General features: G+C 50.7%; 4 protein-coding genes and 1 long non-coding RNA gene across 11 annotated transcripts in view; 3 read left to right on the forward strand and 2 right to left on the reverse strand.

Moving 5' to 3' along the window:
- Positions 1–1,222: 1,222 nt before the first annotated feature.
- Positions 1,223–25,229, forward strand: LOC144676332 (U4/U6.U5 tri-snRNP-associated protein 1-like). Its single transcript, XM_078536775.1, has 20 exons — positions 1,223–1,883; positions 3,409–3,463; positions 4,173–4,228; positions 5,674–5,803; positions 7,238–7,343; positions 7,619–7,696; positions 10,419–10,518; positions 11,126–11,268; positions 13,585–13,791; positions 13,910–14,028; positions 14,821–14,954; positions 17,630–17,751; positions 18,990–19,160; positions 19,469–19,579; positions 20,414–20,501; positions 21,501–21,591; positions 22,658–22,793; positions 23,881–23,970; positions 24,310–24,431; positions 25,050–25,229. Exons 1-20 carry the CDS (start codon positions 1,679–1,681, stop codon positions 25,066–25,068), a joined length of 2,283 nt encoding a protein of 760 aa, XP_078392901.1. The 5' UTR covers positions 1,223–1,678; the 3' UTR covers positions 25,069–25,229.
- Positions 25,230–25,663: 434 nt separating this feature from the next.
- LOC144676333 (putative RNA-binding protein EIF1AD) lies at positions 25,664–52,277 on the reverse strand. Its single transcript, XM_078536776.1, has 6 exons — positions 52,147–52,277; positions 49,777–49,907; positions 40,548–40,656; positions 39,355–39,463; positions 38,039–38,080; positions 25,664–26,135 (listed from the first exon to the last, which is right to left on the reverse strand). The coding sequence occupies exons 2-6, from the start codon at positions 49,861–49,863 to the stop codon at positions 25,973–25,975; spliced, it is 510 nt and encodes a 169-aa protein (XP_078392902.1). The 5' UTR covers positions 49,864–49,907; positions 52,147–52,277; the 3' UTR covers positions 25,664–25,972.
- Positions 52,278–52,402: 125 nt separating this feature from the next.
- Positions 52,403–56,361, forward strand: LOC144676334 (barrier-to-autointegration factor-like). Of its 6 annotated transcripts, none has more exons than XM_078536777.1 (3): positions 52,403–52,518; positions 54,133–54,262; positions 55,356–56,361. In XM_078536777.1, exons 2-3 carry the CDS (start codon positions 54,140–54,142, stop codon positions 55,500–55,502), a joined length of 270 nt encoding a protein of 89 aa, XP_078392903.1. In that variant the 5' UTR covers positions 52,403–52,518; positions 54,133–54,139; the 3' UTR covers positions 55,503–56,361. The 6 variants fall into 6 exon arrangements, with proteins under 6 accessions (XP_078392903.1, XP_078392907.1, XP_078392904.1 ...); XM_078536781.1 differs by having other exon boundaries at positions 52,448–52,518; positions 54,136–54,262; XM_078536778.1 differs by lacking the exon at positions 52,403–52,518 and adding an exon at positions 52,629–52,708.
- A 5,023-nt stretch (positions 56,362–61,384) lies between these two features.
- On the forward strand, positions 61,385–67,004 carry LOC144676335 (barrier-to-autointegration factor A-like). Its single transcript, XM_078536783.1, has 3 exons — positions 61,385–61,445; positions 64,981–65,129; positions 66,689–67,004. The coding sequence occupies exons 1-3, from the start codon at positions 61,400–61,402 to the stop codon at positions 66,833–66,835; spliced, it is 342 nt and encodes a 113-aa protein (XP_078392909.1). The 5' UTR covers positions 61,385–61,399; the 3' UTR covers positions 66,836–67,004.
- A 1,413-nt stretch (positions 67,005–68,417) lies between these two features.
- The window catches only part of LOC144676336 (uncharacterized), a 9,467-nt gene continuing 9,083 nt past the window's right edge, over positions 68,418–68,801 (reverse strand). For both annotated transcript variants that reach the window (XR_013575307.1, XR_013575306.1), the window contains one exon: positions 68,418–68,801. This exon is cut by the window's right edge and continues 132 nt beyond it. This is a non-coding gene — a long non-coding RNA (uncharacterized LOC144676336).

Consider the following 68,801-nt stretch of genomic DNA (forward strand, 5'->3'; position numbering starts at 1 on the left):
AACACTCCCAGGGCAGGTACAGCACGGGGTTAGATACAGAGTAAAGCTCCCTCTACACTGTCCCCATCAAACACTCCCAGGACAGGTACAGCACGGGGTTAGATACAGAGTAAAGCTCCCTCTACACAGTCCCCATCAAACACTCACAGGACAGGTACAGCACGGGGTTAGATACAGAGTAAAGCTCCCTCTACACGGTCCCCATCAAACACTCCCAGGGCAGGTACAGCACGGGGTTAGATACAGAGTAAAGCTCCCTCTACACTGTCCCCATCAAACACTGCCAGGGCAGGTACAGCACGGGGTTAGATACAGAGTAAAGCTCCCTCTACACCATCCCCATCAAACACTCCCAGGACAGGTGCAGCACGGGGTTAGATACAGAGTAAAGCTCCCTCTACACTGTCCCCATCAAACACTCCCAGGACAGGTACAGCACGGGGTTAGATACAGAGTAAAGCTCCTCTACACCTTCCCCATCAAACACTCCCAGGGCAGGTACAGCACGGGGTTAGATACAGAGTAAAGCTCCCTCTACACTGTCCCCATCAAACACTCCCAGGACAGGTACAGCACGGGGTTGGATACAGAGTAAAGCTCCCTCTACACAGTCCCCATCAAACACTCCCAGGACAGGTACAGCACGGGGTTAGATACAGAGTAAAGCTCCCTCTACACCTTCCCCATCAAACACTCCCAGGGCAGGTACAGCACGGGGTTAGATACAGAGTAAAGCTCCCTCTACACCTTCCCCATCAAACACTCCCAGGACAGGTACAGCACGGGGTTAGATACAGAGTAAAGCTCCCTCTACATGGACACTAAAAGTTAGGGAGGTTCTCCCAGCGTGTCGGGGGCAAAGGTTCCTCCTTTACCCCAGTCCACGCTTTACAGATGTTGAGTGTGGGGGGATCCCACTTTGTGCAGGAGGTGGGGGATTTTGCATTGTGCAACTTTAAATGCGGGCACACGCAGAACTTCAAGGATGGAGGAATTGGGCTCGGATCGCACATTCGGGACAGCAGAACGGCAAAAAGAGTGACACTGAGTCCTTCTGAAAAAATATACAATTCTCGGGGCTGCGCCGCTTTAAGAGGGCGGGGCGAGCATACCGGAACTGACGTTCGGAGGCGGCGGCGGTGTTGTTTAAAGGGTCGCACGGACGTGACGTCGGGCGGCGGGGGTGTCTGAGGGAGGAAAAGGGTCGAGCGGATGTGGTGTCAGTACGGGGGGGGTGAAGGGTTAAACGGAAGTGCGCGTCCATCTTGGTTGAAGGCGACGTTTTACCGGAGAGACCGGCGGAGAGGAAAATCCTCTGGTTAACGGGAGCGCGCCCCCCCTCCCCGAGACACCAAGAGTCAGAGGAGTGCGCGTCCCCGGTGGAGGAAGAAACGCGCCTTCGCAGTCCGATTGACTGCGCGCTCCCGATAAGCGGGGCGCATTCCCGTGGCCGAATAAGACGCTGCGGACGTTTTCGCGCGCTCTCGAGAGGGGCCGGTGCGCGATCCCGATAATATTACCTACCCGGAATGTAAGCGCGTGCGCACGCACTCCCTGCGCCGCGCGTCCCCGAGTGTTCGAGCGCGCTCCTTGTTCTAGTGCCCGCGCGCGCTCGAGGGTCTAGTGCGCGTTCCTGGTATATACATTGCGCGCGCGCCCCCGCCCAGGGCCTGGGACCATGGGCTCCTCCAAGAAGCACCGGGAGCGCGAGCGCGGCGCCGAGGACTCGGGCCGACACAAGAAGCACAAACACAAGGAGCGGAAGCAGCGGGCGGCGAGCCGGGAGCGGGAGGGTCGCCGGCACCGGGACAGGGAGCGCCGGGCGGCTCCGGGGGACAGTCAGCCCGAGCGGCGCATCAAGAAGGAGAAGACCGAGGAGACAGGTCAGAGAGAGAGAGAGACCCCGCCTTGGTGGGGGGGGGTGGTGGCTGAGGAGGAGGGGGTGAAATGGGCGTCACTGTGGAGGAGGGGGAGTGACTGAGGTGGGGTGGGGGGGAATGGGAGGTGACTGAGGTGGGGGGGAATGCGGGCGGGGGGGGGTGGTGGCGGAGGAGGGGAAGGGGGAACGAGGGGATGACGGAGGAGAGGTGGGGGGGCAAAGGGAGGTGACAGAGGAGAGGGGGGGAACGGGGGGTGACGGAGGAGAGGACGGGGGGGTGACGGGGGGGTGACGGAGGAGAGGAGGGGGGAACGAGGGGGGTGACGGAGGAGAGGAGGGGGGAACGGGGGGGTGACGGAGGAGAGGAGAGGAGGGGGGAACGGGGGGTGACGGAGGAGAGGAGGGGGGAACGGGGGATGACGGAGGAGAGGAGGGGGGGAACGGGGGATGACAGAGGAGAGGAGGGGGGGAACGGGGGGGGTGACAGAAGAGAGGAGGGGGGGAACGGAGGAGAGGAGGGGGGAACGGGGGTGACGGAGGAGAGAGGGGAGAACGGGGGGTGACGGAGGAGAGAGGGGGGAACGGGGGGTGACGGAGGAGGGGAACGGGGGTGACGGAGGAGGGGAACGGGGGGTGACGGAGGAGGGGAACGGGGGGTGACGGAGGAGGGGAACGGGGGGTGACGGAGGAGGGGAACGGGGGGCGACGGAGGAGGGAACGGGGGGCGACGGAGGAGGGGAACGGGGGGCGACGGAGGAGGGGAACGGGGGGCGACGGAGGAGGGGAACGGGGCGACGGAGGAGGGGAACGGGGGCGACGGAGGAGGGGAACGGGGGCGACGGAGGAGGGAACGGGGGGCGACGGAGGAGGGGAACGGGGGGCGACGGAGGAGGGGAACGGGGGGCGACGGAGGAGGGGAACGGGGGGCGACGGAGGAGGGGAACGGGGGGCGACGGAGGAGAGGAGAGGGGGGTGACGGAGGAGGAGAGGAGAGGGGGGTGACGGAGTGGGGGAACGGGGGGTGACAGAGGAGAGGGGACCGGGGGGTGACGGAGGAGAGGAGAGGGGGGAACGGGGGGTGACGGAGGAGAGGAGAGGGGGGAACGGGGGGTGACGGAGGAGGGGAGAGGGGGGAACGGGGGGTGACGGAGGAGAGGAGGGGGGAACGGGGGGTGACGGAGGAGGGGAGAGGGGGGAACGGGGGGTGACGGAGGAGGGGAGAGGGGGGAGACGGAGGGGGGGAGACGGAGGAGAGGAGGGGGGGAGACGGAGGGGGGGTGACGGAGGAGAGGAGATTGGGGGTGAGGGGGGTGACTGAGTGGGGGTTTGGGTGGCTGAGGGGATGGGGTTGTCCATGTGATCTGGTTGTCCGAGGGGTTTGGTTTGGGATGGGGTTAATCGTGCGTTATACAGGGTTGTGGCTAATTGTTGTGGGTTTTCTGGATACCTATAAAATGGGGGTGGGCGATTGTGTTTTCTGTCACACGTTAATTAAATCTCTTCCTACCTCACATTCTCTCAACTTTCAGCTCCTGGGACGAAATCGGGTGCTGCGAATGCCTCTCTGAGCATCGAAGAGACGAAGTGAGTGAATATCACCGTAACTGGCCCCTCCTCTCCGAGCAGTGAATTTACAGCACAGAAACAGGCCCATCGGTTCCATGCCGTTGTTATGGGCCATGTGAACTCCCACCCCAGCTTCATCTCACCCTGTCTTCTCTGAATAGTCACTGAGGACCAGTGCAGTGTCAGCCATAACTTAGTGTGTTGTACACTTCTCTCTCTCGCTCGTGCGGGTGCACGATCTCTCTTCCCTGCTGCCGCTGCTACCCCACCCCACGAGTCAGAAGGTTGTGAGTTTGAGTCTCACTCCGGAGACTTGACCACAAAATCCAGGCTGACACTCCCGGTGCTGTACTGAGGGAGTGCTGTACTGTTGGAGGTTCCGTCTTTCGGATGGGACGTTAAACTAGGACCCCCTCTGCCCACTCGGGTGGACGTAAAAAAGAATGCAACAGCTGATATGGGAAGACAAACAGGGGAGTTCTCCCCGGTGTCCTGGGGCCAATATTCATCTCCCAACCAGCATTCATGATGCAGATGACCTGGGTCATTCTCACATTGATGTTTGTGGGAGCTTGCTTTGCATAAATTGGCTACCAAGTTTTCTACATTACGCCGGTCACTGTGTTTCAGAAGTGTTTCATTAGCTCTGATACTATGTATGTGTAGATATATATGCCACTGTGTAACAATGGAATTCTTTCTAATTGTTCTCCTGTGTTCCCTACAGCAAGCTGAGGGCCAAACTTGGGCTGAAGCCACTGGAGGTACATGAATCCAAAAAGAGTGAGTGAAATTTTGACCCGTTTCCTTCTCGAAATAAGAGTGCACTGTTTGTGGGGGGGGTTGATGAGAATCAGAGTATCAGTAAGATTGAATAGAGGGGATGCGGAGGAGGTTTACCAGGGATGAGAGAGACTTCGGTTCATGGGCAGAAACTGGAGAAGCTGGGATTTTTCACCTAGGAGCAGCGGAAGTTGGGGGGGTAGATTTAAGAAGCATTCACAATCAGGAATGGTTACGATAGAGTGAATAAGGAGAAACTGTTTCCAGCGGCAGGAGGGTCGGTAACCAGAGGGACACAGATTTTAAGAGAATCGGTGAAAGAACCAAAGTGGGAGATGAGAATGTTTGTACACGGCGAGTTGCTGTGACCTGGAAGGCGCTGCCTGAAAGGGCGGTGGAAGCAGATTCAACAGGAACTTTCAAAAGGGGGAATTGGATAACTGCTTGGAAACTAAAAGATTTGCAGGGCTATGCGGGGGAGGAGCGGGTGGGTTGGTGGGGGGGCGGGGGGTGAGAGTGGGACTAACTAGATAGAGCTTTCAAAGAGCTGGCACAGGCACGATGGACCGAATGGTCGTCTCATGCGCTGAGAGAGAATGAAGACTAGGTAGGTGGAGAAGATGCCAACCCGGGGGGGTTTAGATAGCCTTCTGGGGAAGACTGCGGGAGGGCAATTGTTTGAGTTTGAGACCTGGGGAAGGATATTGGAGGTGCTGTGAGGATTCTGGATTTGAAGGTGGGCACTGTTTTTGAGATTAGTATTGGAGGGAGCACCAGCAGCAGCTTTCCCCTTTGCTTTAACATTGCCTCTCCCACGACTCACTGGGCCGCACCCTCTCGATGCTGAGCCAGGAGGCTTGTGGGCCCGTCACACCCCAGAGGCTCAAGGCTGTAATCCAGGCCGACGCTCCTGGTGCCAGCACCAAAGGAGGGCCGTGCTTCTGGGGTGGGGGTGCGGGGGTGACATCTTATAGGTGAGACGTTAAGCCGAGGCTCCTCCCAGGTGGATGTAAGAGATCCCACACCCGGCCACTTACTGGGAGGAGAGTCTGGGAGTTCCCCCCTCCGATGCTTATCCCTCGTTCCCCCGTCACTGCTGATTGTCACGCCGCTGTGGGTGGGATCTTGCTGTGCGCAAATTGGCTGCTTTCGCACGTAATGTAACCATTCGGCCCATTGTGCCTGTGCCAGCTGTTTGAAAGTTCTATCCAGTTAGTCCCACTTATCCCCCGCCTCCCACTCCCCACCTGCTCTTTCCTCCCATAGCCCTGCAAATCTTTTAGTTTCCAAGTATTTATCCAATGTAGCAGTGACACGCCGCATTGCCTGTGCGGTGCCTCATGACACCTGGGGGTGGTGAAAGACTCTGTAGAAACGTGTGTTCATTTTTCCCCCCTCCCCCTCCCTCTCTCTTTCTGTCTCTCTCTCTCTCTCTCCTTTCGCAGACGAGGTCGGGACGAAAGAGGACCCGGTTCTTGTCCCGGCGATTAACCCCCTCGCCGCGAAGCAGCAAGAAGACATCCGGGTGAAGCTTGCCGCTCTGAAGGAAAAGCGCCTCCTGAACCAGAAGCTAGGGTAGGTCTGAGAGACTTCCATATCCCTCTGGGCTCTGTGTCGCTGTGAATTCTGATTGGGGGGAGATGGTGACGTAGTGGTAACGTCACTGGACTAGGACTCCAGAGGTCCCAGGCTAATTCTCTGAGGACACGGGTTCAAATCCCACCACGGCAGCTGGTGAAATTTAAATCCCAATACTAATATATATATATAAAACTAGTCTCAGTAACGGTGACTGTGAAACTGTCATCGATTGTTCTAAAAAAAAACCCACCTGGTTCACTTTAGGGAAGGAAATCTGCCGTCCTTACCCGGTCTGGCCTACATGTGACTCCAGACCCCACAGCGAATGTGGTTGACTCTTAAACTGCCCTCTGAAATGACCTGGCAAGCCACCCGGTTCCAGGGCAATGAGGGATGGGCAACACATGCTGGCCTTGCCAGCGACGCCCACATCCCGTGAAAGAATAAAGAAATAAAAGAATGGGCGGAGGAGGGGGAGTTTAATGAACATCTGCCTGACGGGTATGTTTACAGACAGTATCCCCAGTGACAGTAAATTCAATGATGTGGTGTGCCTGAGGCGGGGTGGGGGGATCCTTGTCTCATTGTTTGCTGATGCTTCATCCTGAGATGTTTTCTTGGCCGTTTTGTCAGTGGTGGTTTGCTGTTGACTTCCACTCTCGGGAGCAGGGCAAAGAGGCAAGTCCCAAGTCCACCTCAGCTGGAACAGGAATTGAACCCACCCTGTTGTTGTTAGTCTGAACCATGCGCTAGCCACCCAGCCAACTCAGCGAAGCCAGTCGATTCAATAGTAACACTGGGCTACAGTACATTCATTCATCTGTGGGATGTGGACGTTGCAAAACATTTATTGCCCATGCCTGGATGAGTACGGTTCCAACAACAACTCTTGAGAAGCTCGACACCATCCAGGACAAAACAGCCCGCTTGTTCGGCATCCCATCACCCCACCACCACCTTCAACATTCACTCCCTCCACCACCGACGCACAGTAGCAGCAGTGTGTGTACCATCTACAAGATGCACTGCAGCAACTCACCAAGGCTCTTCCAACAGCACCTTCCAAATCCACAACCTCTACCATCTAGAAGGACAAGGGCAGCAGACACATGGGAACACCACCACCTGCAAGTTCCCCTCCAAGTCACTCACCATCCTGACTTGGAAATATATCGGCTGTTCCTTCACTGTCGCTGGGTCAAAATCTTGGAACTCCCTCCCTGACAGCGCTGTGGGTGTACCTACACCACATGGACTGCAGCGACTCAAGAAGGCAGCTCACCCCCACCTTCTGAAGGGGCAATTAGGGATGGGCAATGAATGCTGGCCCCTGCCCTCGCCCGCCTCTCACTGACAAATAATTATTTTTTTTCTTTTTTAAACGTTGTCGATTCTGCAAAGTTTGACTTGCCCTGTGTTTCCTGGCAGGAAAGTGAAATCTTTGGGAGACGACGATGCCTGGCTTGACAATGCCATGGCCTGGGTGGAGAAGAGCAGGAAACTGCAGAGAGAGAAGGAGATGGCTGAGAAGAGGGTGAGTGGGGGCAATGGGGTCACAACCTGCTGACACTGCACAAACACTTCCCCCCCCCACAGCTGAGGACGCAGGGACCCCCGGAGGAACCTGGGCCACCAGGAGTGGAGATTTGGACCGTTTTGTGTGCACGTGTGTCGTGCATCAGCAGCAGCCCGAGCCACCGCCAAGATGCAGTCCAATTATTTACAATGTCTTTTCAGTTGAAGACCTTTTCCTCGATCCCTTTTTTGGGCTCAGTGAATAATGTATGATCTTTTGTAAATTGATTCCAGGCGAAACTCCTTGAGGAGATGGACGAAGAGTTTGGCATCAGCAACATTATCGAGGAGGAATTGCAAACCCAGAGACAGGTGAGGGGGGCTTGGTGTTTTTTGGGGCTTGGGGGAGGTGGGGTGCATGAGCCTGAATGTTGCTGGGACAGGGGTCAGGACGCTTTCACCCCACCTCTCCCAACCCCACCAACCACCACTGAGACAAACCCTGTAAAGGGAATTGTGGGGGAAGGGGGCTGGCATTAATTCAGAGTGCAGAGGCTGCCCGGCGTTGGTGTTGGGGAATGGAGGTGAACAAAGGATCACTGTACATCGCAAACTCTGCATTGTTGGAGGGGCGGGAAAGGTGGGGGTTTGGGGTCCTGTGTTGCGGATGGGAGATTGCTCAGGGAGCTGTGACCAGTGTACGTCCCAGTTGAAGTGGGGGTGAATGGGCGGTGGCTTCCACGGGCAGTGCAGTGTGGCTTGGTGCTCTCGCCCAGGAGAGGGACACGCACAGAGAATATTATTAGTCTTATATCCCATCCCATCATCTGGATGTGACGGGGGTGGCGGGGTCTGTGGTTACTAACTCCTTTGTCCTTCAACCAAGGTTTGAGAACCGTTCCTGTATCTAACCCCGTGCTGTACCTATCCTGGGAGTGTTTGATGGGGACAGTGTAGAGGGAGCTTTACTCTGTATCTAACCCCGTGCTGTACCTGTCCTGGGAGTGTTTGATGGGGACAGTGTAGAGGGAGCTTTACTCTGTATCTAGCCCCGTGCTGTACCTGTCCTGGGAGTGTTTGATGGGGACAGTGTAGAGGGAGCTTTACTCTGTATCTAACCCCGTGCTGTACCTGTCCTGGGAGTGTTTGATGGGGACAGTGTAGAGGGGGCTTTACTCTGTATCTAACCCCGTGCTGTACCTGTCCTGCGAGTGTTTGATGGGGACAGTGTAGAGGGAGCTTTACTCTGTATCTAACCCCGTGCTGTACCTGTCCTGGGAGTGTTTGATGGGGACAGTGTAGAGGGAGCATCACTCTGTACCTAACCCTGTGCCGTGTGATAAGGGCTCCACTGTGTAGGAGTATATAAAATTTTCAAATGTTGTCTACCTCCCTAACTTGCTCCAAGATTCCTAGTGTAAAGGGAATATTCGGAGGTGTTGACCTGGTAGGATATCAGTCCTGGTGAATACAATCTGTCATTGGAACTTTGTAGGGGTTCATTCAAGATGCATACCCACCAATTTTGGTTTCCCCCAATAAGATCCACCCTTAAACTGAAAATCCCACCCTCAGCCCCAACCTGAAACCTAGACTAGTTTGAAATAGGAAGGATTCATCGCTACCACGGCCGCCGTTTATTGTCCCATCCCTCAATGCCCTGTGACGGTGTCACGTGGCAACCAAGTGGCATACCCGGCCAGGACAGAGGGTGGCTAAGAGACAGCCCGCCGTTCGTTCCAGGGTCTGGAGTCACATACAAGGCCCAGACTGTGTTGGTACAGCAGGTTCCCCAATGGGACATTCATGAATATTTGGGCTTTTTGCGACAATCTGGCAGCTGCGCGGTCCCTTTTCCTGGTCCCAGCCTTTCACTCACGCCTGAATTTGGATCCCCCAGTTGCTTTGTTTGGGATCTGAACTCCCGTTCCCCGGATTATCATTAGTCCCAGCCTGTGCATTCCTAGTTAAGTCGCATAGCCACTGGACCCTCGTGCCCCCTTATTGACTGCATTCCCACTCCCAGAACCTAATGGGGGCTGACTCGTTATTTGAGCTTATCCAAGCCGGAAGCGGCTTCATCGTCTTCTGTGGTCCTGTCACGGCCGAATAGTCCGATGTGAGACCTGCATGGACGTTTTTTTTTTTTTGCTATTTTTTTCGTTTACAGGATGCGGGCGTCGCTGGCTAGGCCGGCATTTATTGCCCGCCCCTGAATGCCCCTTGAGAAGATGGTGGCTCTCCTGGCAGTTCATATTGTCGTTGTTGGTGCTTGGGGGGGACTTGTCCGACTGTGCCACCTTTGACCTGCGTCTGGGCACGTCGGATGTTGCGAGTTTGGCGGAGATGGTCCTTGGAGCGCGCTGAATGAAATTTCAGCGCTTGCCTGCACGCTCGTCCGCAGTGTTCTCCCAAGGATGAGGCGCAGTGCAGAGGTTTGTCAGGCTGTTTTTATCTTGGGCGTTCCTGCATCGTTTGTACTGAGCACCTCGATGGTTGTTTGGCCTGGGTCACTGTTTAAAAATAAGGGGTTGCCCATTTAAGACCGAGATGAGGAGGAGCCTTTGTCTTTGAGGGTAGGGAGCCTTTAGAACTCTCTTCCTCCAAAAGGCAGCAGAAGCAGAGGCTTTGATTATTTTTAAGGCCAAGCTGGATAGACTCTTGATGAACAGGGGGGAGAGGGGGGGCGAAAGGTTATTGGGGGTAGGCGGGAGGTTACATTAAGATCGGCCATGATCTTATTGAATGGCGGAGCAGGCTCCAGGGGCCGTGTGGCCCAGTCCCCTTAGTTCGTGTGTTCTGAGACAGTTCCCCTAGTAGATCTGCTTGGGGCTTCTGCAGTCAGAACCTGCCCCTCGAAGTTGAATTTTCTGGAGGGTGGGTCCCCGTGCTGTTGAACCCGGCGCCCCGAGGGACCTTGTTGTTTGTGAAAGAAAGGCGGCAGTGTGAAAGAGCTTAGCTCGTGGCAGAAGAAGAATGTCGCTATTGACAACGGTGTGCCCTAGGTGCGTTCCGTGACAGCGGGCGATCAGAGTTTGAGAGCCCACAGCAGGACCGTGATGGTAACCACTTTACTGCCCTCTCTCTTTCCAAGTCTGCTTACACGTCCCAGGACCTGCAGGGGCTGACTGTCCAGCACAGTATTGAGGCTTTCAAGGAGGGAGAGGCGGTCGTGCTGACCCTGAAGGACAAAGGTAAGCGGGGCGAGGGAAATGAAAATTAAAACCCTTTTTAAAAAAACCAGCCAGCATCAGGTAACGTTGGGAAGCAAGTCTTCCAGAAAAAAAATTGAACCCCGCCCCTCCCCAGAAGAGAAAAAAGATCGAAATATTCAAAATGTGAGGATTTTCATTGGGTAAGGGTTACGGCTGGTAAATAGAGTTAAGATTACACATCAGCCAGGATTTAATTGAATGGTAGAACAGGTTCGAGGGGCTGAATGGCCTCCCTGTGAACAGCCAATGATCAAGCTGCACCCACCTCTGAGGCAATGCTATGCGCTTTGTAATTTTAAAAAAAGTACACTCCACTATTATAATTGAAGGCCAGCTTCTGAAGAATCAGGGAAGAGGTGAGCAGTCTTTTTTTATATTAAATGGAGGGCTGTTAGAAACTACAATGGGAGCAGCAGAATTAGCTAGTTTTATAAGAGGAGGGGTTTGTGGAATGACTTACAAAGTCGGGGGAAGGTGTTTCAGAGAGAGAGGGTGTAAGGGCAGAATGGAGCTCTCGCTGAGGGAGGTGGGATGGAAGATGGTACTATGCTGCATAACCCTGTGTCTCGCCTGTTTCCCCCCTCAGGGGTCCTGGACGAAGAGGATGATGTCCTCGTCAACGTCAACATCCTGGATAAGGAGCGAGCCGACAAGAACGTGGAGCAGAAGAAAAAGAAACCCGACTACAAGCCCTACGAGGAGGAAGAGAGCGTGGACGACATGGTGGTGGTGGGTTCAACGCGCGTGCCTCTGTAGCTCGCTCTGGACTCCACTGCAGCTCGGCAAGGGGAACTGAGGTCCCTTCATCCAGACAGAGAAAGGTCCATGCTCTGTTAGCCGAGTTCAGCTGACTGCGCAGAGCTGAGAATCAGTCAGGGTTCCTGCCCCTGATTACCTGTCCACCCACCCCAGGGTAAGAGGTGGAGAGAGGGAGGATCAACCTGGGTTCCTGCCCCCGATCACTGTCCATTGACCCAAGGGTTAGGGGCAGAGAGAGGGGGAATCAGCCAGGGTTCCTGCCCCCCCCATCACGGTCCAGTGACCCTATGGTTAGGGGTAGAGAGGGGCGAATCAGTCAGGGTGAGGGGGATAATCAGCCAGTGTCCCTGATCCCGATTACTGTCCACTGACCCCAGGGTTAAAGGCAGAAAGAAGAAGAATCAGCCAGGGTTCGTGGTCATGATTACTGCCCCATGATGTCCTACATGAAAGCACGGCTGTAAGAGCAGGGTTAAGCTGGCCTGTGATTCCCCATGTAGTTGAACAGCCGCGATTGGTAGTTTTTTGGCAGGGTTGGAACCAAACCCATGCTCAGATATTGGAGAAAGAAAGGGGTGGCCTGGTTAAGCAGGGAGCATCTTATCTAGGCCAGGCCCTGTCGAGGACGAGTGAGAGAGAAGCAGTAGCCCTGCCCCAGCCTCCATCCCCACCACAAAATATATGGGAGTGAGGAATATGCTGATAGGGTGAGATGAAATAAGGTGAGAGGAGTCTCATTGAATTATTTTGACACAGGAGGAGGCCATTTGGCCCATTGTACACTTGCTGGCCCTCATTACACCACTCCAGTCAGTCCTGATATATCCTTCAACTGAGCATGGGTTTTGTTCCAACCCTGCCAAATAACACACAATCACAGAATCTCACAGTGCAGAAGAGGCCCTTCGGCCCATCGAGTCTGCACCGATACGTGAGAAACACCTGACCTACTGACCTAATCCCATTTACCAGCACATGGCCCATAGCCCTGAATGTTATGACCTGCCAAGTGCTCATCCAGGTACTTTTTAAAGGATGTGAGGCAACCCGCCTCCACCACCCTCCCAGGCAGCACATTCCAGACTGTCACCACCCTCTGGGTAAAAAAAAGTTTCTCCTCATATCCCCCACCCCCCTAAACCTCCTGCCCCTCACCTTGAACTTCTGTCCCCTCGTGACTGACCTTTCAACTAAGGGGAACAGCTGCTCCCTATCCACCCTGTCCATGCCCCGCATAATCTTGTACACCTTGATCAGGTCGCCCCTCAGTCTTCTCTGCTCCAACGAAAACAACCCAAGTCCATCCAACCTCTCTTCATAACTTAAATGTTTCATCCCAGGCAACGTCCTGGTGAATCTCCTCTGCACCCCACCCCAGTGCAATCACATCCTTCCTATAATGTGGCGACCAGAACTGCGCACAGTACTCCAGCTGTGGCCTCACCAAGGTTCTATACAACTCCACCATGACCTCCCAATCTCGGCTGTTCATGCTGTTCAACTACATAGGGAATCTCAGGCCAGCTTAACCCTGCCCTCACGGTTGTACTTCCTAGTAGGACGTCATGGGGCAGTAATCATGACCATGACCCCTGGCTGATTCTTCCCCCTCTCTCTCCCTAACCCTGGGGTTTACTGGACAGTGATCGAGAGCAGGAACCCTGGCTGATTCACCTGCTCCCTGCCCCAAACCCTGCAGTCGGTGGACAGTGCTTCTGTTCCCCATAGCGCCGCAAGTTTGTTGCCCTCAATTTCCTTGTGGAAGCATTGATTGCCTCTTGCAGAAAATGAACGCCAACGTGCACCCCGATGGGCCAAATGGCCTGTCTGCGACATGAAATTGAGCGTAGTTTTATGATGAGGGACCTCAGTTCACGCGGAGAGACTGGGAGAAGCTGGGATTGTTGCCCTTAGAGCAGAGAAGGTTAAGGGGGAGATTGAATGGAGGCGTTCAAAATCAGGAAGGGTTTGGATAGAGTGAATAAGGTGAAACGGTTCCTAGTGGCAGGAGGGTCGGTAACTAGAGGGGGACACAGATTGAAGAGAACCGGTAAAAGAGCCAGAGGGGGGGAGATGAGGGTTTCTTTTACACAGCGAGTTGTTGTGATCTGGAAGGCGCTGCCTGAAAGGGCGGCGGAAGCAGATTCAATAGGGACTTTCAAAAGGGGGGAATTGGACGAATACTCAAAAAGGAGAAAGGGAAGGAGTGGGGCTATTTGGATAGCACAGCCCGATGTGGTGATTGGCCTCTTGACACTTTTTTTTTTCTTCTGCTTTCTTTTGAAGTTCAAAGCCAAGTCGATCCTATCCAAGTACGACGAGGAGATCGATGGGGAGAAGAAGAAGTCCTTCAAGCTGGAGTCAGGCGGGACTGCGGATGGCTCGTGGGAGAGGGAGCTGCAGCAGATCCGGGAGACCCTGCGGAACCAGGCACAGACCCTGGACATGCCGCAGATGAAGGTGGCGTCGGAGTTCTACACCGAGGAGGAGATGGTGAGGCAGGCGGCAGTCAGCGTCCTGGCTCGGGATGCTGCATCGTGATGCTCGGGCTCAGGCCACGCTGTTAACTCTCTTTTCTCTCTCTCTCTCTCTCTCTCTCTCTCTCTCTCAGGTCACATTTAAGAAAACAAAGCGGAGGGTGAAGAAAATCCGGAAGAAGGAAACGGCACTGAAAGCCGAGGACCTCCTTGCCCGCGGACACGACAGCACCGTCACGGACTACGGGTCCAGGTGGGTCGCATCTCTAGCCCTTACACCCTGACTGCCCCTCTGCTGTCCGCCAGTCTTATTCTTTCATGGGGTGTGGGTGCCGCTGGCAAGACCAGCATTTATTGCCCATCCTTAATTGCCCTTGAACTGAGTGGCTTGCTCGGCCATTTCAGGGGACAGTTTAAGAGTCAACCACATTTGCTGTGGGTCTGGAGTCGCATGTAGGCCAGACCGGGTAAGGACGGCAGATTTCTTTCCCTAAAGGGCATTAGTGGAACCAGGTGGGTTTTTATAACAATCGATGGTAGTTTCACGGTCACCCATCACTGAGACTAGCTTTATATTCCTTTGACATCTCCTTCCAAACCCACGACCTCTACCACCTAGAAGGACAAGGACAGCAGCCGCATGAGGAGCACCCCCACCTGCAAGTTCCCCTCCAAGCCACTCAGCATCCTGACTTGGAAATGTATCGGCCGTTCCTTCACCGTCACTGGAACTTCCCACCGCCCCTTCCTAACAGCGCTGTGGGTGCACCTACACCACACGGAGTGCAGCGGTTCAAGAAGGCAGCTCACCACCGCCTGAAAGGGGCAATTAGGAATGGGTAACAAACATTGGCCTTGCCAGCGACACCCACATTCCATTAACTGAAAAGATCTAGAATTATCATAATTAGAGTCAATGTCATTATCTCTCTCGCCGCCCCACCCCCCAGCCCCCCCCCCTCTCTCTCTCTTTCCTCCTCGCCCACCCCATCCTGCCCCACTCGGGATATGTGAGGTGTTCATTCTGATATGTCACCTTTGACAGGGATCGCGGCCGGGGCTGGAAGTTCAATAGCGAAGCAGAGGCAGAAGGCAACACAGAAGAAGCAGAGGCTGCCGATCCAGAGGTACAACCCGTGTCAGATGACATGCGTGTGGAAAGCATGGACATCAGTGATGGTATGTCTGCCTGGGTGCCACGGTTGGGGTGGGTTGGCAGTGCCACTTACAAACATGAGCTTGGCCAGACTGGGGAAAGACAGCGGTTTTCTGGCCCTATAGGACATTACTGAACCATCATTTCTCAAACCCTCGGCAATGCCTTTGTCATCCATTTTTCCCCCATCCTCCCCGCTATATACAAATATTCCACCCACTCCTGGCTGGCCTCCCACATATTACCCTCTGTAAACTCAAACTCACCTGAAACTCTGCTGCCCACAACCCCTCCCCCCCACAGTGTCCTAATTGCACTGGCTCCAAGTACCCAGTCACCGTCCCTCACTGTGCTCGCTGATTTACGCCTGCTCCCAGTCCGGCATCACTTCAATTTAAAAGCTCTCATCTTTTGTTTCCAAATCCCTCCTCGATTGCTACCCATCTCTGTGACCTCCTCCAGCCCCTACACCCCTCCCTATCTCTGTAACCTCCTCCAGCCCCTACACCCCTCCCTATCTCTGTAACCTCCTCCAGCCCCTACAACCCTCCCTATCTCTGTAACCTCCTCCAGCCCCTACAACCCTCCCTATCTCCATAACCTCCTCCAGCCCCTATAATCCTCCCTATCTCTGTAACCTCCTCCAGCCCCTACAACCCTCCCTATCTCTCTAACTTCCTCCAGCTCCTACACCCCTCCCTATCTCTGTAACTTCCTCCAGCCCCTACAACCCTCCCTATCTCTGTAACCTCCTCCAGCCCCTACACCCCTCCCTATCTCTGTAACCTCCTCCAGCCCCTACACCCCTCCCTATCTCTGTAACCTCCTCCAGCCCCTACAACCCTCCCTATCTCTGTAACCTCCTCCAGCTCCTACAACCCTCCCTATCTCTGTAACCTCCTCCAGCCCCTACAACCCTCCCTATCTCTGTAACCTCCTCCAGCCCCTACAACCCTCCCTATCTCTGCGGACTTCCTCCAGTCCCTACAACCCTCCCTATCTCTGTATCCTCCTCCAGCCCCTACACCCCTCCCCATCTCTGTGACTTCCTCCAGCCCCTACACCCCTCCCTCTCTTTGTAACTTCCTCCAGCCCCTACAACCCTCCCTATCTCCGTAACCTCCTCCAGCCCCTACAACCCTCCCTATCTCTGTAACCCCCTACAACCCTCCCTATCTCTGTAACCTCCTGCAGCCCCTACACCCCTCCCTATCTCTGTAACCACCTCCAGCCCCTACACCCCTCCCTATCTCTGTAAGCTCCTCCAGCCCCTACACCCCTCCCTATCTCTGTATCCTCCTACAACCCTCCCTATCTCTGTAACCCCCTACAACCCTCCCTATCTCTGTAACCTCCTGCAGCCCCTACACCCCTCCCTATCTCTGTAACCACCTCCAGCCCCTACACCCCTCCCTATCTCTGTAAGCTCCTCCGGCCCCTACACCCCTCCCTCTCTTTGTAACTTCCTCCAGCCCCTACAACCCTCCCTATCTCTGTAACCTCCTCCAGCCCCTACAACCCTCCCTATCTCTGTAACCTCCTCCAGCCCCTACAACCCTCCCTATCTCTGTAACCTCCTCCAGCCCCTACAACCCTCCCTATCTCTGTAACCTCCTCCAGCCCCTACACCCCTCCCTATCTCTGTAACCTCCTCCAGCCCCTACAACCCTCCCTATCTCTGTAACCTCCTCCAGCCCCTACAACCCTCCATGATCTCTGCGCTCCTCCAATTCTGGTCTCTTGAACATCCCTCGATTCCCCATCGCTCTACCATTGGCGGCCGTGCCTTCAGCTGCCTGGGGCCCTGAGCTCTGGAATTCCCTCCCTCAACCTCTCCTCTCTCCCTCCTCCTTTAAGACATTTCTTAAAAATGGCCTCTTGGGCCAAGCTTTTGATCAATTGTCCCTAATATCAACTTGTAGCTCGGGGTCAAATTTTGACCCGATTTTCCTTCCTGTGAAATACCTCAGGATGATTTACCTACCTTAAAGGTTCCCCGGCTGCTGGCCCTCCGACGGCGCGGTGTGGCGCCCCCTGGCTGCTGAGCGCGGTGCGGCGCCCCCCTGGCTGCCGGCCCTCCGACGGCGCGGTGCGGCGCCCCCTGGCTGCTGGCCCTCCGACGGTGTGGTGTGGCGCCCCCTGGCTGCTGAGCGCGGTGCGGCGCCCCCTGGCTGCTGGCCCTCCGACGGCGCGGTGCGGCGCCCCCTGGCTGCCGGCCCTCCGACGGCGCGGTGCGGCGCCCCCTGGCTGCCGGCCCTCCGACGGTGCGGTGCGGCGCCCCCTGGCTGCCGGCCCTCCGACGGCGCGGTGCGGCGCCCCCTGGCTGCCGGCCCTCCGACGGCGCGGTGCGGCGCCCCCTGGCTGCCGGCCCTCCGACGGCGCGGTGCGGCGCCCCCTGGCTGCCGGCCCTCCGACGGCGCGGTGCGGCGCCCCCTGGCTGCCGGCCCTCCGACGGCGCGGTGCGGCGCCCCCTGGCTGCCGGCCCTCCGACGGCGCGGTGCGGCGCCCCCTGGCTGCCGGCCCTCCGACGGCGCGGTGCGGCGCCCCCTGGCTGCCGGCCCTCCGACGGCGCAGCAGTGTGAAAGATGGAGCTGTAACGTTCATGTTCTTGTTTAATGTGGAATTGGTGGGGGGGGGCGGTGTGGGGGTTGCGAAGCAGCATCGTGTGACCAGCCTGCCATGTCTTTTCCCCCCTCAGATGAAGCCAGAGCTCCTGACTCTCCGGTGGCCATTGAGGAGGATGAGGCCGAGATGGAGCTCCAGAAACAACTGGAGAAGCAGCGGCGGCTCAGACAGTCGCACAAACAGGCTTCTGACAAGGTGAGGCAGGAGCCATCCCCGTCAAAAAGGAGCTGCACCAGCCCCTGGTTGGGAATGTGCTGTTGTGGGGTGGGGTCAACAACTTACCTGCAGCCAAATCAGTTTACCCCATTGAATGATGCAGTGATCCTGTACCTGAGCTTTCCCTGTGCACTTGTACATCTCAGCAGGGGCCAGTGTCCCTCCTGTCAAGGACTGCAGACAGCACTCGCACAGGACCCTGCATAAACCCTCAGATTGAATCTGACATGGATCATTGTGCTGGCTGGAACTTTCACCCAGTGTGTGACTAAGGGAGCTTGAGTTGGTTTACATAGGATTACAGAATATATATATATATGGCACAGAAAGAGGCTGTTCGGCCCAGCCAGTCCATATCGGTCCACTCAAGCCTCCTCCCATCTTTCCCCATCTGAATCTACCATCGTAACCCTCTATCCCCTTCTCCCTCGTTATACTTGTCTAGTTTCCCTTTAAATGTAGCTACACTATTCACCTCAACCACTCCCTGTGGCAGCGAACTCCACATTTCCCCACTCTCTAGGCAAAGAAGTTTCTCCCGAATTCCCAGTTGGATTTCTCGGTGACTATCTTATATTGACGGCCTCTAGTCCTGCTGTTCCCCAGAAGGGGAAGCATACTCTCTTCATCCACTCGATCAAAACCTTTCAGGATTTTGACCACCTCCGTTAGGTCATCCCTCAGCCTTCTCTTCTCAAGAGAGAAGGGACCCGACCTGTCAGTACTTTCCTGATGTGTATACCCACACATTACTGTTACCATCCTTGTAAATCTTCTCTGCACCCTCTCGAGTGCCTCTATACCCACTTTGTGATATGGTGACCAGAACTGCATGCAGTGCTCTAAGTGTGGCCTAACTGAGATTTAATAAAAGTTTGGCATAACTGCCCTACTCTTCAATTCTGTCCCTCTAGGAGTGAAGCCTGGTGTTTAGTTTTACCTTTATTTTTGTGCCCTTGCTAACCTCTGTTGCCATTTTAGTGATCGTTGTGTTTGTCCATGGAGATCCCTTTGTTCCTCTACCCCACCTAGACCCTTCCCTTCCAAGTGAGAATTACTGAGTGAGTCACTGTGGTCTGATGCGGAGCTGGGAGTTTGGGACTGGGTTTAGATCCCTGTTTCCACTGTGTGAAGCCGTAGCGGACACTGCTCCCAAGAAGGGCTGCCCGTGTTCCAAAAATCAGGAAGAAAAAAACCTGTTTTCCCCTCGCTGCCAGGTCGTCGACATTGCGAAGAAACTGAAGTCTGAACGTAAGGATGAGGATGCAGATGAGTTGGAGAGAAAGGGGCTGATCGTCTTCAATGCCACGTCGGAATTCTGCCGGACGCTCGGAGAAATCCCAACCTATGGGCTGGCTGGCAACCGGGAAGAGCAGGAGGAGCTGCTGGTGAGTGTGAGCAGTGTTTGATGGGGACAGTGTAGAGAGAGCTTTACTCTGTATCTAACCCCGTGCTGTACCTGTCCTGGGAGTGTTTGATGGGGACGGTGTAGAGGGAACTTTACTCTGTATCTAACCCCGCGCTGTACCTGTCCTGGGAGTGTTTGATGGGGACAGTGTAGAGGGAGCTTTACTCTGTATCTAACCCTGTGCTGTTGGGGACAGTGTAGAGGGGACGACGGTTCTGCGTGGTCACAGTCTCGGACTGATGCTGAAGTGTGTGTTATTCCCTTAACCCCACCCCCCTCTCCATGCAGGACTTTGAGGTGGAGAACAAGGAATTATCAGATGATGAGATGGAGATGGACCGGGATGAGACGGTGGGCTGGAGCACAGTGAACCTGGACGAGGAGAAGAAGCAACCAGAGGTAAGGCAAGCGACGGCCAATTATTTCCTTATCGGGGAGGGGGTTTGGGGGTACAAAGGTTGGCTCTGCAGTCTTTGCATTTCTAGACTTGCCTTACCAATATGACCCTGTCCTGAGGCGAGGCCTCAGCTGGAGAATCGTGTCCAATTCTGGGTCCCACACTTTTTAAAGGATATCAGGGCCTTGGAGAGGGCGTGGAAGGTTTTGACTTGACTCCTAGTCAAACGGTGGCAGGGATGAGAGAGACTTCAGTTCCTGTGGAGAGACTTCAGTTCATGTGCAGAGACTGGAGAAGCTGCGATTGTTCTCCTTAGAGCAGAGAAGGTTAAGGGGGGCGGGGTTCAGTCGAGGCGTTCCACTCCAGGGACTTGAGCTCAAACTCAAGCCCAGGACGCCCAGTGCCAGCACTGAGGGAGAGCTGCACTGTCAGAGGCACCATCTTTCAAATCAGACATTAAATCGACGCCCCCCCTGTCTGCCCTCTCACAAGGCTCTAAAGGACCCCATGGGCACTGTTGAGAGAGAGAAGCAGGGGGTGAGTTCTAACTGTGGCTTGCACCTAATATATACCATGAGCCAATGTCACTTTGTAAAATAACAGAGAACCTCGACATTTTTTATGTTTGCATCTTGTGCGCATTTCCAGCTTAACACACTTCCAAAACATAAAGCTTTTTGTTGGCTGTGAAGTGATTCTTGAGGTTCTGAAAGACACTGTATACCATTACAACCCTTTTATATCTTGTGTTTCACTGCCTCTTTCTCCCCCACCCCCAAACCCTACTCTCTCTCCCTCCCTCTCTCTCTCTCCCCCCCCCTCTCCCTCTCTCTCAGTTCTTGGCCACGTCCACCACCATCCTGGATGAAGAGCCCATCGTGAACTGCGGGCTAGCAGCCGCGTTGCATCTCTGCAGGAACAAAGGCAGGTTAATCGATCGGGGAAGCCACCCCCCCTTCCCCCCCCCCCAAAACCCTTTTCCGCTTTCTGATCCGAGGGTGGAGAGAGAGAGAGAGAGCTGGTTATTGTAGAAGCATAGGCCAGCGTAGCCGTGACTTGCGGACTAATGCCCGCTACAACCCCTAGTTACATGGAGAAGCTGGGATTGTCGTCCTTGGGAGCAGAAAAGGTTAAGGGGGAGATTTAATCATATGGGGTTTCAATAAAGTAAATAAGGACTGTTTTCAGTGGCGGGGGTGGGGGGCGTCAGTAACCAGAGGGGGACACAGATTGAGGAGAATCGGGAAAAGAGCCAGAGGGGGAGATGAGGAGAATGTTTTTTTTTTACACAGCGAGTTGTTGTGATCTGGAAGGCGCTGCCTGAAAGGGCGGCGGAAGCAGATTCAATAGGGACTGTCAAAAGGCGGGGGGAATTGGAGAAATACTTGAAGGGCAGAAACTTGCAGGGCTGTGGGGAGTGGGCCGAATTGGATCGCCCTTTCAGAGGGACAGCACCAGGCGCGATTAGCCGAGTGGCCTCCTGTGCCGTACGATGCTGTGAACTTGGGGAAAATGTCTGTCAGGCTCCACCTCCCCCCCTCGGCCGTGTTTGCCAATCAGTGGATGCTGGAGTCTCCCCATGTGTCCCTGTAGCAGCTGGGTTTCCTTCTCCTGAATTGATACCCAGTGACCCCTGCTGGAGAACATATCAATACCAGGTGGAGGGAGGGAGGGCAGGATCGAGGCTGCCTCTGCAGCTGCCTTAGTGGAATAGCTGACCACTGCTCAGGGTTGCGAGTGAAGTTATCGCAGGGGGTTCCCTTGGGGAGGGTTGGACCTTTGGCAGCAGAGTAGAAGATTTGGGGGTAGGAATATGTGGTGAGTTTTCAGCAGCGGGGTGTGCGGGTTTAAGGTGAACTCTTTTTTTTCCAATCCTCACCGCCAGTGAGGGGGCGCCTGTGACTCTGCTCCTTCCTGTTTCAGGTCTCCTCGACACGACGATGCAGAAAGTAGCCCGAGTCCGGTCATCAGTCAAGACTCTCCCATCAACAGTTTACGCTATTGAGGACAAGATGTAAGCAATTGGTCCATGGTGGGTGGGGCTCTGAGCCTGGGGCGGGGCCATGAGGCGGAGCTCTGAGCCTGGGGCGGGGCCATGAGGCGGAGCTCTGAGCCTGGGGCGGGGCCATGAGGCGGAGCTCCGAGCCTGGGGCGGGGCCATGAGGCGGAGCTCCGAGCCTGGGGCGGGGCCATGAGGCGGAGCTCCAAGCCTGGGGCGGGGCCATGAGGCGGAGCTCCGAGCCTGGGGCGGGGCCATGAGGCGGAGCTCCGAGCCTGGGGCGGGGCCATGAGGCGGAGCTCTGAGCCTAGATAACGGCATTGCTTATTTTTATTCATTCATGGGATGTAGGCATAACTGGCAAGGCCAGCCCTAATCGTCCTTGAGAAGGTGGTGATGATCCATCTTCATGAACCGCTGCAGTCTATGTGGTGCAGGTAGGGAGTTCCAGGATTTTGACCCAGCAACAGTGAAGGAACGGCCAATATGGTTCCCAGTCAGGATGGTGTGCAGCTTGGAGGGGAACCTGCAGGTGATGGTGTTCCCATGCGCCTGCTGCCCTTGTCCTTCGAGGTGGTAGAGGTCGCAGGTTTGGAAGGTGCTGTCTAAGGAGTCTTGGTGAATTGCTGCAGTGCATCTTGTAGATGGTACACACACTGCTGCTACTGTGCGTCGGCGGTGGGGGGAGTGAATGTTTGAGGATGGGGTGCCAATCAAGCGGGGCTGTTTTGTCCTGGATGGTGTCAAACTTCTTGTGTTGTGGGAGCTGCACTCATCCAGGCAAGTAGAGAGTATCCCATCACACTCTGGACTTGTGCCGTGTGGATGGTGGACAGGTTTTGGGGAGTCAGGAGGCGAGTTACTCTGCAGAATCCCCAGCCTCTGACCTGCTGTTGTAGCCACAGTGTATTGCTGGTCCAGATGGAGGGATGGCTCCGGGACACTGCCCTTGACTCACCCCCATGTGTATCTCTAACTAATTGTTATGTCTAAATATTTTGGGATGACAAAATCCTGCACCTGTTCGTGTGGGCCTCACTGAACCGGTCAGTGACTCTCTAACTGTGCTACGTTGGTGCAGGTTGATAGATGACAAGTACAGTCGGAGAGAGGAGTACCGCGGCTTCACACAGGAGTTCAAGGAGAAGGAGGCGTACAGGCCAGACGTGAAGATCGATTACGTGGATGAATCAGGAAGAAGACTCACTCCGAAAGAGGCAAGTTGGAAATTGTAATCCTAGGCTTGTGTGTTTTTGTTTAAAACAAAAAGAACCAAACTCCATCCCACAACACAATCCAGGCTGACGCTCCCAGTGCTGCACTGTCTGACCGTGTCATCATTCGGGTGACACGTTAAACCGAGACCCTGTCTGCCCCCTCGGGGTGGGCTGTAAAAGATCCCACAGCCGCTATTGAAAGAGCGGTGGGGGTGGGGGTGGGGTCGTTCTTCCCCGTGCCCTGGTCCCTCAACTGACATCAGTGAAAACAAGTTACTTGGTCATTGTCTCATTGATTTTTCTGGGAGCTTGCAGAGGGCCTACCCACTGCAGCATTTCCTACGTTACAACAGTAACTACGCCTCGAAAGTGCTTTGTTGGCTATGAAGCGCTTTGGAACGTCCCGAGGTGGTGAAAGGTGCTGTAGAAATGCAAGTCTGTCCTTTACAATCTACCAAGATAATTCCAGGTTTTTACTAAGCTCCCTGTTCTGGTTGCTAGTTTTTTTAGGTTTAAGCTCAGAGCGGTCATTTCTCTGTCCCTCTCTGGCACCTTTTCTGCTCTGCTATCTGTGGCACCCACATTTTTGTTAAAAATAAATTAATTTCAGGGATGTCCAATCCTAACTGTTCCTAGAGAAGGTGGAGGCTGCTGCCTTGAACCGCTGCAGTCCCTGTGGTGTAGGTACACAGTGCCGTTGGGGAGGATTCTGACCCAGCGACAGTGAAGGAATGGCCGATATATTTGTGTGTGGCTTAAGAGGGGAACTTGCAGGTGGTGGTGTTCCCATGCGTCTGCTGCCCTTGTCCTTCTAGATGGTAGAGGTCGTGGGTTTGGGAGGTGCTGCCTAAGCAGCCTCGGTGAGTTGCTGCAGTGCATCTTGTGGATGGTACACACACTGCTGCCACTGTGCGTCGGTGGCGGAGGGAGGGGATGTTTAAGGTGGTGGATGGGGTGCCAATCAGCCGGGCTGTTCCTGCATGGTGCGGAGGGGAGTTTGGGGGATGGCACTTCTCCTTCGCGATCGTGGCTGAGATGTGCTGGCTGTGCACTTTGTAACAAACTGATAACTGTCGGTTACAAACAGGCCTTCAGGCAACTTTCTCATCGTTTCCATGGAAAAGGATCTGGGAAAATGAAGACTGAAAAACGCATGAAAAAGCTTGAAGAGGAACACGTGAGTCGAATGTATTTTCTGCCTTTTCCACCCCTGCCCCCTCTCTCACTGATGAGCGGCCACACTCCCAACTCCCTCTCCAAATTGCCCGCTCTTCAAAATGTCTGAACCTGTGCAAATCATTCTGCAATCACACATAGACGGGCATCACACTGATCCTAAAGGCTCTCCTCACCTGACGTGCGGGTACCTGACAGGGACCACTGAGCGACTATTACTGATTCTCACCCCAGCGAGAGTGGCAAAGCCCAGGGAGGAGGGCTTCCCCTGGGAGTGGGTCGACCCAGCCGTCCGGTGACCGTCCTGTCTTATTTGAACCTCGAGTCGTGTTTGTTTCAGCTGCTGAGGAAGATGAGCTCCAGTGATACACCCCTGGGAACCGTGGCTCTCCTGCAGGAGAAGCAGAAAGCGCAGAAAACGCCCTACATCGTCCTCAGCGGGAGCGGCAAGAGCATGAACGTGTACGTGAGCCAGTCTGATGGGGTCCTGTTTGCGTTGTCCGTGTGTGTTTTTTTTAAGTGAATATTTATTTATTTTTGAGGGAGGGATATACTCGCCTTGGAGGCAGTGCAGCGAAGGTTCACTAGATTGGTCCCTGGGATGAGGGGGCTGTCCTTTGACGAGAGGCTGAGTAAATCGGGTCTATATTCTCCTGGATTTAGATGGTAGAGATGATCTTATAAAAACATGCAAGATTCTGAAGGGGACTGGCACAGAGATTGTTTCCGCTGGTCGGGGGAATTTAAAACGCGGGGGCAGAGTCTCAGGATGAGGGGCTGATTATTTAGGACTGAGGTGAGGAGAAATTTCTTCGCCCAGAGGGTTGTGAATCTTTGGAACTCTCTACCCCAGAGGGTTGTGGATGCTCCATCGTTGAATATATTTAAGGCTGGGATTGGCAGAGTTTTGGTCTGAGGGATTATGTGGAGCTGAAGTCCAAGATCAGCCATTATCATATTGAATGGCGGAGCAGGAGAGGCTGAAGGGTCCATTCCAACTCTCGTTTCTTATGTTCAGACCTTCGGAGGAGGGACTGTTGTTTCCAAAGCTGTGTTTTAAGTCTTGCCTTTCTCTTGCAGAAACACGATAACCAAATGAAACTTACTGACCCAAGGACTGACACTGGTACGGAGTGGATTAAGAGACATTGCAGTTGTGGGGGGGGTGGCAATTGGTTGCTGGACAGATGTTGCCGTTTTATTTACAATCTCATGCTTTCCTTCTGTATATTAATAAAAAGACACTTTTTTTTTCCTTTTTCCTAACCTGTGGCGTGGCTGTGTGCACAACATGAAGCAGATCCCTGGCCAGAGTAATATTGGGCATTGTCTTCACATTATCGCAGAACCAACAGGTGAACAGTGTTTCTGACCCTTGGTGTGACCGGTTAGAACAGTGAGGAAGCTATATTTCAACCAGAGTCAGTGAAAAATCCTTAATCATTCAAATATTCCTCTGCTGCAGGGAGGAATAGCCTCACTTCTAATCTCTTGTTCCCTCTATACATGGAGTGGCAATGCAGAATTATGTAAGTAGTTGATACTCCCTTCCCCTCTCACACAAACTTCTGTTCCCTCCTCTTGAAATAAGACACAAACTATTCCACATCTGTCCAATTTTTATTTACATAGGAACAGTATTCCAAACTCCCCTCCCACCCAAGCCTAGCCCCCTCTTCTCCTCTTCCCCCCACCCCCCACAAAAGCAAAGCCGAAAATATGACAAACGATGCAGACAGTCTCTGGGGACTCAGTGCGGTGCTCGTAGCTCAGCCTCAATAGCCACCGCCTTCTCAGGCACAGTGTCGCAGAACGTTTTAAAATGGATGTAGATGAGCGCACACACATGAACCTGCTGCAAGGTGAAGAAAGGTGCAGAAAAGATGTCCTCCCTGTGACTGGGCAGTGACCCTGCTCACAGCCTTCAAACAGAAATAATCAACGTTTCACCAACAAATGTCAGGCAAACACTTGCTGCTGTCCTGGATGAGGAAGTCCAACCTCTAAACTCCCCCCTCCTCCTCCTCCTCCTCCTCTTCATCATCCTCACTTTCTGAATACTCATAATTCCTTCGGTTTGTATTGACAAACAGGTCACTGTCATCTGCAGAATCCTCCTCAGACTCCTCCTCTGATCCCCGATTGCTGCTGTCTGTTTTTGGGTTACTGGAAGGAGAGAATAACTTGCATTATTATTTAATTACACTAATCTAATGAAGTCACCAAGGGGCTTCACAGGAGTGTTATAAAATACCGTGTGACTTTTAGCCACATAAGGAGATATTAGAAACAGGCAACCAAAAGCTTGGTCAAAGAAGTACAGTTTTATAAGCATCTCAAAGGAGACGACACAGGGGTTTAGGGAGGGACTTCCAGAGCTTAGGGCCCATCAGCAGATGAACAATTAAAATTGGAGGTAGATAAGAGGCCAGAAATAGAGGAGCAGAGAGATCTCCGTGGGTTATAGGGGCTAGAGGAAAAGAGATAGGGAGGGTTGTAGGGGCTGTAAGAGGTTAGAGTTAGGGAGGTTTGTAAGAGCAGGAGCATGTTAGGAAGATAATTTTCATGTTATTATTGGCACTTATTGTAAAGTACAGTAATAGAGGGGTGTATGTCCAAGTTATACAGCACAGAAACAGGCCCATCATGTCCATTCTGGCCGCCAAGCACCTATCCTAATCCCATTTTCCAGCCCATAGCCCTGTATGCAATGGCGTTTCAAGTGCTCATCTAAATACTTCTTAAGTGTTGTGAGAGTTCCTTCCTCTACCACTCCCTCTGGGTAATGATAATTTGTAGATCTATGTATGTGCTCAAAATCATTTCTTCTATTAATAAAGGTTTAATTTAGTTTTGTAAGTAACCTATAAGATTCGGTGGCCGCCTTTTACTGAATTCAAAGCCCGCATCTCGAAATAAGTACAAATTACAAATAGTTGTGGCAGCTGCTTCAAGTTTCCCCCTGGCATTTGGACAGCTTGGCGTTCACCATCTGCCGTGCCATAACAAATTGGGGGCTCTTTGCGGGATATATTTGAAATTCCTTGATTGGTTTGGAGTTGGTGAATCTTAAGGTTAGGAGTGCGAGAAGCACTCTGAATTCAAGAGATGGTGTGAGGGATTTTAAGTGGCAAGACTGCAAGACGGCTTCGGCAGTTACTGTGACAAATCTGGCTGGTTTACTAAAGGTAAATAAAGTTTAAGTTACAACTGGGATTACCTGCAGGGTATACGGAAATCAAATATAATGGAACGTGTAGCATTTAACGGATAAAATCGCGAGGAGAGCGGCGTAGATGCGGGATAAAAGCGCGAGGAGAGCGGAGACGCGGGATAAAAGCGCGAGGCGAGCGGGGGAGACACTGGATAAAAGCGCGAGGCGAGCGGGGGAGACACTGGATAAAAGCGCGAGGCAAGCGGCGGAGACACTGGATAAAAGCGCGAGGCAAGCGGCGGAGACACAGGATAAAAGCGCGAGGCAAGCGACAGAGACGCGGGATAAAAGTGCGAGGAGAGAGGCGGAGACGCGGGATAAAAGCGCGAGGCGAGCGGGGGAGACGCGGGATAAAAGCGCGAGGCGAGCGGCGGAGACGCGAGATAAAAGCGCGAGGCGAGCGGCAGAGACGCGGGATAAAAGCGCGAGGCGAGTGGCGGAGACACAGGATAAAAGCGCGAGGAGAGCGGCGGAGACACAGGATAAAAGCGCGAGGAGAGCGGCGGAGACACGGGATAAAAGCGCGAGGAGAGCGGAGACACAGGATAAACGCGCGAGAGCGGAGACACAGGATAAAAGCACGAGGAGAGCGGCGGAGACGCGGGATAAAAGAGCACGAGGAGAGTTCCAGGGAGCAGAGTCGGAGGGCCGAGTTCCAGGGAGGTGAGTATAAAAACCTGACCTCGGGGATTCACGGACCTCGCGTCTTAAAAAAAAACTAAAAGTGGCGTCAGGGTAAATCTGTGATCTGATTGGCTGGTAGAGAATCTACACTGAATTTGAAACAAAAACATTGTTAAACTAATTAAACCAAATAAATTAATCACTTAATTAATAAGTAAAGGGTATCTACACCAGAATCAGGGGATTACTGTTCTTAGAATTTAGCATTTCTAGTAGAAATCTAGCCCTAGGGAATGTATAGTTAATAAGGAGTCAATAAGCAGTTATTAGATTTAAATTAATTTATTAAATAGTTCTAGAAATGGCAGTTGCTGGGGTGAAGTGTTTCACCTGTGGGATGTGGGAAATCTGTGACACTTCAAGTGTCCCGGACAACTACATCTGCAGGAAGTGCACCCAATTGCAGCTCCTCACAGACCCGCATGGATCGGTTGGAGCAGCAGTTGGATGCACTTAGGAGCATTCAGGTGGTGGAAAGCGTCATTGACAGGAGTTTTGGAGACGTGGTCACACCCAAGGTACAGACAGATAGATGGGTGACCGCTAGAAGGGGCAGGCAGTCAGTGCAGAAATCCCCTGTGGCTGACCCCCTCTCTAACAGGTATACCATTTTGGATACTGTTGGGGGGGGGATGGCCTATCAGGGGAAAACAACAGCAGTAGCCAGAGCAGTGGCACCACGGCTGTCTCTGTTGTTCAGCAGAGGAGGTCAAAGCACAGAAGAGCAATTGTCATAGGGGACTCTATGGTCAGGGGCTCAGATAGGCGCTTCTGTGGTCGTGAAAGGGACACCAAGATGGTATGTTGCCTCCCTGGTGCCAGGGTCCAGGATGTCTCTGATCGGGTACGGGACATTCTGAAGGGGGAGGGAGAACAGCCAGAGGTCGTGGTACACATTGGTACTAACGACACAGGCAGGAAGAATGACGAGGTCCTGCAGCGGGTGTTCAGGGAGTTAGGCAGAAAGTTAAAAAACAGGACCTCTAGGGTTGTAATCTCAGGATTACTCCCTGTGCCACATGCCAGTGAGGCTAGAAATAGGAAGATAGTGCAGCTGAACACGTGGCTGAACAGATGGTGTAGGAGGGAGGGTTTCCGATATCTGGATCAGTGGGACCTCTTCCGGGGTAGGTGGGGCCTGTACAAGAAGGACGGGTTGCATCTAAACTGGAGGGGCACCAATATCCTGGCTATGAGGTTTGCTAGTGTCACTCAGGAAGGTTTAAACTAGTATGGCAGGGGGGTGGGAACCAGAGCAATAGGTCAGAAGGTGAAATAAATGACTGGGAACCAGTGAATATGGCCAGTAGGACTAAGAGGAAAGGCAGGCAGTGAGAAATTACTGAACACAGTGGGACTGGGGGTCTGAAATGCATTTGTTTCAATGCGAGAACTATAACAGGCAAGGCAGATGAGCTTAGAGCTTGGATTAGTACTTGGGACTATGATGTTATTGCTATTACAGAGACTTGGTTGAAGGATGGACAGGATTGGCAGATAAACGTTCCAGGATTTAGATGTTTCAGGCAGGATAGAGAGGGATGTAGAAGAGGTGGGGAAGTTGCACTGCTGGTTAAGGGGAATATCACAGCTGCACGACAGGAGGACACCTCGGTGGGCTCATGCAGCGAGGCAATATGGGTAGAGCTCCGGAATAGGAAGGGTGCAGTCACAATGTTGGGGGTTTACTATAGGCCTCCCAATTGCCGGCGGGTGATTGAGGAACAGTTATGCAGGCAGATTTTGGAAAGATGTAAAAGCAATAGGGTTGTTGTGGTGGGTGATTTTAACTTTCCCTATATTGACTGGGAATCACTTAGTGCTACGGGTTTGGATAGTGCAGAATTTGTAAGGTGCATCCAGGAGGGCTTCCTGAGACAATATGTAGATAGTCCAACTAGGGAAGGGGCAATACTGGACCTGGTATTAGGGAATGAACCCGGCCAGGTGGTCGAAGTTTCAGTAGGGGAGCATTTCGGGAAAAGTGACCATAATTCAATAAGTTTCAAAGTACTGGCGGATAAGGATAACAGGAGTCCTCGGGTTAAGGTGCTTAATTGGGGGAAGGCTAATTATAACAATATTAGGCAGGAACTGAGGAATCTAGACTGGAGGCGGATGTTTGAGAGCAAATCAACAACTGACATGTGGGGGGCTTTCAAACGTCAGTTGATAAGAATTCAGGACCGGCATGTTCCTGCTAGGATGAAGGATAAGCATGGCAAGTTTCAGGAACCTTGGATAACGAAGGATATTGTGAGATTAGTCAAAAAGAAAAGGGAAGCATTTGTAAAGGCTAGAAGGCTGGGAACAGATGAAGCCCGTGGAGAATATAAAGAAAGTAGGAAGAAACTTAAGCAAGGAGTCAGGAGGGCTAAAAGAGGTCATGAAAAGTCACTGGCAACCAGGATTAAGGAAAATCCCAAGGCCTTTTATACATATGTAAAAAGCAAGAGGGTAGCCAGGGAAAGGGTAGGCCCACTCAGGGACAGAGGTGGGAATGTGTGGGGAGCCAGAAGAAATGGGAGAGATACTGAATGAATACTTCTCATCAGTATTCACCAAAGAGAAGGACTTAGCGGTCGATTTGTCTAGGGAAGAGTGTGTAGATAGCCTGGATCATGTTGAGATCAAAAAAGAGGTGTTAGGCGTCTTGAAGAATATTAAGATGGATAAGTCCCCAGGGCCAGATGGGATCTACCCCAGAGTACTGAAGGAGGCAAGAGAGGAGATTGCTGGGGCCTTGATAGAAATCTTTGTACCCTCACTGGCTACGGGTGAGGTCCCAGAGGACTGGAGAATGGCCAATGTTGTTCCATTGTTTAAGAAGGGTAGCAGGGATAATCCAGGAAATTACAGGCCGGTGAGCCTTATGTCAGTGGTAGGGAAATTATTGGAGAAGATTCTGTGACAGGATTTACTACCATTTGGAAGCAAATGGGTGTATTAGTAAGAGGCAGCATGTTTTGTGAAGGGGAGGTCGTGTCTCACTAACTTGATCGAGTTTTTCGAGGAAGTGACAAAGATGATCGACAATGGAAGGGCAGTGGATGTTATATACATGGATTTCAGTAAGGCCTTTGACAAGGTCCCTCATGGCAGACTGGTACAGAAGGTAAAGTCGCACGGGATCAGAGGTGAGCTGGCAAGATGGAAACAGAATTTGCTTGATCATAGAAGACAGAGGGTAGCAGTGGAAGGGTGCTTTTCTGAATGGAGGGCTGTGACTAGTGGAGTTCCGCAGGGATCAGTGCTGGGACCTTTGCTGTTTGTAGTATACATAAATGATTTGGAGGAAAATGTAACTGGGCTAATTAGTAAGTTTGCAGACGACACTAAGGTTGGAGGAGTTGCAGATAGTGAAGAGGATTGTCAAAGGATATAACGGGATTTAGATCGGTTGGAGACTTGGGCGGAGAAATGGCAGATGGAGTTTAATCTGGACAAATGCGAGGCAATGCATTTTGGAAGGTCTAATACAGGCAGGAATTATACAGTAAATGGCAGAACCCTTAAGTGCATCGACAGGCAGAGGGATCTGGGTGTACAGGTCCACAGGTCACTGAAAGTGGCAATGCAGGTGGATAAGGTAGTCAGGAAGGCATATGGCATGCTTGCCCTCATTGGCAGGGGTATTGAGTATAAAAGCTGGGAAGACATGCTGCAGCTGTATAGAACCTTGGTTAGGCCACACTTGGAATACTGCATGCAATTCTGGTCGCCAAATTACCAGAAGGATATGGAGGCGTTGGAGAGGGTGCAGAGGAGGTTTACCAGGATGCTGCCTGGTCTGGAGGTTATTAGCTATGAGGAGAGGTTGGAGAAACTCGGATTGTTCTCACTAGAGCGACGGAGATTGAGGGACGACTTGATAGAAGTTTACAAAATTATGAGTGGCATGGACAGGGTAGATAGTCAGAAGCTTTTTCCCAGGGTGGAAGAGTCAATTACTAGGGGACATAGATTTAAGGTGAGAGGAGAAAACTATAGAGGAGATGTGCGGGGCAAGTTTTTTTACACAGAGGGTAGTGAGTGTCTGGAATTCGCTGCCAGAGGAGGTGGTGGAAGCAGGTACAATAGTGGTGTTTAAGAGGCGGCTTGACAAATACAATGAATAGGATGGGAATAGAGGGATACGGACCCCGGAAGTGCAAAATGTTTTAGTTGATGGGCAATATGATCGGCGCAGGCTTGGAGGGCCGAAGGGCCTGTTCCTGTGCTGTACTTTTCTTTGTTCTTTGTTCTCTTTGTTGTAAAGGTGGAAGTGCTACCTGACATGAGTGAGCCGCAGCTGGAGGTAATGAGACTTCAGTTAGAAACGGAGAACAAGCAAAGGAAATGAAAAAAAAAATGGAACTAGAGGCAGCAGAAAAAGAAAGGACATTTCAAAGGGAGCAAGTAGAAAGGCAGGAGAAAGAAAGAAGCTGGAGCTGGAATTCCGGGCACGGGAGAAGGATAAAGAAAGAGGCGAGGGAAAAAGAGAAGGAACGAGAAAGGGAATACTAACTTAAAAGGCTGGAAGCTAAAAAAAAGAGATCTCAGATTCTGAGGAAAGTTCTGATGATGAAAAAAACCTTTAACCTGAAACCTAGTGGGGAGATGCTAAAATTTGTACAAGCTCTTCCAAAGTTTAAGGAAAGGGAGATGTTGAAGCATTCTTTATTTCATTTGAGAAGATAGTTAAACAGATGAAATGGCCACAGGAAAGAAAACTGGGCATTGTTGTTACGATCCCAGGTTGGTGGGTAGAGCGCATGAGGTTTACGCTTCACTGTCAGAAGAAATATCGGTGAATGATGTGGTAAAAAAAGGCTATTTTGAGTGCATACGAGTTGGTTCCTGAGACGTACTAGCAGAAGTTTAGGAATGAGAGAAAACAGCCTGGGCAAACTTGTATCAAGTTTGGAAGAATAAAACAAAGTAATTTTGACCGGTGGATACGGGCATTAAAGGTAGAGGTGACATACGTAGCTCTTAGAGAGGTCATTCTTCTGGAAGAATTTAAAGATTCGATTCCTTCAGTAGTGAGAACTCGTGGAGGAACAGAGGGTTCAAACGGTAAGACGAGCAGCAGAGGTAAATGAGTTAGTTTATAGAGCTAAACCTTATTCTTGCCACCCTTTTAAATCAGAGAAGGATAGAAAGTAGGAAGGTGGGTAGTCAGGGAAGAGGAGTAGGTGGAAATTCCCAGCAAGTTTTTTTTTCAGAATAAGGAAGGAAGGTGCTGAGGGTAGAAGTGACATTCGAAAATTGAAGTGTTTTCATTGTAATAAAGTTAAGACACACAAAGTGTGTTAGAAATTGCAGGGAAAATCAGTTGGAATTATTGGGGTGCAGAAAAGTTCTGGAAGTATAAGTACTGTGGGTTCTGAGGTTCAGGCACAGGAAAAACTAGCGGTTTGTGTACAGGTAAAACAGGAAGGATCAGTGATCGGTAAAGAAGTGGGAATGCGTTTCACAGTTTACCCAAGAAAATTCTGTGGAGTAGGTTGCAGAAACGTTTAAAGATTTTGTGTGTGAAGGGGAAGTCTTTCCACATGTACAAGGTGGAGTAGGTAAAGATGTTAAAATTTTAAGAGACACAGGGGCTAGTCAATCCTTAATATTGTGGGATAGTGACATTTGTTGTTCAGAGGGAGTGTTGCAGGAACAGGTTATAGTAAGTGGGGTTCATGGAGATGCTAAACCTATTCCACTGTGGAAGGTAAAATTAAAGAGTAAGTGGGAAAACAGGTGAGGTGATTGTTGGAGTAATGGGAAAATTGCCCATTGCAGAGGTTCAATTTATTTTGGGTAATGATATAACTAGATCACAATGTGGGTGATGTCTGTGGTAGTTGAGCAGCCTGTAGAAGTGTTTTCAATAGAAGTGTTACAGAAAGAGCATCCTGGATTGTTTCCAGATTGTGGGATAACAAGCTCACAGGCTCATAGGTTGAAACAAGAACAGGAAGTTCAAAGGCAGAGAGGTGTGAAAATCCAATTAGCTGACAGTGTGTTTGAATAAGGTTGAATGCAGCTGAAGTGTTTAACTCAAGGCAGTTAGCGGAGCTACAGAAAAAGGATTTGCAAATAAGACAGTTATATCAGACAGCTTATTCAGAAACAGAGGCAAAATATATTCCAGAATGTTATTACCTTAAGGGTAATATTTTAATGAGAAAATGGAGGACTTATCATGCTTCAGCAAATGAAAGCCGGAGGGAGGTGCATCAGATTGTAATACCATTTGGATATAGAGATGAGATTCTGAGGACAGCTCTTGAGATTCCAATGGAGGGACATTTAGGAATTAGAAAGACAGACAAAAATACAAAAACATTTTTATTGGGCTGGATTGCATAGGGATGTAGTCAAATTCTGTAGAGCATGTTAGGGAGATATAATAATGTCCATAACGTTATTGGAATTTATTGTAAAATAGAGTCCGTGTCTGTGAGACTTAATTGAATTAAGAGGCAGCGAGTCTGGTGCTTTGATGTAAGAGGAGAAGTTAGGTTTGAAATGTTAATTAGGTAAACTTGGGGAAGTTTTAGAATGTGAACTGTCAAAGGAACATTTGCATTTTTAAACAAACTATAATGGCTTGAATTCAAAGGAAGGGGTGTAATGTATATCAAGCCAGCAGAAGTAGTTTGAAATAGTGTGTTTATTTATTTTTCCCAAGGATTACTGGTAAAACTTAGTGCTATGAGATTAAAAACAAAAAACTGCGGATGCTGGAAATCCAAAACAAAAACAGAAATACCTGGAAAAACTCAGCAGGTCTGGCAGCATCGGCGGAGAGGAGCACAGTTGACGTTTCGAGTCCTCATGACCCTTCAACAGAACTAAGTAGAAATAGGAAAGGGGTGAAATATAAGCTGGTTTAAGGGGGGGGTGGAAGGGTGAGAAGGGGGTTGTTGGGACAAGCAAGCAGTGATAGGAGGAGATAACCAAAAGATGTCACAGACAAAAAAACAAAGAGGTGTTGAAGGTGGTGATATTATCTAAAAGAATGTGCTAATTAAGAGTGGAGAGCAGGACAAGCAAGGTACAGATAGCTCTCGTGGGGGTGGGGTGAAATAAACCATGGGTGGAATATATTTAAAAATAATGGAAATAGGTGGGAAAAGAAAAATCTATATAAATTATTGGAAAAAATGGAAATTATTGGTTATCTCCTCCTATCACTGCTTGCTTGTCCCAACAACCACCCCCACTTCTCCCCCCACCCCCCCCCTTAAACCAGCTTATATTTCACCCCTTTCCTATTTCTACTCAGTTCTGTTGAAGGGTCATGAGGACTCGAAACGTCAACTTTGCTCTTCTCTGCCGATGCTGCCAGACCTGCTGAGTTTTTCCAGGTATTTCTGTTTTTGTGTTAGTGCTATGAGAGATTTTTATTATCAGGAAGGTAAAGTCCAAAGACAGTGAAACAATGGGTATTTGCATTCAAAGGGGAAAATATGTATAAAGGAACGAAGGCTGTGTGTGAGGGAAGGCAGTCTAAGATTCAACAAGTGTGAAACGCCTTCTGCCTGTGTGTACCAAACTGCTGCCTTCAGGGGCTGAAGTTAAGAGAACTCACTTTGAATTCGACTGTTCAGGGTATCGTTTACTTTGCCTGGGTCCTTTAAAATCAATGCGTCTTACTGTTGCCTTAACGAAAGTGTAACTGGGAGTCAGATTAAGCAGGAGGTCTAGAAGTTATCATAGTAGTAATTTGTAGATCAATGTATGTACTTAAAGTCATTTCTTCTATTAATAAATGTTTAATCTAGTTTTGTAAAAACCTATAAGACTTGGTGGTCTTATTACTGAATTCAAGGCACACATCTCGATTTTTATATAAACTGCAAAACAAGTTGTGGCAATTGTTTCAAGTTTCTCTTTGGGATTTGAACAACTCACCGTTTACCTTCGGCTGTGCCATAACAAACATGTCAGGTGTTAGGGAAACCACAAACAGTGATTAAGCCAGCAGCTTTAATTCCCCGTTCCAGCATTTGAAAACTGTATTGACCACCAAACCGGTTTTGGCAGTACCCAATTATGCTAAGCAATTTTAGTTGGCCGTTGACCCAAGCGATTTAGGCATTGGGGCCGTACTGTTACAAGATGACGGCACTGAAATTGAAAAACCGATAGGGTATTTTTCACAGAAGTTGAATGTACAACAGAGAAGAGTTCAACGATCATAAAGGAGGCTTTGGGGTTGGTGTTAGCGCTGCAGCATTTTGAAATTTACATTGCAAACAATTCGTCAGGAACAATGTTTATACAGACCACAGTCCTTTTAAAGTTTCTGGACAAGTTTCAAGACAGAAGTGCAAGGCTATTCAGATGGAGTTTATTACTGCAACCATTTCATCTTTAAATGACACACATGGTGGGCTGTGAAAATCTGATCACAGATGCATTGTCAAGGGTTTGAAGCTTAAAGGGAAAATTGGACACTTAAAACCTGGACACTGGACTGGAATGATACCAAGGATTTGTATATATATTATGATAATGCATGCATCTGGTAATGTAATAGTGTAATAAGTATAGGCAGTAGTAAAAGATGGGTTCAGAAAAATGAAGCAGTCTTTTTAAATTATGACAGTTCATTTTTTTTTTAAAGGAGGAGGGGGATGTCAGGAGGACATAATTTTCATGTTATTGACATTTATTGTAAAGTATATTAAAGTGGGGCCTGTGTGAGTGCGTGTGTGGGACTTAATTGAATTAAAAGCAGCTGGTCTGAAGGCTTTGATGTATAAGATAAGCTAGGTTTGAAATGTGAAGTAGGTAAACATGGAGGAAGTTTTAGAATGTAAGGTCTAAAGGGAACGTTTGCATTTTTAAGTGAAACAGATTAGCTTGAATTCAAAAAGAGCGGGTTATATGTTACACCTAGCCAGGAGAAGTTAAACAGTGTTTATTTTTCCCAAAGATTACTGGTAAAATTGGTACTATTATTATGTTATAATTTTATTATTAGAGAGGTAAAGTCCAAAGGCATAGTGAAACAATGGGAATTTGCATTTAAATGGGAAAATATGTATAAAGGAGTGAAGGCTGTGTGTAAGGGCAGGCATTCTAAGATCTAACACAAACGTGAAAAGCGTCCAGCATCTAAGCCTCAAGCTGCTGTCTACAAGGAACTGAAGCTGAGAAAAACTCACTTTGAATTCGACTGCTCAGGGTATTGTGTGTTACTTTGACTGGGTCATTTAAAAGCTATGTGTCTTTAAAAGCTATTTAAAAGCTATTGCCTTAACGAAGGTGTAACTGGGGTTTAGGTTAATTAGGGGATTTAGAAGTTATCATAGTAGTAATTTGTAGATCTATGTATGTGCTCAAAATCATTTCTTCTATTAATAAAGGTTTAATTTAGTTTGGTAAGAAACCTATAAGACTCGGTGGCTGCCTTATACCGAATTCAAAGACTGCATCTCAAAATAAGTACAATAGTTGTGGCAGCTGCTTCAAGTTTGCCTCTGGGATTTGGGCAGCTTGGCATTTACCATCCGCCTGCCACAACAAGGAGGATATAGAGATAGGGAGGGTTGTAAGGTGGGAGGAGGTGTCAGATAAAAGAGAGGCTGGAGGAGGATACTGAAATAAAAGCGAGGCTCTTACAAGAATGAGAATTTTAAAATCAACACGTCACACTCAACTGAGAGCCAATGTAGGTCAGCGAGAACAGGGGGTGATGTGGGAATGGGACTCGGTGAGGGTTAAGACACAGGCAGCAGAGTTTTGGATAAACTGAGGTTTATGGAGGGTGGAGTGTGGCAGACCAGCTGGGAGTGCATCGGAGTAGTCGAGTCTAGAGGTAACAAACGCATACGAGGGCTTCAGCAGCAGATGAGCTGAGACAGGGCTGAGGACCACTGGAAACGAGTGCTTTCTGTCCACTGAGTACTAAGTCACTGCCGACTGAGTACGGAGTCCCTGCCCAATACACAAAGATCGGGAAAGAGCTGAGCCGAGTGAGGGGGCCGGAGTCATGTTTCACAATGTGACCTCTCCCAGGGAGCTGGATACACAGACAGACACGCACCTGCGTGAAGGAACATAGGCTTTTTACAGACGGTGCCTGTTCTAGGCAGAGAGAGAGAGAGAGAGATAGACAGTGGGCATTGAGTGCCTCACCCTGAAGATGGGCCATGTTGGCACAGTTTGAGACGATGACACTCACCTCACAGTGCTCTCCGTCACTGGGTCTGAGAAGCTGGCAGGCCTTGAGGGGAGGGGGGGGGGACAGGAAGGAATATGCGTCAGAGGCAGGGTCTGCACAGACTAACAATTATCCTCACTGCCGCCCATTTCCTTTCCCTCATTGCCCAGCATCCCCCTTTCATTTGCCCTCCCACTGCCTCACGCGCAGCCATGACTTTAAGCCGGTATGATCCATCCTCTTGTAACCCCCGCCACAGCTACCGCCCGCCACCCCCCCCCAGCCCCCAAAAAGCTAAAAAGGAAAGCTTGCATTTCTATAGCACCTTCTACATCCTCAGGATGTCACAGAGTGTTTCAAAGCCAATGGAGTTTGTTTAAGTGTGGTCACTGTTGTGATGTAGAAAATGCAGCAGCCAATTCATGCACAGCAAGCTCCCACAAACAACAATATGAAAACAACCAGATCATTTTTAATCACCTTGGCTGAGGGATAAACATTGGCCCCAAGACACCGGGGAGAACACGTCTCCTTCCCCCGCAACCCCGCTCCTTCCAATAGTGGCTGTGGGATCTTTCACTTGAGACGCTAGATGGGGCCTTGATTTAACGTCTCATCTGAAAGACAGCGCCAACCCTCCTACAGCGCTGACCCTCCGACGGCGCGCCGCTCCCTCAGCGCTGACCCTCCGACGGCGCGCCGCTCCCTCAGCGCTGACCCTCCGACGGAGCGCCGCTCCCTCAGCGCTGACCCTCCGACGGAGCGCCGCTCCCTCAGCGCCGACCCTCCGACGGAGCGCCGACCCTCCGACGGAGCGCCGCTCCCTCAGCGCCGACCCTCCGACGGAGCGCCGACCCTCCGACGGCGCGCCGCTCCCTCAGCGCTGACCCTCCGACGGCGCGCCGCTCCCTCAGCGCTGACCCTCCGACGGCGCGCCGCTCCCTCAGCGCTGACCCTCCGACGGCGCGCCGCTCCCTCAGCGCTGACCCTCCGACGGCGCGCCGCTCCCTCAGCGCTGACCCTCCGACGGCGCGCCGCTCCCTCAGCGCTGACCCTCCAACGGCACGCCACTCCCTGTAGCAGGGGCCGTACTGAGGGAGTGCTGCACTGTTGGAGGGGCACAAGAGTACTATGCACCGAACCACGGCCGACTTCTGAAAGCCAGGAATCGCAGTGTCCCTTCAATTGGTTGGGGGGTGGGGGGGGAGGGTTATCGTCTGGATCTGGAGACCTGTCTGGGAGAAGCCGCAATTATTACCATCCGGTAACCTTAGTGAAGGGCTGCCAAAACACTGATGTGAATGTACCCTTTCCTCAATCCTCAAATGGTATCTTACCACAGTCCTTCTTTCCTGAGCTGCTTGATGTGCTCCTTGTACAGGATGGAGTTAATTTCTGCCTTCACCTTGTCCCCTTCTTTGATGGGGTCCACGATCAGAAAGTCACCTGAATGGGGGGGAAAAAGCACACGCAGAACATCGGCGGTTTTGTTGGCATTAACTGCTGCTACTGACTGGGAGTCTGGCAGGATGGAATCCTTCTATATTAGAATTACTACAGAGCGGACCAAAAGCCCCACACAAAACTCCCATTAATGTGCCACAATCCATTATAAATCCGACCAAAAAAATAAACTACTTTATTTAAATGCTATATTTCCCCCGGACCTTTAAGGCTTTGTACTGGGAACCCCCCTCACAGCCCAGGTAGCTCAGTCGGATGATAGTCAACACTTAATCCCAAGGACACTGCTGTGAATCTTACCCGAGGTACTAAATTTCTTAAGTATTCTATTCCAAAAATACTTTATTAACTTTGACCGAAAATTATTACGATCAATTCTCCAAAGGCTTGGATCTCATTGGAAGTGGGGAATTTCATTTACTGAAATTTCCCGATTATGTTTCTGCAGCATTCATTGAATCACTGGAGGCATATTTTAGAGGGAACTGTTGAATAGTGATTGATAAAGTGGATATAAGAACTTGCAATTGAGCAAGGACTGCACAGAGTCAAAAAATGGGTAATTTGAACTTTATCGTTAGTCTGTGTCAAGCCAACTTGTTCATTTTAATGCAGCAACTGACACTGAACATGTGCAGGAAGTGCTCCCCCTAACGCTGCAGCATAAACACAGCCTTTAGCCCTCAGTTCGCAGGGAGCAGGAGAGCTTAGGGCTTCATTGCCCCGGCCTCTCCCGAGTTAAATTCCCCTCCCCCAGGTTCTGATATTGACAGCAAGAACACAGAAATTAGCCCGACTGTCCCTAATGTCCCACCCAGAGATCAGCCAGTCGCCCAGATTATGCGCAGTTGTTCTGGCGCACTCTCGCCTTGCTGTCTCAGTTTAAAAGGAGCCTCACCCCAACGACGATGACACCCCTGACCCCCCCTCCCCCACTCCACCCCAAACCCTGCCAGCCAGCTGCGTGCTGCCGGAAGTTGCGGACACTGCGCGACACAATGAGTTAGCGGACTGGCGCGAGGCGGCAGCTATACAATGGACGCCCCGTGTTCAGACACGCCCGTACCCCGCTTGATCCAGATGTTCTTGCGAAATTTGGTGGGCATGCTGGCGAGGAACCGCTCTCCCTGTGCAGTTTCCACTTCGTGAAGGTTGTTTCCTGGCGATCCGACCACCTGCGGGAAACGATGCGACAGAAATCTTGAGAGGGCACACGAGTCTCACCAAACAGATGGCTCCTCCGACAACGCAGCACTCCCACAGTACTTGGCACCAGGGTGCTACAATAACTTGAACAGTGCTGTAAAGAGGGGGGCATGTTGCCGAAGCTTTTCGTCTTGCACTCATCAGGACAAATGCAAGAACGCCAAATTTTAAACAATCATAATAATTTATACACAGGAGAAAGGAGTACTGCTGATTGGCTAGCAAGTTATCTCTGATTGGCTAGCAAGTTATCTCTGATTGGCTAGCAAGTTATCTCTGATTGGCTAGCAAGTTATCTCTGATTGGCCGAGGCGTTGCCATGGAGAAAGCAACAGGGAACTATAGTCTCCCCAAACTTCTCCTATAATATAAATTGTTGTTGTCTGAAATTTGATATTCTTGTGTTTGTCCTGACGAGTGCAAAATAAAAAGTTTGGGCTTTAACAATATTCAAGTTTTGTACTACCAAGTGATTGTTTTTAACCACAAACATTTAGAACTCTTAATGTATCTCTGCTCCATCGCTTAATGCTGACAGTGTTACTAAGGCAGAGGCAGTCCAGTCCTGGAACACATCCAGTCCTGCTCCACCAGGGACAAGAGTGTGGTCCGCACTGACCTGTCATCATCTATCCTGTCCAAGCAACACTGTCTAACCTCCAGAACGTCATGTTGGAGTTGTATAGAACCTTGGTGAGGCCACAGCTGGAGTACTGTGTGCAGTTCTAGTCGCCACATTATAGGAAGGATGTGATTGCACTGGAGAGGGTGCAGAGGAGATTCACCAGGATGTTGCCTGGGATGAAACATTTAAGTTATGAAGAGAGGCTGGACAGATTTGGGTTGTTTTCGTTGGAGCAGAGAAGACTGAGGGGGCGACCTGATCGAGGTGTACAAGATTATGAGGGGCATGGACAGGGTGAATAGGGAGCAGCTGTTCCTTTTAGTTGAACAGTCAGTCACGAGGGGACAGAGTTCAAGGTGAGGGGCAGGAGGTTTAGGGGGGTGTGTGAGGAAAAACCTTTTTACCCAGAGGGCGGTGACGGTCTGGAATGCACTGCCTGGGAGGGTGGTGGAGGCGGGTTGTCTCACTTCCTTTAAAAAGTACCTGGATGAGCACTTGGCACTTCATAACCTTCAAGGCTATGGGCCAAGTGCTGGTAAATGGGATTAGGTAGGTAGGTCAGGTGTTTCTCACGTGTCGGTGCAGACTCGATGGGCCGAAGGGCCTCTTCTGCACTGTGAGATTCTGTGAACGTGCAAGCAGTTCAGAAACCGGATTGAACCAGCACAACTCTGAAGCAAACAGGCAAAAATAAAATCAGCTCTTGAGCACTGCCCACTGACACCTGAAAAGGTGCTTAAAATAAGCGGTCGCTCATTTAAGGCAGAGATGAGGAGAGATGTTTCCACTCAGAGGGTAGTGAGTCTTTGGAGCTCTTCCTCAAAAGGCAGTGGGAGTAGGGTCTCTGAATATTTTTAAGGCAGAGCTGGATAGGCTCTTGATAAATAAGAGGGTGAAAGGTTATCAGAAGTAGGTGAGAATGTGGAGTTGAGGTTACAGTCAGATGAGCCATGATCTTATTGAATAGTGGAGCAGGCTTGAGAGGCTGAGTGGCCTACTCCTGCTCCTAATTCATATGTTTATACGGCGTTCTGCTTTGCTGTGATGACTTTTGCAGCCAAATAGTCTTCTGAAATTCAATGTCGAAGGTCACAGGAGAGCGTCCAGGATCTTTGGGACCCACACCCCAGTGAGGTTCAGTGTGTGTACGACCCATACCCCAGTGAGAGTCAGTGTGTGTGGGACGCGTACCCCAGTGAGAGTCAGTGTGTGTGGGACCCGTACCCCAGTGAGAGTCAGCGTGTGTGGGACGCGTACCCCAGTGAGAGTCAGTGTGTGTGGGACCCGTACCCCAGTGAGAGTCAGTGTGTGTGGGACCCGTACCCCAGTGAGAGTCAGTGTGTGTGGGACCCGTACCCCAGCGAGAGTCAGTGTGTGGGAGCTGTACCCCAGTGAGAGTCGGTGTGTGAGACCCATACTCCAGTGAAAGTCGGTGTGTGGGACCCATACCCCAGTGAGAGTCAGCAAGTGTGGTAGCCGTACCCCAGTGAAAGTCGGTGTGTGTGGCACCTATACCCCAGTGTGTGTGGGACCTTCAGAACCTAAAGAGTTGGTCAATGGTCAGGGACAGGAGGATGTGACTGCGAGTCAGGCAGGTAAGGGGGACCAGCATGTAGTGATGGAGGAGCTTCAGCCCCTGACTTTGTCCAACAGGTATGAGGTGCTTGCTACCTATGTGGATGAGTGGACTGACCATGGCACCATGGTGAAGGGTACCATTCAAGTGTAGGGCGTGAAGAGGAGTGTGGTAGTGATGGGAGACAGTATAGTCAGGGGGACAGATACTATTTTCTGCAGTCAAGGGCGCAAGTCCAGGTGGTTATGTTGCCCACCCAGTGCCAGTGCTCGGCACATCTGCTCTGGGCTGGAGACACTGGCACAGACTGAGAACTGGTTAACGGACAGAAAACAGAGAGTAGGAATAAATGGGTCATTCTCAGGCTGTGACTAGTGGGGTACCGCAACCATCAGTGCTTGGGCCCCAGCTATTCACAATCTATAGCAATGATTTGGATGTGGGGGATTAAACGTAGTATTTCCAAGTTTGCAGATGACACAAAAACTAGGTGGGAGTGAGAGTTGTCAGGAGGGTGCAGAGACACTTCGAGGGGATTTGGAGAGGCTAAGCGGGTGGGCAAAAATTTGGCAGACGGAATACAATGTGGAGAAATGAGAGCTTATCCACTTTGGTAGGAAAAACGGAAACACAGAGTATTTCCTAAATGGTGAGAGGCTGGCAAGCGTTGAACTTCAAAGGGATCTGGATGTCCTTGCTCATGGGTCACTGAAAGCTAACATGCAGTTACAGCAAGCAATTAATACAAGTGGTACATTGGCCTTCATTACAACAGGATTTGAGTATAGGAGTAAAGATGTCTTAGTGCAATTATAAAGATCCTTGGTGAGACCACACTTGGAGTATTGTGTGCCGTTCTCTTTACCTAAGGAAAGATATACTTGCCATAGAGGGAGTGCAACAAAGGTTCACCCAATTAATTCTTGGGACGGAGGGATTGTCCTATGAGGAATGATTAAATAGACTGGACCTTTATTCTCTGGAGTTTCGAAGAATGAGAGATGATCTCATTTAAACGTACAAAATTCCTACAGGGCTCGTCAGGAGGGACGTTTCTCCTGGCTGGGGGATCTAAAACCAGGGGATACAGTCTCAGAATGAGGGGTAGGCCATTTGGGACTGAGATGGAGGAGGAATTTCTTCACTATGAGGGCGGTGAATCTTTGGAATTCTCTGCCCCAGAGGGCTGTGGAGGCTCAGTCATCGAGTATGTTCAAGACCGAGATCGATAGATTTCTACGTAATAAAAACATCGAGGGATATGAGGAAAGCGTAGGAAAATGGTGTTGAAGTACAAGGTCTGCCATGATCTCATTTGTGAGCACGGAGGTTATTTTTTAATATTTTGGGGAATATTGTGTCATTTTGTAAAGAAGGGTGTGTGTGCGCGTGTCTATGATTTAAATAAGCTGGGCAAGAGATTGATAGGAGTCAGATTGTCGGGGGCGGGGGGGGGGTGGTTTTGAAACATGAAAAGGATAGAGGTGTTAAGTTTGAGGCACAAGTAAATAGGTTAGAACTAACATTTGCATTTTTAGATAAGTTGAGAGTTTGTTTGAGTATCAAAAGGGAGTCGGAGGCAACAAGAAACATGTTTGCATCTTGCAGGGGTTCCATAGGTAAATAGTAGTGGGGATATATTTTATTGACCCGAAAGCAAAGACAAGATAGACATAAAAGATTTTAATATTGGGAAGGATTTGAATTTCAAAGAGGTGTGAGAACTGGAGATGAAAGGGGGAAAAAAAACAGTATTTTAGAGTTACTGAGGCGGGCTTAGCTAAAGAAAGCTGGAGCTGAGCTGGGAGCTATTAGCTCTGGGCTGGGAGGAAGGGCAGTTTGAATCAACCATCCAGTCAAGCCAGAAAAGTCTTGGGCTGCAACAAGCAGTTTTATTCTGAAGTGGTTTCCACTGCAGAGTGGAAGAGGGTAGAGGTCATGCGGTAGGCCTTTATTGAAGCTACAGCAGTTTGCCTTGTGTAATGTTACTGGATTTCTTTTATAGTTAACATCAATAAGGGAGTGCTGCCTGGCCGGTGTGTATTAGTGGGTTTGACCAAGTAGAGGTTTTTTTTGAACGACTAACCTTAATTGTGTAACCGTAATCTTATGTGCTTAAGTTTTATTTTATTTTTGTAAATTAAAGTTCCAGAAGTGTTACTGGATCTCTTACTGCCAAGATCAGTACATCATCTTCTTGTTTTCAGAATACAAAAAAAACAAGGTCTGGCCTGTAAGCCAAGTTTCCCTCTGGGATTTGGTTTGTGCAGCAATTAACACTGGCTGTGGTCACAACACACTGGGGAGGCAATGGCATAGTGGTACTGTCGCTAGTAATCCAGACACTCAGGGCAATGCTCTGGGGATCCAGGTTCAAATCCCGCCACGGAAGATGGTGGAATTCAACAGAAATCTGGAATTAAAAATCTATTGTGGGTTCACTAAATCTGGTCTACATGTGACTCCAGACCAAGCAATGTAATGGCTACAAAGTCTCAAAAACGAAATGAAACCGGACGGATCACCCAGCATCGACCAAGGAAATGATAACAGCAAACTCAGCCCTCGTCAACCCTGCAGAGTCCTCCTTACATCTGGGGGCTAGTGGGAGAGCTGCCTCACGACATCCTGTCCCACCAACAGGACAGACTCAGCAGAGGTGGCGGCACAGTCGGAAGGGAGTTGCCCCGGGAGTCCTCCAGAAAGTCTCGTGGCATCAGGTCAAACATGGGCAAGGAAACCTCCAGCTGATTACCACGTACCGCCCTCCCTCAGCTGATGAATCAGTGCTTCTCCATGTTGAACACCACTTGGAGGAAGCACTGAGGGTGGCAAGGGTGCAGAATGTACCCCTGGGTGGGGGACTTCAATGTCCATCACCAAGAGTGGCTCGGTAGCACCACTACTGGCCAAGTCCTAAAGGACATAGCTGTTAGATTGGGTCTGCGGCAGGTGGTAGAGGAACCTCACCAACCTGCCTGCATCTGTCCATGACAGTATTGGTAGGAGTGACCACCGCACAGTCGTTGTGGAGACAATGTCCCAGCTTCACATCGAGGATACCCTTCATCGTATTGCGTTGCCCTACCACCATTCTAAATGGGATAGATTTCAAACAGATCTAGCAACTCAAGACTGGGCAACCATGAGGCGCTGTGGGCCATCTGCAGCAGCAGAATTGTACTCAAACACAATCTGTAACCTCATGGCCCAGCATAGCCCCCACTCTGCCATTACCATCAAGCCAGGGGACCAACCCTGGTTCAATGAAGAGTGCAGGAGGGCATGCCAGGAGCAGCACCAGGCATACCTAAAAATGAGCTGTCAAACTGATGAAGCTACAACACAGGACTACTTGCGTGCCAAACAGCATAAGCAGCAAGTGACAGACAGAGCTAAGCAATCCCACAACCAATGGGTCAGATCTAAGCTCTGCAGTCCTGCCACATCCAGCCGTGAATGGTGGTGGACAATTAAACAACTCACTGGAGGAGGAGGCTCCACAAATATCCCCATCCTCAACGATGGGGGGGAGCCCAGCACATCAGTGCAAAAGGTAAGGCTGAAGCATTTGCTACAATCTTCAGCCAGAAGTGTTGAGTGGATGATCCATCTCAGCCTTCTCCAGAGGTCCCCAACATCACAGATGCCAGTCTTCAGCCAATTCAATTCACTCCACGTGACATCAAGAAATGGATGAAGGCACTGGATACGGCAAAGACTATGGGCCCTGACAATATTCCGCCAATAGTACTGACGGCTTGTGCTCCAGAACTTGCCAAGCTAAGGGGGTCATCAACAGTGCTATTAAGTGGCATTTGCTTAGCAAAAACCTGCTCATTGACACCCTGTTTGGGTTCTGTCAGGCCACTCAGCTCCTAACCTCACTACAGCCTTGGTTCAAACATGGGCAATAGAGCTGACCTCCCAAGGTGAGGTGAGAGTGACTGCCCTTGACATCAAGGCAGCATTTGACCGAGTGTGGCATCAAGGAGCCCGAGCAAAACTGGAGTCAATGGGAATCAGGGGGAAAACTCTCTTCTGGTTGGAGTATTACTGAGCACAAAGGAAGATGGCTGTGGTTGTTGATGGTCAATCATCTCAGCTCCAGGACATCACTGCAGGAGTTCCTCAGAGTAGTGTCCTCAGCCCAACCATCTTCAGCTGCTTCATCAATGACCTTCCTTCCATCATAAGGTCAGAAGTGGGGATGTTCACTGATGATTGCACAATGTTCAGCACCATTCGCAACTCCTCAGATACTGAAGCAGTCCATGTCCAAATGCAGTAAGACCAGGACAATATCCAGGCTTGGGCTGACAAGTGGCAAATAACATTCACACCACACAAGTGGCAATGACCATTTCCAACAAGAGAGAATCTAACCATCGCCCCATGACATTCAATGGCATTACCATCGCTGAATCCCCCCACTAGCAACATCCTGGGGGTGTTACCATTGACCATAAACTAAACTGGACTAGCCAGACAAATACTGTGGCTACAAGAGCAGGTCAGAGGCTAGGAATCCTGCATTAGTAACTCACCTCCTGACTCCCCAAAGCCTTCCAACATCTACAAGGCACAAGTCAGGAATGTGACGGGAATATTCTCCATTTGCCTGCATGAGTGCAGCTCTAACAACACTCAAGAAGCTCGACACCGTCCAGGACAAAGCAGCCCCGCTTGATTGGCACCACATCCACAAACATTCACTCCCTCCACCACTGACACACAGTAGCAGCAGTGTTTACCATCTACAAGGTGCACATCAGGAACTCACCAAGTCTCCTTAGGCAGCACCTTCCAATCCCACAACCACTACCATCTAGAAGGACAAGGGCAGCAGATAGGTGGGAACACCACCACCTGCAAGTTCCCCTATAAGCCACTCACCATCCTGACTTGGAAATATATCGGCCGTTCCTTCACTGTCGCTGGGTCAAAATCCTGGAACTCCCTCCCTAACAACACTGTGGGTGTACCTACACCACAGGGACTGCAGCGGCTCAAGAAGGCAGCTCACCACCACCTTCTCAAGGGGCAATTAGGGATGGGCAGTAAATGCTGGGCCCAGCCAGCGAAGCCCACAGTCCCATGAATGAATAAAAAAATTTTTAAATAGTGGCGTGGGGTCAGAGGGCTGAATGGCCTACTCCTGCTCCTTTTTCTTATGCCCACCCTCTCAGAACCCATCACATTTCTGCCTTCCTTCAGTTCTGGGGCAAGAGTCATGTCGAACTCGAAACATCAACTCTGTTTCTCTCTCCGCAATGCAGATTAAATCAAGCAAGAACAATAGAATGGATCAGATTACAACACGGGTCAACGCGATAAGAATCAAGATGATTAACAGAAACTAAGCTGGCAATGGGACTGAGGGGGAAATACTGAGAGGGAGGAGCCAAGTTTTACCAGGCAGCAAGGCACAGAGTCTTTGTAAGGCACAGATGAGGAAGGGCCCAGTCACTACTTGATGGATATGCTGAATATGCGCATAAAAATGGTGCGAGGGGAGGGGAATTCTGTCAGGTGACATGCTTTGATTGTGAGCGAGTATAAAAGTCAAGGCACCCCAGAGACCTGTTGCCAGCTTGGATTAAAGTCACTGAAGGTCAAGCTCAGAGTGTGAGGTCCATTGAACAGACCGCCTGCCTGTAAGTTAATAGACATATTCTGCTGCTTACTCACTATGAGCAATGTACTATTCGGTACAAATAAGGTAACAGCCAAAATCTTACAGGCTACACTCACAGAACCGGTACCCCAGTGAGAGTCAGTGTGACTGGGACCAATACTCCAGTTAGAGTCAGTGTGTGTGGGACCCGTACCCCAGTGAGAGTCGGTGTGTGTGGGACCCGTACCCCAGTGAGAGTCAGTGTGTGTGGGACCCGTACCCCAGTGACAGTCAGTGTGTGTGGGACCCGTACCCCAGTGAGAGTCAGTGTGACTGGGACCAATACTCCAGTTAGAGTCAGTGTGTGTGGGACCCGTACCCCAGTGAGAGTCAGTGTGTGTGGGACCCGTACCCCAGTGAGAGTCAGTGTGTGTGGGACCCGTACCCCAGTGAGAGTCAGTGTGTGTGGGACCCGTACCCCAGTGAGTCAGTGTGACTGGGACCAATACTCCAGTTAGAGTCAGTGTGTGTGGGACCCGTACCCCAGTGAGAGTCGGTGTGTGTGGAACCCGTACCCCAGTGAGAGTCAGCGTGTATGGGACCCGTACCCCAGTGAGAGTCGGTGTGTGTGGGACCAATACTCCAGTGAGAGTCAGTGTGTGTGGAACCCGTACACCAGTGAGAGTCAGTGTGACTGGGACCAATACTCCAGTGAGAGTCAGTGTGTGTGGGATCCGTACTCAAGTGAGAGTCAGTGTGTGTGTGGGACCCGTACCCCAGTGAGAGTCAGTGTGTGTGTGTCCCGTACCCCAGTGAGAGTCAGTGTGTGTGGGACCCGTACCCCAGAGAGAGTCAGTGTGTGTGGGACCCGTACCCCAGTGAGAGTCAGTGTGTGTGGGACCCATACCCCAGTGAGAGTCAGTGTGTGTGGGGCCCGTACCCCAGTGAGAGTCAGTGTGTGTGGGACCCGTACCCCAGTGAGAGTCAGTGTGTGTGGGAGCCGTACCCCAGTGAGAGTCAGTGTGCGTGGGACCTGTACCCCAGTGAGAGTCAGTGTGTGTGGGACCCATACCCCAGTGAGAGTCAGTGTGTGTGGGGCCCGTACCCCAGTGAGAGTCAGTGTGTGTGGGACCCGTACCCCAGTGAGAGTCAGTGCGTGTGTGGGACCCGTACCCCAGTGAGAGTCAGTGAGGATGCCAAGGCTGCATCCTGTGCCTAACGTTACCAATGAGTCGGTGATGAGCTGGGCCGGGGCCTGGGTACCTCCTTACCCGCACAATTTGTTGCTTCTCTGAAGGTGGCTCATAATCTCCCAGTACCTCCTTGACCACGTGTTTCCTCTTTGTCGCCTGGGACATCTTGGGCTCTGGACAACACGTTCAGCTAGGAATCCAGTAAAAACCTGCAAGAAGAGACATAGGTGTGAATACAGGTCAGTGCCAGACTCTGGGCCAGGGTAATATCAGCAACTTGCATTTACCTAGTACCCCAGACTAGAGTTGAGAAGGATGAGAGGAGATCTAATTGAGGTATATAAGATGCTAAAGGGGATAGACAAAGTAGACGTGGAGCGGATGTTTCCCCTTGTGGGGCATTCTAGAACGAAAGGCCATAGTTTTAGGCTAAGGGGTGGTAGATTTAAATCAGAGATGAGGAGAAATTACTTTTCTCAAAGGGTCGTGAATCTGTGGAATTCATTACCTCAGAGGGACGCTGAATAAATTTAAGGAGGAGATAGACAGATTTTTAATTAGTAACGGGTTGAAAGGTTATGAGGAGAGGGCGGAAAATTGGAGTTGAGGCCAAAATGAGGTCAGCCATGATCGTAATGAATGGTGGGGCAGGCTCGAGGGGCTGAATTGCCTACTCCTGCTCCTAGTTCTTATGTTCTTGTAAGACCCCCCTCCACCCCATTTAACTATGGCAGAAAAATCAGAGATGCCCCAGAGGCCAGATGCCGAGATCTCCGAAATTTGTGAAGCCAGCGGGGCTGGGTGGGGGGAGGGGGGTGTTACAGAAATAGGGATTGGGTGAAGCAATGGAGGGATTTGAAAACAAGGATGAAAGTTTTTTTTAGACGGAGGAGTTGCCAGACTGGGAGCCAGCATATGTCAGCGAGCACAAACTTTGGGGTGAATTTGCATTACAGGCTGGCAAAGGTTTGGACGATCTCAACGTTAGGGAGATGGGAGGGAAGGGAATAAGTGCAGGTAGTGCCCAGTCACTGGCTAATGATCCTGCACTAACAATCTGTATTTAGCAGTCAGATTATTAGGATTAAAAACTCCTGAAGTCAAGGATTGATTGAACTGAAATGAAAAACAGCAAGTGCTGGAAATAGTCAGCAGGTCCTGGGGGGGTGGGGCAGGAAAGAGAGTTTCAATTCCAGTTTTAATTTCAGGCCATGAATTCTGTCCACCATTTTGATTTTTTTTTAAACCATGTGCCAATCTGAATCTGTTTTTCAAGTTTTTGTTTTGCTTTCAGTCAGAGCCGTTCGTTATTCCATCATTCACACTCACTCTGGACCAATGCTTTGCTTCTTTAGTACACCCGTTATCATTTTTGTTCCATGACATATTTGTCATTTAATCTCTCCCACCCTCTACCCTATCCCAGGCCTTGATGATGTTCTTCCTACCCCCTCTTGACAGTTATAAAAATCCATCATAATTCTGCCTTCCTTTAGCTCTGAAGAAAAGTCATTCAATTTGAAACGTTAACTCAGTTCCTCTCCACAGAAGAGCTGCCAGACCTGCTGGGTATTTCCAGCAGCTGCGGTATTTTGCTTTTACTTCAGTTACTGAACTTGCTTTGAGCGAGATCCAGTAAGTGGATAAAAGTATCAGGCTGGAGGGGTTGCCAGGAAGTTTTGGGGGGGGGGGTGGGGAAGAGGAGAGGAAAGTCTCAGCAATGACTCCTGCGGACCACCCGGCAGTCTGTAGATTTCCCTTCCCTGGAGAGCGGTGGAGGCAGAGTTTTTTAAGATTTGGATATTTTTAAGGCAGAGGTAGATAGATTCTTGACTAACAAGCAAATCAAAGGTTACTGGGGGTAGACAGGAGAGCGCAGTTGAGGTCACAGTCAGATGCACCAAGATCTTATTGAATGTGCAGCAGGCTCGAGAGGCCGAATGGCCTCCTCCTAATTCGTATGTTCACCCGAAATTGGCCTCAGCAGCTCGAGTCATCTAGGGTTCTGATACCCGATTCCTATTCCATTGATAAACTCAGATCATCCCACTCAAACCCCCACCCCAGTGTTTTTCTTTGTGGGATGGGGAGGGGAAGAGAGATCATGAAATTTTAAACCTCCCTTTGTGGGAGTGAGTGCAGCCTGATTTCGCTGCTCAGACGGCCTAATTGTTAAAGATGATGGGACCCAAGACGAGGACCTCGTCTTAATCCCCAGCACCAGAGGAAAAGGCCCCTCTCTATTTCCCCCATCGAGGGCCCGGGGACTGTGGGAACGGTCCAATCAGGAGGGAACAAAGTGATGGGGTGAGGGCTTCCACAGCCGAAGATCTGAGGCAGGGAGCCTGGGTTAAAAACCGGTGGAAGATTTCAGAAGCTCCCCCAGGGGCAGGTGCAAGGGGCCGCCCCAGATTCAGGAGAGCCCGCACACCGGCTACCACCACTCACCTGGCTTCTGCTGCCTCCATGGTCGCTCAGCGGGACATCCGGTCCGACGTCCTTTTTATTCCGCGCGAAGGCTTCCGGTCCGGCCTCGCTTCCATTCCCCCACTTCCGGCCCGTCCACTCCTTTCCTTCCCCCGTCCGCTTCCGGTCGATTCCCTTCTCTGCTCTGTCCTCGCTTCCCTTCCCCCAGTCCACTTCCGGACCGTCTTCCCCACCGGACATCCGGCCCCATCTCTTTTGTATTCCCCTCCTCCCTTCCCCCCCGCCTCCTCATCCAACTTCCGCCTGCGGCCGCAATCCGGCGCTGACTTCAATCGCTGGGAATCCACCGGGGCTGTGGGCGACGGGACGGGACGCGGATCCTTACATTTCCAGGTGGGAACCAAAGTGAAGCAGCGGCTGAGGACTGGACAGCGCCCGCCCGGGAGGGTTTAAAGGGAGAGGGAGGTGGGGGCGAGTCCTGACCCGGAAGCTTTTCTTTGGCGGCAGCGGCGGGAGGAGGAGGAGGAGGTGCGGAGAGAGAGAGAGAGACCCCGACCCGGGGTCCGCGGGCTAGGTCTGGGAGGTGAAGGAGAGCGGGAGATGGTGCGGAGCTGAGGGCAGCCCCTCCCCCCCCCCCCACTTCGCGACTGTGCTGCCTCCTGCAGTCGAATAGCTGGGGAGGGGCGGGGTGGATGTGTGGGTCTAGGTGGGGATGGGGGGGTGGTGAGGGTTTGGGGGGGATGGGGGGGTGGTGAGGGTTTGGGGGGGTTGGTGGGGGTGGTGAGGGTTTGGGGGGGGGGTGGTGAGGGTTTGGGGGGGGGTGGTGAGGGTTTGGGGGGGTTGGTGGGGGTGGTGAGGGTTTGGGGGGGGGTGGTGAGGGTTTTGGGGGGGGGGTGGTGAGTGGTGAGGGGGGGTAGTGAGTGGTGAGGGGGGGTGAGTGGTGAGGGGGGGTGAGTGGTGAGGGGGGGTGAGTGGTGAGGGGGGGTGAGTGGTGAGGGGGGGTGAGTGGTGAGGGGGGGTGAGTGGTGAGTGGTGGGGGGGGTGGTGGTGAGTGGTGGGGGGGGTGGTGGTGAGTGGTGGGGGGGGTGGTGGTGAGTGGTGGGGGGGGTGGTGGTGAGTGGTGGGGGGGGTGGTGGTGAGGGTGGGGGGTGGTGATGAGTTGGGGGGGTGTTGGGGGGGGTGTGGTGAGTGTGGGTGTTGGGGGGGGTGTGGTGAGTGTGGGGGTTGGGGGGGGGTGGTGAGTGTGGGGGTTGGGGGGGGTGGTGAGTGTGGGTGTTGGGGGGGGTGTGGTGAGTGTGGGGGTTGGGGGGGGGTGGTGAGTGTGGGGGTTGGGGGGGGTGGTGAGTGTGGGGGTTGGGGGGGGTGGTGAGTGTGGGGGTTGGGGGGGGGTGGTGAGTGTGGGGGTTGGGGGGGGGTGGTGAGTGTGGGGGTTGGGGGGGGTGGTGAGTGTGGGGGTTGGGGGGGGTGGTGAGTGTGGGGGGTTGGGGGGGTGGTGAGGGGTTGGGGGGGATGGGGTGGTTTGTGTGTCGTCCGCCTGCTCACAGCCTCTTCTGACCTTTGCTTTAGCCTGAGCCTCACCCGCCCCCGCCCCCCCCCCCTCCCTTGCGCCTATTCGAGGCAGGAGACTCCCATTTCCTGCAGCACATTCCTGAGCTTGTCCCTGCCCAGGTGGAAGCGGTTCCCGATTCGTTTTCTTTAAAAAGAAACACACACACGCACAGGTGGAGAGATCTGCTGGCCCCAGGACTCAGCTGGTGTGTCCATTGGCCGTGGCTAAGTGGCTGGCGCTCCCACCTCGGGGTTAGCTTGTGGATTCGAGCCCCCATCTCAAAAGATTTGAGGACAGGAAATCCAAGCTGACACAGACAGACAAACTGCTTGGTTTAACTCTGGAGCCTCACTAACGTAGGGGAAGTCGCTTCTCAAAGGGAATACAAGCCTGTGTTAATTGTCTTTGTGATTTCACCCTCTTAAACCCTGACATTGTTCTGATTTTGTTCGCCACAGCAGCACAATGACAACTTCACAGAAGCACCGAGACTTTGTGGCTGAGCCCATGGGGGAGAAGTCAGTGAAGTGCCTGGCGGGAATCGGGGAGGCCCTCGGGAAAAGACTGGAGGAACAGGGATTTGACAGGGTAGGTGACTGACAAAAAGCTCCTTCTGTTCCTTTCTTGCTCTTGTGTTCAACCAGCTTCCCCCACTTAAATGCAGCTGTGGTGTTTGCCCCAACTGCAGGGGATTGCTGCTGGGCCCCTGGCTGTGTCACATGTCGATGACTTGGACCTAAATGTAGGGTTCGTGATTAAGAAGTGTGAAGGTGACATGAAAATTGTGAGGAAGAAAGCTGTAGACGTTTTTATATTTATTCGTTCATGGGATGTGGGCGTCACTGCCTAGGCCCAGCATTTATTGCCCATCCCCAATTGCCCCTTGAGAAGATGGTGGTGAGCCGCTTCCTTGAACTGCTGCAGTCTGTGTGGTGTAGGTACATCCACAGCGCTGTAAGGGAGGGAGTTCCAGGATTTTGACCCAGTGACAGTGAAGGAACGGCCAATATATTTCAAAGTCAGGATGGTGAGTGGCTTGGAGGGGAACTTGTAGGTGGTGGTGTTCCCATGTATCTGCTGTCCTTGTCCTTCTAGATGGTAGAGGTCGCGGGTTTGGAAGATGCTGTCGAAGGAGCCTTGGTGAATTCCTGCAGTGCGTCTTGTACATGGTACACACACTGCTGCTACTGTGCATCGGTGGTGGAGGGAATGAGCAACAAGGGAAGGTTGGTTGGGCTGGAGCTGTTCCCTTTGGAACAGAGGAGGCCGAAGGGAGATTTAATTGAGGCGTATAAAATGATAGTGGGGGGTGGGGGCGCAGGGCCTAGATAGAGATAACAGAGGCCAATAACTCAATAACTGGGATGGGGGACACTTGGATATAAAGCAGGAGGATTAGGGAGGAGTTGAGTAACTTTTCGATGAAAGGGTGGTGCGGGGGTCTGCAACTCACTGCCTGAAAGGGTGATAGATGGAGAAACCCTCAACGCTTACCGCCAAATCCTACAGGTGTTGAACAGGGGCTTGACTGGGATGAGGGGGATAGGTTTTTGTTTGGACTGGCGCGGGCAGAATGGCCTCCTCCTGTGCTCTTTTTGTTGCCGCCACTCCTCGTGACGAACGGGTTCTTGCCATGGCCTCGTGTTGCGATGATGTGCCCTGTTTGCTTTCTATCCCTCAGGCGTACGTGGTGCTGGGACAGTTCCTGGTGCTGAGGAAGAATGAAGACCTCTTCAAAGAGTGGCTGAAGGACACGTGCCAGGCCAACTCCAAGCAGTGCAACGACTGCCACACCTGCCTGCGCGAGTGGTGCGACGCCTTCCTGTGAAGCTCCCGGCGACAGCTCCCCTCCTGCCCTCCCCTTTGTACTTTTATCGATCTTAAAGTAACGTTAAATTATCTGCTGTGCTTTAGACCCACACGGTTCACCCCCAGAGTTCTTTTCCCCCTCTCTCTCTCTCTCTCTCTCTTTCCCGCTCCCTCTCTCTGGTCGCCGTGATTATGATCAGACGGTACTGAGGCAGTGGGATGGCGGGGGGAGCGGCATTGCTAACTGTGAATTAATACCAACGAAGGAATGACTGACCCACAGGGCTGCCTCGCTGCAGGCTTGTATAGACGACCAATACTGACTTTTTTTTCTCCTGGCTTGAATTGTTTTTAAACCTCCCTGTTTCTCGAGTGCACCTCCCCCGCCCCCACTCGCCCAAAAGGTAAAGCTTGACTTAAATGAGCCTGTCCTTTTGTTAAGCCGGTGAGGTTTTCACTTGGGCTGCGAGGAGCGGCGGGGAGTCTGTTCGGCTGGTATTGTGTGAGGCGGCATCTCGGCAAGGGAATACACCCCCACCCCCCCCCACACACAACCTCCAAAACGATCTGTTAATTGTAGTGTACACTGTTTAATACCCAGCACACAACTCATTCTGCAGAGAATTTATGATTTTTTTTTGCACGTGTGTGTGTGTGTGTGTGAGCTTGCTGCTTTCTGAAGCCAGAGAAAGGTGCGATGAATTGATTTTCTATTTGGTTTTCTTGTGAACCGTTTTATTCATTCTTAACTCCCGTGTTTTCCCCTTCTGATCGGATTTCCCTCGTGCTCACATAGTGGTGAGATTCAGTGCTCGCTGTGGGAGCCTGTTATTAAATTTTATATAATAAAACGCATTAAAAGTGTTTGTGAGAGCGTGTAGTCCTGGTGATTTCCCTTTCTTTCCGCAGTACCCCTGCGTTGCCCTCAGGCTCTCTTGTCTGCCGCTCCCCCGCCCCCGCCCCCCATCCTGTGCTGGACTAAAGAAGCATGGGGCAGCCAGCTTATCCGACTGCGGGAGGCAGTGTATTTCTGTTCGTGTGCCCTTTCCAGTGGGTAGTCCCTTTATAAAACCGCTGGTCCAACTACTTGCGGGCAAAGGCTAATTATTACAGCTTGTAAATTGATTCCAGGTCAAGGGATTCAGCGTGACCTGGCTTTGATGGGATTGTGGATCCAAATGGAGTGTCGGGTGCAGCACCTGCATTCATGTGCAGTCTCTTTAACATCATATAATACCCCAGAGTGCTTCACTGGCAACACCTGACAGCAAGCCTCCTTGAGGGGGTATTGGGTGGACAAGCAGGTCGAGGGGCATTAATTAAAATTTAATAATTGGTTCATTAAAATACTGAGGGTGGCAGGGCAGGTGATGTGTTGCAGCTGCGGTACGTGGGGTCTCATTGACACCTATGCGAACCAAGGCAAGGGACTGCGGCTCAAGGCTTGTGAGTTGGGGGGGGCCAAGCTTCAGACGCTGATGAAAGTTGCCTGGACACTTTGATCTGGGGTCAGTCACACCCCTTGGACTAGGGTCTTCTGATCTGGGTGAGTAAACTGACCATGGCACCGTGTTACATGAAGCCATTCAAGTGGGGGGAGTAAACAGGAATGTAGTGGTAGTAGGGAACAGTATAGTCAGGGGGTAGACAGAGTTCTCTGCAGCCAAGAGCCAGAGCCCAGATGGCTGTGTTGCCTGCCCAGTGCCAGGGTTCGGGACATCTGCTTTGGACTGGAGAGGAACTTGCAGTGGAAAGGGAGGATCCAAGGGTCGTGGTTCATGCGGGTACCAATGATAAAGACAGAACGAGGAAAGAGATTCTGGTTAGGGAGTATGAGCAACTTGAGGCTAAATGAAAAAGCAGAACCACAAAGGTGGTTATCTCTGGATTATTACCTGAGCCATGAGCAAATTGGTCTTCACCTGAACTGTGCTGGGATCAGGTGTTTTGGTGAGTCGTATAACTAGGGTGGTAGAGAGGGCTTTAAACTAAATAGTGGGGAGGTGGGATCACCTAACAGGAGATGTGGTAAAATGAAGAGAAGACATTAGAGCAGGGTAGTGACATGGGTATTGATAAGCAGGGCGTGGCAGGAAGGGACAGAGTACAAACCTAAGTGCACCAGCAGATAAGGCTAACGATTGCAAAAATGGTTTAAACAAATAGTTAAAGGCTTTTGTATCAGAGTGCATGCTGCATCTGTCACAAAACAGATGAATTGTTGACACACATAGAAATAAATCTTTATGACCTGATAACCATTTCAGAGACATGGTTGCAAGGTGACCAAGGCTGGGATGTAAATATTTAAAGGCTATGTGACATTTTGGAAGGACAGGAAGCTAGAAAAAGGTGGTGGAGTAGCTCTTAATTAAGAATTACAGTATGATAGAGCAGCAAAGGCTGAGGGGGTGGGGGGGGAACCTGATAGAGGTGTATAAGATTATGAGGAGCATAGATAGGGTGAATATAAAGGCACTTTGTCCATTAACTTTGGTCAATAACCAGGGGGCATAGATTTACGGTAGAAGGCTAAGGGGGACGTTGAGGAGAAATCTTTTTCACCCAGAGGGTGGCGGGAGTCTGGAAGTCACTGCCTGAAAGGGTGGTTGAGTCAGAAACTCTCGTAACCTTTAAGAAGCATGGTGTTGCTATAGCCTCCAGGGCTATGGGCCAAGTGCTGGAAAATGGGATTCGTGTAGTCAGATCTTTGTTGACCGGTGCGGACATGATGGGCCGAATGGCCGCCTTCTGTGCTGTCAACGTCTATGAGAAAGATGGCCTTAGTTCAGAAGATCAAAACATGGAATCAGTTTGATTGAGGAGAAAATAAAGCAAAGGTAAGTCCCTCGGAGTAGAAATCAGAAAAGAATTACTTAAAAGAAAATGAGGAAGAAGTTAAGAGTATGAGAGAAAATAGCTAGAAATATAAAGCAAGAGTTTCTACAAGTATTTAAAAAGGAAATGAGTGTTGGTCTATAAGAGGATGAGACTGGAGGAAATGTTAAATAGATATTTTGTGTTTGTTTTCAGTAGAAGACAAACAATATACAAAGAATATCTGAAAACCAAGAGATAAAATGGAGGGAGGAACTTAAAACTATCACAGTCACTAGGGCAAAATTATTGGGAAAACTTAGAACTAAGGGTTGACAAGTCCACTGGACCAGGTGGCTTTCATCCTAGGGTTTTAGAAGCGGCTGCAGAGATCGTAGATACATTGGTTGTAATCTTCCAAAATTCACTAGATTCTAGAAAGGTCCCATTGGATTGGAAAATCGTTCATGTTACACTCCTGTTCAAGAAAGGAGGGAGGCACAAAGCAAGAAACTATAGGCCAGTTAGCCTAACGTCTTGTCATAGGGAAAATGCTAGAGTCCGTTATTAAGGAGGTATTAGCAGGATATTTAGAAAATGACAATGCAATCGGGCAGAGTCAGCATGGTTTTGTGAAAGGGAAATCATATTTCACTAATTGAATTTTGTGAGGAAGTAACAAGCAAGGTGGATAAAGGGGAACCTGAAGATGTGGTGTACTTGGATTTCCAGAAGGCATTTGACAAGCTGCCACATCAAAGGTTACTACACAAAATAAGCTCATGGTGAAGGGGGTAACATATTAGCATGGACAGAGGATGGGTTAGCTAACAGAAAACAGAGGGTAGGAATAAGTGGGTCATTTTCGGGTTGGAAGCTGTTACTAGTGGAGTGCCACAGGGATCAGTGCTGGGGCCTCAATTATTTACAATCTATCACAGTGCAGAAGGGGCCCATCGAGTCTGCACCGACACGTGAGAAACACCTGACCTACCTACCTAATCATATTTACCAGCACTTGGCCCATCGCCTTGAATGTTATGACATGCCAAGTGCTCATCCAGGTACTTTTTAAAGGATGTGAGGCAACCCGCCTTCACCACCCTCCCAGGCAGCGCATTCCAGACCGTCACCACCCTCTGGGTAAAAAAGTTTTTCCTCACATCCCCCCTCCCAAACCTCCTGCCCCTCACCTTGAACTTATGCCCCCTTGTAACTGACCCTTCAACTAAGGGGAACAGCTGCACCCTATCCACCCTGTCCATGCCCTTCATAATCTTGTACACCTCGATCAGGTCTTCTCTATATCTATTGAAGGTTAGGAGACTGAGAGGTGACCTGATTGAAACATGTAAGATCCTGAGGGGACTTGATAGGGTGGATGCTGAGAGGATGTTTCCCCTCGTGGGCGAGTCTCAAACTAGGTGTAACAGCTTAAAAATTCGGAGTCTCCCATTTAAGATGGAGATGAGAATTTTTTTCTCTCAGAGGGTCATTAGTCTATGGAATTCTCTTCCCCAGAGAGCAGTAGAGGCTGGGTCATTGAATATATCCAAGGCTGAGTTAGAGTTGAGGCTACAACCAGATCGGCCATGAGCTTATCGAAGGGTGAATCAGGCTCGAGGGGCCGAATGGCCTACACCTAAATGTATTGTAGTGTACAGGTGACGGAAAGAGGTAGGTTTCAAGGAACATCTTAAAGTAGGAGGGAGAGAGACTGAGGGGTTTAGGGAGGGAACTCCAGAGCTCAGGGTCCAGGCAACAGTGGAGTGACAGGAAATCGGGGTGCGTAAGAACTGGGTGAAGGCCAAGATCTCGGAGGGTTGTGAGGGCTGGAGGAGGGATTAGAAAAGCAGGAGGAGAATTTTAAGATTGCGGTTTTGCCGGACAGGGAGCCAGTGTGGGTCAGCAGGCACCAGAGGGCGATGGGCCAAATGAGACTCTGTGCAAGTTAGGATCGGCCTAATGGGGTTCTGGATGAGCCCGGGTCCTGTACCTTGACCATGATCAGTCAGAAAATCTGGCTCCTTAGATCACCCGAGACGTGTCCCATTTAAGCCCGTAAGATTTCAGTGCTTCAGCATTGCAGAAGTGATAGCTTGGGTCACTGGGCATCTCTTGTTGGGGGGGGGGGGCGGGGGGTGTGGAGAAATTCACCAGGGCTGTAACGTGTGCTGCCCTGCATTTGTTCACATTGATTTCCAGAGGCTCGCAGGTGATAGAGCTGCTGCTGGAGGCTCAGATAGGTGGTGCTGTAGCTGGAGTCTTGAGAGGGGGGTAAGGGTAGTAGTGACTCTTCTATAGGTAAAAATGTGCATACAATTCTGGTCTCCAAAACCCAGGGAGATGCCCATACTGTCCTTAAAGAGGGTGCAATGAGGGTTCACTAGGCTGTTTGCTGGGGTGAGCAAGTGGGTCCCATGAGATTGAATCTGCCATGCCTACTTGGTCCCTAGGATTTAGCCGAATGAAAAATGATCTAATTCCCTGAGGGCTTGGCAGGGTAGATGCCAAGAGGCTGTTTCCACCTGACCTGGGTCGTTCTAGAACTAGGGTTCATTGTCTCACTTGGAGGGTTGGTGAATCTTTGGAATTCTCTACCCCAGAGAGCTGCAGTAGCTCAGTCGTGTGCTCAAGAATGGGTTTGATGGAGTTTTCTGCACTGAGGGAACCGAGGGCTATGGGGATTGGGCATCAAAGTACGGCCGGGGTTGAAGATCAGCCATGATCTTGTTGAATGGGGGAAGTAAGCTCGAGGGGCTGAATGGCCTCCTCCTGCTCCAGCACAGATTTTTTTGGGGGGGGGCGCGCAGGAATGTGTGCCCACATCCTTGTCAATGCATCAGTATCACGCCCCCTCCCCCACCACATACATATACAGGACAGGTGATCCAGCAGGTCACAATGGGCACAGTTAGCTGTCCCTGCTGGTCGGTCCATGTGATGCTGACACCATAAAGGCTGACCCCACTGTCACTGGGCACCCCCCCCTCCTCGCTGGCAACACCTCACTGACCCCAGCAACTGGCAGAGACCGTGGACTTTGCCTACAAAGAGGACCAAGCTACAGCGGTTTGTGCAGCCCACTGGTGAGCAGGGATGGAATTGCGAACAACTGCTGTCACTGACTTCAATATGGATAAAGGTGAGAGGGTGTTCAAGGAAGGGGAGAAATCTTCCATGGTAGACATAGAGTAAAACTCTCTCTACACTCTGCCCATCAAACACTCCCAGGACAGGTACAGCACGGGGTTAGATACAGAGTAAAGCTCCCTCTACACTGTCCCCATCAAACACTCCCAGGACAGGTACAGCACGGGGTTAGATACAGAGTAAAGCTCCCTCCACACTGTCCCCATCAAACACTCCCAGGACAGGTACCGCACGGGGTTAAATACAGAGTAAAGCTCCCTCTACACTCCCCATCAAACACTCCCAGGACAGGTACAGCACGGGGTTAGATACAGAGTAAAGCTCCCTCTACACTGTCCCCATGGCTTACGATTTCAGCTGAGCCTGATTAGACGTTCCTGCAGGAGTCTTCAGATGGTGAAGAGAAGCAGGGAGCCAGGCTGATTTTGCACTCTTCCCCCCACTCCTCCTCCTGTCCTGGGCTCTTAGATTTGCTGTGCCCTCCTTCACTGCTGCTCGTGCTGTGTTTAAGGTTCCCCCAAAACCGATTGCAAATTGATGGTCGCACCAGCTTCAAAACAATTTGGAGCGTTATTTGATCGCAAGGGGGAGGGAGTGGAAGAGAATGAAAAAAGACCAACAAGGGAGAGGGACTGAGAATCAGAGGCAGAGAGAGAGAGAGGAAACAAATGTGAAAGAGACTGGGAGAACAACGGAGATAAAGAGTGACAGAAGAAGGGAGTGGGAGAGTGAAAGAGGTGGAGAGAATGGAGAAATGGAGGGAGATTGTCAAAGACCTGGATCGTGTTGGTTGACACAAGTCGATTTATCGCTTTGTCTCTCCCCACTGTGTCCCTCTGTCTATCACTCACTACGATCCCACTCTCCCTCCCTGCAACCCTCTCCCTCTCTTACTCTCAGTTCCTGTCCTCTTCTATGGTGTGATCACTCACTCTCTCTCACCTTTACTGACAGGGGCGAATCTTGATGCTCATGCCAAAGAACTCTTCATTGCTCCATTCTCTCCCTCTTAACTGTCTCATTCTGCTACACTCATTCTATTTCCATTTTTCAGTGTTCCTCTCTCGCCCATTTTTAGTCTCGCCTAGTTCTCTTTCTCTCTCTCTCTCCCTCTTTAACTCTCTGTCTCTTTATTTCGCTCTCCCTCATTTGGTCCAGCCTTCTTTCTCATTCACTCACTGCCTTGCTCTCTCTAACTCTGTCCACGACTGTCTCACACACTATCTTTTTCTTTCCATTGCTCACTCTCTTACTTTCTCAATCTCTGTGTCTCTCTCTCTTGGATGGATAGATAAATAGATCGATAGATAGATAGACAGACAGACAGTTCGATAGATAGGGTAGTTGGTTTATTGTAAAATCATCAAGGCAGCAGGTGCCAAATTGTGATGATACAAATGAAATCAATGGTCAAATTCATAATGCAGTGATAGACAAACATTAAAATAAAAATAAAGTACAAAGTAATAAGAAGATTGCAGAATTATGAATATTCAGTATAGAAATAACTACAATACGTTGCAGAATGCCGGTCTCCTTAATTAATAGAACAGAAATGAAAGATCTACTATCCCCTGCATGTTGCATTGAAGTCCATAGATCACATGTTGTCAGGTTGAGTTTATTAAATTCTCAGTTATTTACAAAGCTTTATGAGTTTTTTTTCCGGGGATTGGGCTGTCTCACAATCCATATGTTATTTGTGCAATGGTGTCTTTTCTCCATAACTGCATCACAGATTTACTTTTGCATGGTTGTGGTGGGAGATAGTGTCTTGATCCCCATCTCTTACTGTTTGCTCTGTCTCTCTCCCGCTTTGTGTCTATCTGTCCCTTTAATCTTCTATGTCTCTTTCACCGCCTGTGTCTCTGTCTTTCTCTTTTATCTCTCATTTGTCTTTCTGTCTCTCACCATGTGTCTCTCTCTCCCTCTTGTCTATCTCTCTGTCTTTTTTGTTTCTCTCACTGTCTTTCTGTGTCTCACTGTCTGTCCCTCTCTCTGTCTTTCTCTTTGCCTCTCGTCTATCTCTCTATTTGACTCTCACCATGTGTCTCTCTCCCTCTTGTCTATCTCTCTTTTTTGTCTCTCTCACTGTCTGTCTCTCTCCCTCTTGTCTATCTCTCTGTCTTCTGGTGTCTCTCACTGTCTTTCTGTCTCACCATCTGTCTCTCTTTTCCTCTTGTCTATCTCTCAGTCTTTCTGTCTCTCACCATCTGTCTCTCTATCTTTTCCTCTTGTCTATCTCTCAGTCTTTCTGTCTCTCACCATCTGTCTCTCTCTCTCCCTGTCGATCTCTCTCAGTCTTTTTGTCTCTTCACTGCCTTTCTGTTTCTCACCTGACTCTGTCTTTCTCTTTTCCTCTTGTCTAGCTCTGTCTTTCTGTCCCTCACCATCAGTCTCTCTCCCTCTTATCTAATTCTCTCGCTGTCTGTCTCTCACCATCTGTGTCTTTCCTTCTTGTCTATCTCTGTCTTTTTTGTCTCGCTCACTGTCTTTGTGTCTCACTGTCTGTGTCTCTCTATTTCTTTCCATCTCATCTATCTATCTCTCACCATGTGTCTCTCTCCCTCTTGTCTATTGTTTTTTTTTGTCTCTCACTGTCTGTCTCTCCTACTGTCTTTCTGTCTCTCACCATCTGTGTCTTTCCCTTTTCCTCATCTATCTTTGTCTTTCTGTCTCTCATCATCATTTTTCACGATCTCTATCTCCCTCTCAACATTAACTGTTGCCTGATGTCAGTGACCTTAAAGCCTTCTGCCCTGCAGTTATGGTTCAGTGAGCGTCTGCTTCGTCCAGTGTCTCACTGAGATCTACAACTACATGGACCGACTGAGATAGAAACAGATGAAGAGGGAGGCAGTCGGCCGGGGGGGGTGGGGTTGTGTTCTGATCCCAGTCCAGGCTGTCAGGGATTCACAGGAAATGGTACCAGGAATAAGAGACTTCAGTTAATGTGGTGAGACTGGAGAAGCCGGGATTGTTCTCCTTAGAGCAGAGAAGGTTAAAGGGGGGAGATTTAATTGAGGCTTTTGTTAGAGTAAATAAGGAGAAACTGTTTCCCAGAGGTAACCAGAGGGGGACAGACTGAAGATAATCGGCAAAAAAACCGGCAAGGGGGTGGATGAGGAAAAGTGTTCTTTTTAACACACTGAGTTGTGATCTGGAAGGCACTACCTGAAAGGAAGCAGATTCAATAGGAACTTTCAAAAAGGAATTGGATAAAAATTTTAAGGGGCAAAATTGGTTGGGAGTGAGACGGAAGTGGGACTAATTGCGCAAGAATAATGAACCCTAGTGGCCTCCCGCTGTGGTTGTATGATCCATACTTGGGCTCAGGGATTGGAGGGGGAGCCCAGGGTTGTTGCCATCCTTATGTGGCTGCTACCCTTGTCCCTCTAGGAGTGGACCTCAAGGGTTTGGTACGGAAGCTGCTGTTGTATGCAGCTCAGCACCCTTCCCCCAGCCTCTGCTCTCCTCTCACCAATTGTGTGCGTGTCTCACTCTCTCTCTCTATCTCTCTGTTCCAGATCGCCCTCCTATCTGCCCCACAGCCAACACGACATCACAGAAGCACAAGAACTTCGTGGTGGAGCCCATGAAGGAGAAGTCTGTGAAGGAACTGGCAGGTATCGGCCTGGTCCTGGGAGGAAGGCTGGAGGAGAAAGGCTTCACCAAGGTGAGAGGCCTCAAAATGGCCCCGGGTGTCAGGTTGCACGGGGGGGAAGGAACACAAGGTTTAGGAGCAGGGCCATTCGGCCCCTCGAGCCTGCTCCGCCATTCGATAAGATCACGACTGATCTGGTTGTGGTCACAACTCCACTTTCCTGCCTGTCCCCCATAACCCTTGACTCCCGCGTCAGTCATAAATCCATCTAACTCAGCCTTGAATAAATTCAATGACCCAGCCTCCGATGCTCTCTGGGGAAGACAATCCCACAGACTGATAACCCTCAGAGAAAAAAAATTCTCATCTCAGTCTTAAATGGGAGACCCCCTAGTTCTAGAGTGCCCCGCAAGGGGAAACATCCTTTCAGCGCCCAGTCCCCTCAGGATCTTATGTGTGTCAATAAGGTCGCCTCTCATTCTTCTAAACTCCGATGGGCTTTGGCCCAACTGTTCAATCCTTCATCGTAAAACAAACCCCTTCATCCCAGGAATCAGTTGAGTGAACTTTCTTTGAACTGCTTCCAACGCAGTTATATCCTTCCTTAAATAAGGAGGCCAAAACTGTGGAGTACTCCAGATGTGGTCTCAGCAACGCCCTATGCAGTTGTAGCAAGACCTCCCTACTTTTATACTCTTCACCCCACCTCCGCGAAAAAGACCAACATTCCATTTTGCCTTGCTAATCCTGTCCTGCACGGCCTGACAGGGCGAGATTGAACTTGCTCTTTGCAAATCCCCCCTTCCCGGCGATGTTGAAGGGACAGGCCAATACGCCCGACAGACGCTCTCGGTGGCCAGTACCGAGGGAGTCCTGCATTGCCGGAGGTGCCATCTTTCAGAGCAGAGGTCAACACAGGGCCCCATCTGCTCTCTCTCAGGTGGACATAAAACATCTCACAGCTGCTATTTTTTTTTTTAATATATGAAAATGGGAAGGGGCTGGGTTCTCCCCAGTGTCCTGGGCCAATCGAATCACCCTCGTGTGTGCGGAATCTTGCTGTGCACATACTGGACTTGCCCCTGAGATAGCCTGTGGACGGGTGACTTTCCCAATCACCACCGCGCTCTGTTGCATTATATGGTATTAAAATTAAGGGGGAAAACAGTGGTGTAGTGGTAATGTCACTGGACTAGTAATCTGGCGACCCAGGCTAACACCCTCTGGACAGGGGTTCAAATCCCACCACCACCACCACCACCACAGCAGTTGGTGGAATTTAAATTCAATCAATTAAATATGGAATTGAAAGCTAGTGTCAGTAATGACAGCTATCATCGATTGAACCCATCTGGTTCACTAGTGCCCCTTTTGGGGAAAGAAATCTGCCGTCCTTACCTGGTCTGGCCTACATGTGACTCCAGACCCCACAGCAACGTGGTTGACTCTTAACTGCCCCTTTCTTGCCTTGCAAGCCATTGGGCTGCCCTTGCCAACAATGCCCACATCCTGTGAAAAGAGGGGGGAAAAGAAAAGGTAACCTGTAGCAAGTAGGAGTGTTTGTGTGTCTGTGTGTGCGCAGAACATTAGACTGTGTTGGTTTAATCCCTCCCTTCTGACCTTATCTTCAGGCTAAAGATGTCCTGGGCCAGTTCCTACTCTTGAAGCAGGATAAAGTCGCCTTTAAGTGCTGGATGAGGCAAGTGTGCTTCGCGGGTAACAGGCAATCGGAAGACTGTTACCGCTGTCTCAGAGAGTGGTGTGATGCCTTCCTTTAAAGCCCTCCTTCCCCCTAACTCCGACCCCAGTTAACTCAAGAGTCATAATCTCCTAGTAAACTGTAATCACTATTTATTGATCTTTTGCAGCCCCAGGTCACCAGGGCGTCTTTCAGATTTTATGCCGTGCTTAATAACTGATTTATTAATAAAAACCAGAAGGACAAGCAGCCATGAGTCTGTTTCCAAGGCGACCAGCCACCGCGCCACATGCCAGCTTCCATCTTGCGCATTATAACAACAAACATGGCTTGCATTTCTATAGCCTCTGGCTCAAAGGTCCCAGATTCTGCACAGGAGTCCAACGAGATAACAATGTTTTCAAAAAAGAGAGGCAGAGAGTGAATTCCAGAGCTGAGGACCCGCAGGCAGCAGAAGGCACGGCCGCTGATGGTGGAGCGATGGAAATCGGGGTGCGCGCGCGAGAGGCCGGAATCAGAGGAGCACAGAAACCCCTGGGGGGGGAGTTGTCCAAGTGGAGGAAATTCCAGGGATGGGAAGGTGGCTAGATGAGGGCGCTTCACATTTTGGGTGCCGCACCGATTTACAAGAACGGAGAGGTTCGAACTCACCTGCAAAGGACTGAAAAGAGATGAGGGTCTTCTCAGTAGATAAGAGTGGGAGCAGTGATGTGATAAAGCTCTTTAAAATTATGAATTGGTTCAATGAGGTAGACTTGGAGAAAATGTTTCCACGTGTGGGCGAGACCAGGACTAGGGGACCGTCATTACAAGCTAGTCACTAGTGAATCCGACCGGGAATTCAGGAGAAACTTCTTCACCCAGAGAGTGGGGAGAATGGAGGACTCGCTCCCACAGGGAGTGGTCAAGGTGAATAGTATCGATACATTTAAACTGGAGAAACACACATGGGAGAAAGGAATATAAGGGAATGGTGATTGGGGGCAGGGGGGGGTGTGGGAGAAGGCTTGTGTGGAGCAGTAACACCAGCATGGAGCAGATGGGCTGAATGGCCTGTTTCTGAGCTGTACAGTGTATGCAATTTCAAAACGTGAGACGGAGATTTTTGTTCTCATCACATCTTAGATGCAAGGTAAAGATCCCTCTACACTGTCCCCATCAAACACTCCCAGGACAGGTACAGCACGGGGTTAGATACAGGGTAAAGATCCCTCTACACTGTCCCCATCAAACACTCCCAGGGCAGGTACAGCACGGGGTTAGATACAGAGCAAAGCTCCCTCTACACTGTCCCCATCAAACGCTCCCAGGACAGGTACAGCACGGGGTTAGATACAGAGTAAAGCTCCCTCTACACTGTCCCCATCAAACGCTCCCAGGACAGGTACAGCATGGAGTTAGATACAGAGTAAAGCTCCCTCTACACCGTCCCCATCAAACACTCACAGGACAGGTACAGCACGGAGTTAGATACAGAGTAAAGCTCCCTCTACACTGTCCCCATCAAACACTCCCAGGACAGGTACAGCACGGGGTTAGATACAGAGTAAAGCTCCCTCTACACTGTCCCCGTCAAACACTCCCAGGGCTGGTGCAGAACAGATTAGAGTAATATAATTGACTTATACAGAGACAACACAAAACACCAGAATAGTTCATAATACTGTAAGTAAATTTATTTGGTAAATTAATACAACAGTCATGTATTTAGTTTCTGCTAGTTACTGAAGGAGCACCAATGGAAACAACACTGAGTTCAAAGGAGAATACACCCTGTAGTAGAGAGAGGAGTTAAATGCTCCATCTTTTGTTATACTAAATATGACTGATTGCTGACAGGAAGCTCTGAACGAAGCTGGAAGTGATTGAAAATCCCTGGCGTGTTTATGTTGGCTGCAGTAAGCCATGTGCTGAGGGGGGCTGAGAGCCGACCACTGTCACAAGACGTTGGTCCACTTTGAATTGGAGTGTCCCCGGGCGCACGGCCGGGTGCGAAAAGGGGACAAGTTGGCCTCTCCAGGCCCGGCAATCCCTCAATTCCCGTG

This window comes from Cetorhinus maximus, unplaced genomic scaffold (genome assembly GCF_964194155.1).
Source record: "Cetorhinus maximus unplaced genomic scaffold, sCetMax3.hap1.1 HAP1_SCAFFOLD_1518, whole genome shotgun sequence".
NCBI classification, from domain to species: Eukaryota; Metazoa; Chordata; class Chondrichthyes; order Lamniformes; family Cetorhinidae; genus Cetorhinus; species Cetorhinus maximus.

Coding starts and splice junctions, on each gene's coding strand:
- LOC144676332 (XM_078536775.1), top strand. CDS start 1,679: ATGGGCTCCTCCAAGAAGCACCGGGAGCGCGAGCGCGGCGCCGAGGAC. Junction 3,464..4,172: donor CTGAGCATCGAAGAGACGAA/GTGAGTGAATAT, acceptor TGTTCCCTACAG/CAAGCTGAGGGCCAAACTTG. Junction 21,592..22,657: donor TACGCTATTGAGGACAAGAT/GTAAGCAATTGG, acceptor ACGTTGGTGCAG/GTTGATAGATGACAAGTACA.
- LOC144676333 (XM_078536776.1), bottom strand. CDS start 49,863: ATGTCCCAGGCGACAAAGAGGAAACACGTGGTCAAGGAGGTACTGGGA. Junction 40,657..49,776: donor AGAAGCAACAAATTGTGCGG/GTAAGGAGGTAC, acceptor CGTTTCCCGCAG/GTGGTCGGATCGCCAGGAAA. Junction 26,136..38,038: donor GTGACGGAGAGCACTGTGAG/GTGAGTGTCATC, acceptor CTCTCCTTCCAG/TAACCCAAAAACAGACAGCA.
- LOC144676334 (XM_078536777.1), top strand. CDS start 54,140: ATGACAACTTCACAGAAGCACCGAGACTTTGTGGCTGAGCCCATGGGG. Junction 54,263..55,355: donor AGGAACAGGGATTTGACAGG/GTAGGTGACTGA, acceptor TCTATCCCTCAG/GCGTACGTGGTGCTGGGACA.
- LOC144676335 (XM_078536783.1), top strand. CDS start 61,400: ATGGAATTGCGAACAACTGCTGTCACTGACTTCAATATGGATAAAG. Junction 61,446..64,980: donor TGACTTCAATATGGATAAAG/GTGAGAGGGTGT, acceptor TCTCTGTTCCAG/ATCGCCCTCCTATCTGCCCC. Junction 65,130..66,688: donor AGGAGAAAGGCTTCACCAAG/GTGAGAGGCCTC, acceptor CCTTATCTTCAG/GCTAAAGATGTCCTGGGCCA.